General features: G+C 34.6%; 2 long non-coding RNA genes across 3 annotated transcripts; both read right to left on the bottom strand.

Moving 5' to 3' along the window:
* Positions 1–24,685: 24,685 nt before the first annotated feature.
* Positions 24,686–37,436, bottom strand: LOC147652541 (uncharacterized). 2 transcript variants are annotated; one of them, XR_015288013.1, is made up of 3 exons: positions 37,225–37,436; positions 26,708–26,789; positions 24,686–26,025 (listed from the first exon to the last, which is right to left on the bottom strand). It is a non-coding gene; the product is annotated as an uncharacterized LOC147652541 (long non-coding RNA). The 2 variants fall into 2 exon arrangements; XR_015288014.1 differs by having other exon boundaries at positions 36,874–37,232.
* Positions 37,437–56,372: 18,936 nt separating this feature from the next.
* Positions 56,373–63,769, bottom strand: LOC147652540 (uncharacterized). The gene is made up of 2 exons (XR_015288012.1): positions 63,588–63,769; positions 56,373–62,426 (listed from the first exon to the last, which is right to left on the bottom strand). It is a non-coding gene; the product is annotated as an uncharacterized LOC147652540 (long non-coding RNA).
* Positions 63,770–72,089: the final 8,320 nt, after the last annotated feature.

Here is a 72,089-nt window from a genome sequence, read left to right as displayed (position 1 = left end):
ACCCAGAAGAAGAAATTTTATTATCTTTATCTGATTATTTGTACAAAACACATTTTGTACAGGAACTGAAATTACCCAATGCTATCAAAATTATTTTGTGAGAAATATACGAATGCCAGTTGCTGAATTCTTGTAGAAAAGAATTTCATACCTTATGATTAAATGCTGCGAACTTTTCCTTGCTTCATAGTTATTAAAAAAATATGCCTATTATTCTTACTATTGGTTTACTTACATTTATACAAAATTTCTTTCTTAGCTCAGAAAACACAATTTCACAGAAATTAAAGACGGCACACACACCTACAAACTGGATGCTAACCCCAGATGCCATATTTACAAAGGTAGGTGTCCCTGAGATTTCTCAGTGTTACCAATCATAAAAATTCTGTTAGTACTTCAGTAGAACAAACACAACTATTTCAAAGCTAATCACACGTGAAAAAAAAAAGAAGCAGCATATTTTGATTTTGTTCATAGAGACATTTTTTGTTAATTTAAGTTTCAGTTCTGACTTCTTGAAGAATATTCAATTTCAATGGAAGTGCAACACCCTCAGATATGAGAAAAAGTCTTGACTTATCAAACCATGAAAATTTTAAAATTACACCCAGGACTCAAATGGGCTGTAGACAGCAGAACATAAGTATTATGTTAATAACACTAGAACTTAATCTGGCTACTACCTTAAAAGACAACAAAAAAAATATTTCTATAAATATGTTAGCAACCAAAAGAGGCCTAAGGAGACTCTGCATCCTTTATTGGAAGGGGCAGGCAGGAAATAGTGACAAAGAATGGGAAAAAGGATGAGATACTTAATGCCTTCTTTTCCAACCCCTCAGTTCATTTCCTTCTGCAAAATGTTTTCTATTGCTCTGTCTTTTAGAGTAAGTCTAGCTTTTGGTTTGAGACAGGAAAATTTGAGGAAAATTTGGAGGTGGGGGAGGACGGACATGCCTGGGATATATCAGGTGGTATTAAGAGCTAACTTAGAATCATAGAATGGTTTGGGTTGGAAGGGAACTTAAAGATCATCCAGTTCCAACCCCACCCTGCCGTGGGCAGAGACACCTTCCTCTAGGGCAGGTTGCTCAAAGCCTTGGACACTGGCCTTCTGCACCCCCAAGGAGGGAGCACCACCAGCTTCTCTGGGCCACCTGTGCCAGTGTCTCACCACCCTCATAGCAAAAAAATTCTTCCTAATATCTAATAGAAACCTACTTTCAGTTTAAAGCCATTCCCTTTGCCCTATCACTTCATGTAAAAAGTCCCTCTCCAGATTCCTTTTAGGCCCCTTTAGATTCTGGAAAACTGCTCTAAGGTCTGATGGAGCCTTCTCTTTCCCAGGTTGAACCACCCTGACTCTCTCAACCTGTCTGTATAGGAGCTATGCTCCAGCTCTTGGATCACACTTGTCACCATCCCCTGGACTCTCTCTAGCAGGTCCATGTTTTTCTGAAGTTGGGGGCCTCAGAGGTGCACACAGAACTCCAGGTGAGGTCTCAAGAGCAGAGCTGAGCAGTACAGTCACCTTCCTCGACCTGCTGCTGACACTTGTTTTGATGCAGCCCAGGATGTGGTTGGTTCTTTGGGCTGCAAGCAGACATTTCCAGATCATGTTGAGCTCAGAAACAAACATCCACCAGTCCTTCTCCACAGGGTTGGTCTCAATCCACTTAAAGTGGTTCTATTCCATTTTTTTAAAAAAAACAACTGTGATAACCTTTCCACATTACACATTTTCTTCCAAGAAGGAAGTCACAATATCAGTTTCTTGGCAAATTCACAGCTGAGCTCTTGCTTACCTAAAGATGTGAATTAGTTTTTACTTTTCAAAAGATACAGTTACTAATTTGCAGGTTTAAAACAGAATATCAATAAACCATCTAAGGGTAGTTGAAGGCCAGGGCAGTCAGCCTCCACAAAACAAAGTATGAAGTAATTCTTAGATTAACATGGAAATAGTTTATTCTTTGTCTAAACCATAATTATGTTGACAACATTGCACACTTGGAAGATGCAGCAAAATGTATCAGCAAACAGATGTCATCAGAAAGGGCACTTCAACGCACTCTATAATTATGTCTTTGGACAAACCATGCTTCTCTCAAAAGCCTACCTTATTTATCTCAGAGCTCGTGCTAATGGGTACCTAATGTTACTGTAGATTTTCTACTTGACATTATCATGAGAAAAATACCTCTGGACAGGGGTACATCATGCTACATCTGTCCTTTCATCTGTGATGTTTTTCAGGACTTCTGACTAAGGTAGGGTGACTGAAGCGCGGCTCCAAAGACCTAGAGAAGAACTGCCACAGTCTTTATACCCCACTGCCCGGATCTTGGGAACATGGGATAAACCACAAAGAACAAATTAAAAAGTTTACTTAAGTGATAATAATAATAATTAAAAATAAATAAAATAGGTCTTGAAACTGCTACCTTGTCATATGTCTATATTAGGGAACAAATAAATCCAGGACTGGTGGATGCACAATGCTCAGATCATCTGTAACTTGAGGGTGCTTGGAAGGCAGCACACCTCAACAAGGTGAAAAGTCATGGTATTGAGACAGAATCTTTACAATTCATGAGGAAAGGCCACTAAAAGATGCTAGCAAATGCAACCCAGGGTTGAAGAAAACATTTCCATCAGTAACACAGTCTTAAAGCACAAGACCCTGATTGTCTTCCTCGATATTTGCAAATTATGACTAAAATTTTCTGCAACATAATAGATTAAGACCTATCTTTCCCAGCCAAATCTGCTCCAGACCAATTAAAGGCTATCCCAAGTTATTCTTGCTTCTTGCATCATCTCATGAAATGTTTTGTTTCATAGGAATTTCAGCCTTTAATTGCATTCTCCTTGGGTTCATGAACAATGTCTCTTGGAGCTTTTACCAAGGTTCAAATGGCAGGATTTCATACACTGCATGCTCCCCAAAGGAACATACCTTCTCCAAAGATGCATTGTATTACTGGCTTTTTTGTGGCATCATGAGTTAATTGACTCCAATTAAAAAATAAATTTTAGTCTGTGGTGACTATAGACAATTTCTAAGGAACCTGGAAACCATCCCTGCAATGGTTTTAATTCTAACCACGTTTCAAATGGCTTCTGATGCCATAAAGAATCTGTAGAGTCAGTGCAAGCAACTACAGAAAGCTGAGATCAGCACAGCATATCAGGGGTGTAAGAAACTCTCAATTTTTTTAACTCTCAATTATTTTTTTTTCCCTGCATATATTTTCCTAAATGCCTTATGAGACCACACCTTAGAAATGGTCTGAAATGACACAGTGATTGCTATCCCCCAACAAGATAACACATGATGTATTTACTCAATATTGCAGGTAATTTTATTTATTTTTTTTTAATTTAGTTGTAGAAAACAAATGTGTTTATTATAAATCAAATGGGGATTTTGTCAAGGCGCTCTCACAGAGTTTAAGGCAAATAATTTTAGTTACAAACAATTTGATGAATATATTACAACTACAACATTTAAATACAGTGTGGCTTTTCTTTTTAACTGTATCACTGAGAATAAAGAGAGGATTCCCATTTTCATATGAAAGTGGTTTAACCTTACACCCTTTGTCCACTGAGATTTCTATGGCAGACAGGAGGACTGCTAAATTGAAGTAATTTTGTGAGTCACTTCACAGTTGAATAGCTAAAGTACAAATAAGTATAAAGGTGCTAAACAATTAATTTTCTGTTATGAGATACAAGACAGTTTAGTGGTGTTACAGGATACTCAGTCACTCTGAAGAAAGGAAAACTACATAAGCTATATTTATAAAATGACATATCTACTGGACTAAAATTAATTTAATACTACCCAGCTTCATAAAATATAGCCAGGTTATTTCCAAAGACTGGAATAAGTGCTAAGAAAGAATTTTATTTGGTTGTATTTTAACAATATTGCCACAAAACATGGATTATTCATAAATAAAAAAAGCAGTTTCATAGAAATGCACAAGATATGCATAAGCAAAAATTACTCTTAGGTTTTGAAAGTCTCCATTATGCTCATCATGAGAATAAATTTTCAAAAGTGAAGTTAGGCATAATATTTTCTCTCAGTTTATTGCATAGTCTAACTGGAGGGTGTTTTGAACACCATCATTTCCTCTCAATAAATGTACTTGCATTAAATTTTCAGAAAATGAATGCATTTTTTTTTTTTTTTTTAGTTTTTAGCTGTACCCTTCCCATTTCCTTTAATCGTATTAGAAATTCATATTAAAAAGGTTGCATCTTATCTGAACTAACTATTTTCCTGCTAATGATTATTTGAACAGTTATTTGAATTGTTTTTCAGTGACTTGTGGAAATTGTTTTAGATTACTGAAATACTATAAGGAAACTAAGAAAATATTGCATTTTAACAACAAATAGTAAACAAACAATTTATTTTGTAGTACTAAAACCAGGCTCTTGCAAATATCATGTACGAAGAATAACTATTGTGGAGAACATTGGTATAATCCTATAGTCACATGATATAATGTAAACATTTTCTTAAGAGACAAATAACTTACACATATGTCCAAACACATTTTCAGCTCATGAAGTGAAATCCCTTATCCATGGATCTGGTAATGGATCATTTTGCCCATATCAAGGGCTGATAAGCTGTGCAGTACTTTTTCTTCCTATGAATAATTCACCAAGGTACATCTTTTCACATCCGTTTACAAGATACTTCTACCTACATATTTCATCTCTGCATGGTTCTTCCTACCTTTGTGTCATAATATTCTTCTGGTTATTCTCCATGGTTCAGCCCTGCTGACTTCTTTTGGCATCCTAAGATTTTTTTTTTTTTAGTCCCCATCTATTCCATAGCTAATCATCTTTAAGTGACCTAGCTTTTGAGAAAGTTCTCCTTCTTTGCCAGTCCCTGCCTGGAAACTACAGGCAATTCTCAGTCCCCCTGACATTGTTCCAGCAGCTGCCTTCCCAGATTCTGATCTATCTGAATAATTCTTATAACTCAAAAATTTTTCAACCCTTTTGTTGGAGTGGAGTATTTCAGTATGGTTCTCCTGAAGCTTTAGTGGTTCTATGCCCAGCTTTTTGAAGACCATTCAAAAATGCAATCACAGAATCACGATATCATGGAATATTCTGAGTTGCAATCCAGGGTATAAACCTCCTATGATGCTCTTATCTCTGATTAAAACCTGGTTTTTGATTGAATCTGAACAACTGTACTGAAATACAAATAACAGAAAGAAAACTGTCTTTGAAATGTGAAATCTGTTGTTAATCCAAGATAAACATGCAGTTAGCAATGTGGTAACAAAATGTTAAGAGGTATATTTGTCCTGTGTATGAATAAAAGACCACTACACTAGAGAAGAAGGTATATCCACACCTGTAGCAGTATAAAAAAAAATAAAATATATGAAGTTTCACTTTTTTATGAAGAATTCCAGATTTGAAGAGTTTCAGATAAAATATAGGCTTGTAAATACACATTCTACGTTTCTATAAAGGGTCTGTGGTGCACATACAAAAATGAGAGCTCTGAATGATGATTTTAGTGCCCAGACTCATTCAAGTTGAGGTCATAATTACATTTAGCAAGTGTCTCACTCTAGAGATTTAAATTGTCAGCAAGTATCAGTATAAGTACACAACTGAAATTTGGTGCCATGGTGATGGTATTCATAGCCTTCTGATGAAGTTTCCTCCTCTAATGTGATCTTTGTAATTCTTCCTTTTGAACTTTGGCATTTTCCCCTTTGTATCCAATCACAACACATTTGCATATGGCCTAATCTGCATTGATGAGCTAATAAGTGTCTTATGTTCTTGTAAGAACTTTGCAAAAAGTAGTCTTTGTGCAAGGAAAGAACACATGAAGAATGTCTCTGACAAACACAGGGAGCCAAATGCAATCAAACCCAAGACTTGATTATAAAGATTAAGTACCACCTCTTCATCACTTTATCACAGATTTCTTTTAATTTAGCCTGTTGTTAGGACTAGAAAGGATCAGACTTGTAGAATCACTGTCTCCATTTCTCCTTCATGTGACAGAAAGATCTTAGCTTATGGTCACAAAGAGCCACACAGTAAGCCATTCAAGCTCATAAATTCTTCTAAATGTTATGTATTAGCTTCTTTTTTATACTTCTCTTCTGCAAATTTATAGCTTCAAGTAATGAAAAAGATCTGTAATTTGTTATAATTTCAGTTCTTGTATTTAATTGATATTCCCAAACCATAATAACATATGACTGATGCATGGGAATGAGGCACCACAATAGCAGGTTTTCTTCTGGAAACACTCATTGCCAGCAAATATCAATGTCTTGCTAACTACAGGAATAATGTAAATAGAGCCTGCCTGGCACAACTGTTATGTATAAAATTAGCATAGTTTAAAATTCACATACAAATACAGAAGCAGACTTCTTTGTATTTATTCTGCTGTTCTTCTGGAGGGAGCATGTTTCCCTCAAACCTGAGCAACAATTAACAGCTGATGGCCTGGCCACATTTTACTCATCTTTCTGCTTTACAAACAGCTGTTGGGTGTGCAAAAGAAATCAGAACCTTCAACACTTAAGACCAACAGGAGCATATGCAAGTCTCTCTGCTGTCAGTCATAACTGCAGTTTTAGTAGATAAAATTTTCCAATGGAAAAATTTAAAAGATGAGGAAGAACACATGCAAAATCTGTCATCTACAAAAGGGGTATATGCAAATCCCCTTTCTCTGAAAATGTGAAAAAAGCAGAAGATATAAGTTACAGTTTTTCTAGCTAATAGATGGAGTGAATAGCCTAGCTGTTTACAAAGAAATGTTGAAACACCAGGAAACCCGACAAGCAATGTCCTCTCAGTTTTTTCTTACTCATTACTGGATGTCCTCAGTGCTGTAGAATTTACAGAGAAGGACTGTTCTTCACAGAAAAACACTTTTCAAATTCTGTGTTCAGAAAATGGTCTGCCAAACTTTTTTTCCATTAGGAAAGGCTCTTGTTTTTCTTTGTTTTCGATATGGGTTTACATTACAGCCCACAGATCTCTTAGAATCTCTGCAAAGTACAATCAGCATCTGCTATAAGAAACTAGTGATTGCAAGAAATCTTTCTGATGTGATGGCTACAAGAGATCTGACGATACTGGTTCCCAGCTAGGGGTCTGAGAAGGGAATGGAAAGAAACACTTTCTCCATGCTTAGTTACTATCTGTACAGTACCCAGGAATTTCAGTTCTCACTGAATGAATGAATCCTTAGATATTGGAAGCACACACTATTAGTTTAAAAGAAAATATTTGATTGAATCATGGACATAGATGACTGTTATCCCCAAAAACAGTGGATTTATTTTCAGAGAATTTCCCACTTACTGAGGCATGATCAAATCTCAAGAAAACATAGTAGAAGGCACATGAAATTTAGAACTAATACTCTTTGTCAGATAAAATTTCTTTACAGACTAGTCTCCTGTTCTGGAACCTTATACTAATGAAGGTAAAATGGCTGAATAAATGAAACCAGAACCCAAAACATATGTCATATCATATTTACTAGGGTGTACTCTTCCATTAATCCCTGATTAGAAATTCCTTGACTAAGATTGCATCCACATATTTCTGCTTTGTACTGATCAATATTTGTGTCTTTTAAAGCCTTGCCTAAGCCTTCCTTGCACCTGTTTGCACTCTGGCCTACAAAGAGCCCACAGCAAGGAGTTTCTAAGGCAAAAACAAAGAAAAGCACTGATTTTTTTTTCTTTTTTTTTCTATTTAACCATATGGCAATTACTGAATAACTTCCATTTCTTACAGTATAAAAATAAAGCCTGGTTTTACCTTCATCATATATTTCACTCTAAGGATTGCTATCATATCTCCCCTATTTTATATCTTTCTTGGAAGAGGAAAAGTAATCTGCTTTCCTTTCCTCCCTTCCATTCTTTCTTATGTTTCTTAGTTCTGCTGTCCCTTCCTAGGAAAATACCCAGGATTTTATTTTATAGGTGTTCATGTGCTAGGGGGAATCTTGTCAAGCTGTTCTAGGAAATTTCAATAATTTCAAATCTTCAGTGTCCACTTTTAAGCAGGGCAAAAAAAATCTCCATTATTTTTCTGTTACCATTCTCTTTACATTCTTCGTTTGTTTGTTTTAGTTTGTTTTGGTTTTTTGGTTTGGTTTTTGTTTGGTTTTGTTTGTTTTTTTCAGTACAAAGGTCTTCATAAAGGCCAGATGTCTTCAAAATTGCAACCAGAAATGCATTGATTCTGAAAGTGCCTAGTATATTATTTTCATGCTGAATCTGAGAAAATTCCAAGTTTCCCTCTAAAAAATTAATAGAATTTCAAGCTGTTTGTGCTCATGATGGAGTAAACTATTAGGGACATACTTTATAAAATATTCTAAAAAGTGGTGTTTTCAATCCATGACAAACCTAGTTAGATTTCATTCACTTGGCATACTTATTTTTTTTAAAATTACTTATGAAAACAAAATAATTCTATTTTGAAACTCATTTTTCTTAGATTAACAGCAAAATATTGCTCTCTCAAATTAAAAGAACACATAATATGTTAAATTTAATATTTCTTTTTACTTAATCTGACAGAATAATAATATTATTATTTGTTGTTGTTCCTATAAGAACAGAGGAGGTTTACAGGATGGCTTTCTGGGTGGCAGACTGGTTATAATTCATTTTAACATGGAGCTTGTATAGATTTTTCAAGAAATGAGTTAATGGTGTGGAAGTGCACTGAACATACAAGGTAGACAGGGCAGATAATAAATCACTAAGCTTATCTTTAAAAATTAGTTATGTTGCCTCAGATACCATTGTAAATATGGTTTCCTATTCTTCCAGGCAGTTTGTAATTTATCAGTATGGAATAGTTTATGTGCTACTCAAATAGCAACAGGGAGACAAGAAAATGATGCCATTCTATTTTTTACATATATAGGACTATGGAAATATGTAAAATAGCACATGATTTTATTGGTATTATTGATTCGTTTTTATTGTAGCATTGCAAAGCACAAGAGATGTAAAATAGCTACATCCCTATCACCAGGAGCTCATCACTAAGTACACAGCTCTATCTCATATTTCTTTATATATTTTCTTATATTTCTTTTCCTCAGCTAAGTCAAACCACTCCATAAACCATGTTGTAACAGATTATTATTTCATACCCAGAAGGAGTTTCCATGCCTTTTCATGATACAAAATCATAAACCATGGGAATAGAGATGCAATTCTCCAAGCAGTTTGACCATGACATTTCCTTCTTTGTTTACTTGCAGGTTCAATGTTTATTCCTCTGCAGAACTAGTCAACCTTTGTACACTCAAAAAAATGTAATAAAAAATCAAGTTTAAGTTCCCATACAGGATTTTATCTTCTTCTGGGGCTTTTATAAGGAATGAAATGCAAAAGCAGCCTTAAAAACTAAGCTGGTTTCATACAGACTACAACAGGCAATGTGCATGAAAGTACAGCTAGATATGTACAGACTCAACTAGAAGAATCAATTTCTAGTTTCCTTGTGAATCATTCCCAGTATGCTTTATAACAGACTGCTTTTTATCAGAATTGTTTTTATGTTTTATTTTGTTGGGTTTTCAAGGACTAGCTTATTGTCTTCTCTATCTTGTCCCAGTCCCCAAATTGTGTTGACACAAATCTCCAAAAGGAGAACTGTCCCAAATTAACTTTTATAGAGATAATCTGGATTGTCCTGAAATAGTCATCACTCCTCAAGGATGGATTGCACAGTCTACATGAAATCTTCCTACTCCCTACAAATATATGTGGGAACCTCAATATCAGTTGGAACCTAAATTCCCTGTAAATCCATTTCCTCAGATGGACTGGGCAGACAAGCTGCCATTCTTTGTTACAATAAGAGGGAGATTCTTAAATATGAGGACTTGTGCCTGAAAGAGAGCTCATCACTCATTGAAAGTCTGCTTTGATTGAAACTGTCACCTGCTATAAAATCACCTGAAATAGGGGATTTTCAGGTCTTGCTTTGTCTTTAATATTGGTGATATTCCTCTACAAGATACCCTACAAATACTTTGCTAGTATTTGTAGGACATCTTGTCATCATCAGTGACAGCTCTTTTTACAACTTAATGACTACTTTTAAAAGTGAAAGCAAGGATTCTTTGGAGGGAAAAGTATTGTCTTTTCCAGCTTGTGAATAAAGCACCAGGAGATATCAATCAGTCAGTCCCCAGACGAAGAATATTGTGCCTCCCTAAAGTGAAAAATTTACTTTTGGGAACATTAACAAATTTTACCATAAATTTGCACAGTACTTTAGCAGTGAAAAGTTAAGTATGAAAACTAAAATGGCAGAGGCTCCTCTGCAATTTCACTTCAAATAGAAAGCATCAGCATTTGAAATTAATATAAAAAAAGGCAGTCCCTGGATGTACTCTGTTTCTATTCACTGTGACACTGGAGGAATTAGAGTAAAAATTGAGATTGAGAGAAATCTGGTAGAGTTAGAACCTTTTAATACATGACTTTATCAACAGCTTTATTCTAACCCAAGTTATGATTATTAGTTTCATTCACCAACACAAGAAAACAGCTTTTCTACCAAGCAGTTTTTCTGCAGACATATTTGCACTTGCATTTACAGTTTACATTCATTTTTTACATATATGTACAACATATAAAGTGGTTTTTCAAACACTAAACTCTTCTGAGTTTAGTGTTCAACACTTTTGTTCTGACAAAACAAAGCCCTGTATTCAGCTCTTACTCATTTACTTTGCTAGACAGCTACAATATATAGATTGGAATTTTTTTCCCTGTTACCTCTGATGAGTCCACATGCCCCCATATATCCCAAGTCATATGTTCTCCCCTGCACTCCAGAAGGGGCAGAATCAAAAATTTCACAGAAGAACTAGAGGAACTAACTTTGAAAAAACCCAATTAATTTAAAATTAAATAATAAAATAAAAATTAATAAGAATGGGGGCTTTTTTCCTACAGTAAACTGTGAATCTTTTATATGTATACTTGCATGATCACCACACAAAAACCTACAGATGAACTTCTGTTCCCATTTTATAGCTTACTCTTCCCATTCTTCAAAATTCCAGCACTCATCCTAACTTTCCCACGGCTCACAGCACGTCTCACAGAACTTCTGCTGTGATTTTTCAAACCACCACCCCAGGCTCAGAGAAGTGCAAAATAAATGTGTGTTGGAAGCATATGTTTATTCTTATATGGCCGTTAATTATAATTCATTTTTCATAATCAGAAATGCTTACTGTTTATTTTTATATATTTTTAAAAGGTCCATTTTATTTGCTCCAAGTGAAAAGTCACAGCTGCTGTTATCATCTCTGATTACTTTATTATGTTACATTAATAAAATTAAATTGCTCGAGGAATTTTTTTTGCGTAAATCCTTTTTAATGAAATAATTACACGGGTCAAAATAATTACCTAAATAATTGGTTGGATAACGGCAGATTTTAATTGGATTTCAAATTTTGAAGTAAGATCTCTGAATGCTTAATTTTTTTTGTAAGTGTATTTGTATTTCACCATGAAGTGAATTTATTATAGCAAAATAAATTAACTGGGATTATTTATTTATTTATTTATTTTAAGAATGTGTATGCTTGGCTTGGAAGTGAATAAAAATTGTTTTTATTTCTTTATTTATATTTTTTTATTTATACTTTATAAAAGTATCACTGTCTGATACTTTTGGAAGTTTTTTTTGGGGAATAAAAAGACTCTGAAGGTCTGATTCATTCTTACAGATTTTAAACTTTGTCCTATCACAGCTGCCTGTTGTGGTCAGTGCAAGCACTGGATAATTCTTCAGCACATAAATTCTGGGGCTGGGGGTCTCTCAGTTCTACATTGCTACCAACTACATTGTTCTACTTTAAAATCACTGGTTTTAAAAGTAAAGAGCAAAGTGTTGGTAGCTATTATATAAATTAATATATTGTCTGCTGCGGTTTATATTGAAAATAAACCAACAATTGGTTAGTTTGAAACTTAGGAGGAACACATATACAACCAGTAATATGCTGTCTCCAGAGTCAAAATATCCAGATCTTGGATTTCTGAAAAATATATTAATATAAAAAACTTGAGAAGCAAATAAACAATATGGATGGAACAGTGTCTAAATCAGTAATGAAAAATGTTTAGGGGCAAGAATAACGTTCAACTAAAATAAAATAAAAATTTAAGATTGTTTAAATTATTTTATCCTTTATTTTACTGTGTCTTTCATTAAGCTATTTCATTAACTCATGTATATCCATAAACTCAAAAAATTCATCATAAACAATTATGAAATCTAATAATTACAATGTGTTCTCAGTTATCTTTCCTTCTTCCCCTCCATATCTGTTTTCTCTTTTCATGAAGCTTTAAACTGCATGATCTTTCTTCCTGTATAATTTTCTAATTAAAGACCAGTAGAGAGCAGAGTAAATAATTCAGCTGCCTTATTTTTAGAGAATTATGATGGAAACTTGTACTTTAGTTAGTGATGTGGCCTCTGCAGATAAAGACACAAATCAATTTCTAAGGCTGTCAACACTTTTCTTGAGTGTTAAATTCATTTTTAGAGTACTGTTAAATTATTAAATACTCATTTAAAAAGTAAATTTGCTTCCTGTGTTTTAGATAATGATTGTAACTGTCTATTTCACAGAGACTAGTGTGAATAAATGTGACTATAAACAATTGATAGGAAGTGAAGCTCCTGGAGAGACCTTTATTTTTCATGACTAATCAAGCAGTTTATCTACTACTATGATTTGCAGTGTGAGGACACAGTGTCAGCACCAATGTCAAATTATAAACCAAATTTTGTGACTGTTGCTTCTTCTTTCATCTCAGAGAGAATAATTGTTCAGCTTGGGAGAGAACAAAAGGGACAATGAAGGGCTGGGGCTTTAAAACAAGTGTAGTTTGTAGGTGTGGAAGGCATGATAACACGCCAGAGCTAGAACTCACCTGCTCAGAGGAGGTTCTGGCTCTCTTCAAGCCTGGCATTCAGCAAAAACTATTGGAAACCAGTTTGAAACATGTCTAAGACAGAAGAGAGCTAGATAAAGCCCTCCAGAGATTCCAGTGACTTGCAGGTATCCTTGCCCTGCTGAAGATCTGGCAGCTGAGTGTGTCGAGCTGGGAGAGTGTGGCTGGTGCTCCTGAGAAGGCAGCTCTGCAGGAGCTCTGCCAGCTCACACCTTCCCTCCCCTCACATCCTCAGCCTGCCCTTGCCCTGAGATGGATCTCGCTGGAACAGACCCTGACACAGATCTGCAGCCAAGTGGTTATTATGTAAAGAAGACAGAGAAAAATGTTTTGTCAGACAAAATTTTATTTTTTTTCTGAAAAAGAGGCACAGATTTTCAAAAAGGTATTACAGAAAAGCAAGTAAGCGAATAGTGTATGCACTTAATCAAAGCCTAGGAATAGTTCAGAGCAGCAATTTAGGCACAGAACTCATAATCCTGAGCCACAAAGCAGCACAGCTATCTGTCTTCCTTCAGTGTCTCTCTTTTCTTGAGCTCACTCTAGCCTTAATTAATGATCAACATGGAATGAGGTAAATGATTATGTGGATCTTCTGGTAAAGGAAAAAGAAGATAGAATACTTGTAGGTTTTCCTAAAATCTCTGCATAAGGTAAAGGAAAAAAAAAAAACAACTGGAATATCCAAGGATTTCCTCCCAAAAAAAAAACAACCAAGCAAACAAAACCAAATGGAAATAAAACAAACCTCAAAAAAAGTTCTTCCTTATATCAAGTCTAAGTCCACAAAGTCCACACTACTTCTGTTTATTCTAAATTAATTTCAATTAATTTAAGATATCTGTCAGAGTTGTTGCAGCTGTCTTAGAAAGAAGAAAACTTACAGTTTGGAACACAAGCGGGCATGACACTGAAAATTACTGAAAACAAATGTTATTAACTTTTCTGTAGAAAGAAACAGACAAACCTTACAGAATATTTATCAGGAAAAAAAACAACAGCAGGATTTAAAAATAAGTCCCAAAAAACAGCATGATCTCTCTCAGCAGTCTTCTAAGGCTATGCTTTTTCAGTTCCTTAAGATTTTATGCTTTTTGATATAGGTGTTTATTTATTCCTTTGGAATCTTCACTCAGCCCAACTCTAGTTTAAAAATGCAGTTTGAACAACTTTGGTATTTATTTCTTACTCTCGTAGATACAAATAGGAAAATTTTTAACTGTCATTTTTCCATTGTTACATAAATGTTAATATATTATTGAAAACAGAGTTGTGAAATTCAAACAAGCTTCCATCAGTATTTAGAACCTAGAAAGCTTCTTCCTTTTCTATTCCTGACTCTATTATGGCACATATCTATAAGAATACAGAGACTCAAGACTTCCTTAAAATTGAATCTTAAAATTCAGTATATTGAAATGTCATTTTATCAAATATTTGATTGGAGAAAAAGTTTTCTCTACAGCAATGAAACCTCACTACTGATTGCTGACCTTTCTATATGTCTATTCAATGTGAAGTAATTAATATCACAGCCACATTTAGGGATTCTATTTTCACAGTTAAATTCATTAATATTTTTTGCCACTGGCTGTTCTAGTATTGACTAAACCTGATAAGCTAACCTAACCTGATAAGCTTTTTTACTGCATATTTTACTTCCCCTCATTGACTTTAGATGATAGAAAATTTCCCAGAAAGGGCAGAGGAAGCAAATAACTTCTGAAAATACTGGATGCAGATGCTGCTTACACAGAGTTTGCTTATGAGGAAGTCCATAGAGAGTGTGCTTAGGGAATGAGGTATAAACATAATAAAGAATTTAAAATAAATAATAATGAGCTCTAATTATGTTATTAAGATGTAGAAGTGACAGAGTATGACATAGATTTGCTGAGATAATTTGCTGAAAGCAATAGAGAGAAGACCCAGAAAACAGCTTGCTCTTAAAAACTTGAATAATTGAACAGTTTCACAGCCGTAACGAAAGTGATTTATAAAGGTCCTAAGCTATTGTTATATAACAACTGAGAAGGTTAAAATCAAGTAGCATGATTCATGTAATTGCTAATATTACAGCTGAGCAATTTAAGAACACGTGAGAGAGAAAGGAAAAATAACCATACATTATGCATTGTTCTCCTCCTCGTACACATACACATTTCCTTTGCCTCAGCTCCTACACAGCTCCTATTTCTAAAAACCATATATGGAGAGCTTACAGTTATTCATAAAATGATCATTTTGTGATTCACTTAACCATTCAATATCTTGGCCACGCTGTGGCCATGATGGGTAATTTTAATGACAGATGGGTTAGGGATTTTGCACTGAACCAGGTTTCACCCGTGCAAAGGTCAGTTCCTTGAGGCAGCAGTGCAGGGACATTAATCATTCTTCATCCTGAATAGTGGCCTTATTCTCATACAACAGCCTGCAGTCCTGCAGACTCTAGAACTTAAAGGCTGGCAGAAAGTCAAAAGACAGAATTCAGCTGCTTTAATCCCAGTGCTTCATGTATTAATACATTTTCCAGAAGGCAGCAAGATGAAAAACAAAGGGAAAAAGTCTGCACAATAAGGTTTCTTATCACCAAAATCAAACTGAGAGGAACATGCCAGCTTTTCTCTATGAAAGGGAAAAATTAGAGCCATACAAATTCCTAATTAAAGAAAAAGTGTTGCTATTGTCATGAGGATATGATTCACAAGAGGAGAGATCTGCAAAAAGCAGTAAATTTTTATTAATTTTGTCTCTGATTATTTTTCCCCAAATTCTCTTCTTCATAGTAGAATACTCTGCATTCCTTTCCTAAGCTTTTCTCAGGATCATTTACATGCAATTTTCAAATGAAGTCTGACATATGTGAATAATCAGAAAGATAAAGTGCCTCTGTCAGAGGAAGGTGCATATCTTTTGCTATGCCAAAAAGTGCATGATCACTGAAATAATGGGAAGTAGCAAAAACAGGTTTTGCACTCTCTTAAATGCAGTAATTACAATCAATAACCAGAGTCTGCTCAAAGGGAATATAGAAGAAAAATTTCCTTTTCCACTCCTTACAATTTCTGTAGCATTATAATGTACATCTTCAGCTTCCTTTCCATAGAGGAACTTTTTACTGTGATCAAAAGCCTGGATGATCATCAACAATTTTCTCCTACTGGAAAATCCAGGAGAGGGTTTTAACTGGTAACTAGTGCAGAAAGAACCTCTAATATGTACTTACAGGTTCTATTTCTCCCCAGGCCCAAATTCCCAAATTCCCTGGAAGGGTTTTACAGCACTAGAATGTCCCCTTCTTTGTAACTAGTCTTTATAAATGTTATTAAAAATAATAAGTAGCTCTTATCTATGAAAATTATTAATTAGCAGTGAACTAATTTAATTTTAAATTATAGGGCCAAGATTCTTTCCTTTGGCATAGAGAAAAATGTAGAAATGTTGTTGCCTGTGACAAAGTCATTGCAAATGTTTGTTAAGGATCCTCATGAAAAAATAATTGGTAAGAGCACCAACAAAATCAAACTTATATGATTAAAACACTCATTGGAAACCTCAAACATAACCAATATTAAATTATAAAGCATGATTCACATTGCTCACTTCAGCTTGTTTTCCTCCCACGTGAATAAAAAACTTATAAATTACCTTTTCGACTGAATAGAATATTCGACTTGAAAAACCAACTATTGGTGAAAGGCAATATTGTGTAGTGGTCACAAAAGCTGACTTTGTTCAGAATTGGGTAAAACATGTAAAAATGACCTATGAATAATAGCATGGGCCAGATTGTCTTTAGACATATAGAAATATGAACAAAGTCTATGAGCTGAGCAATGGTGCTCATTCAAAATGGATAACACTTGACATACAGTGTTATCACATACACATGTGAAAATGAGCTGGTAATTTAAAAAAGGAAATTTTCCCTCACTGTATGGATCTAGCCTGGCCATCTATTGCTTGTGATAGCTGTGCTATCCTGCTGATGGTGTGTGCTTGTAACATCGACACAAGAAGGCAGATAGAGCAGCTGTACAAGAATGACAAGCCAAATTCCACTGATGCTGAGAAAGAGGAGAGTTGAACAGAAAGCACATTTATTCAGTGTGAGCATCTTATCAGTGCATATTACAGTCATTACCCTTCCTAGTTTACGTCTGAAACCTAATGAATATTTTAGGCAGTATACACAATTTTATATTGCAGAATACTAGCTCTGTAGAAGGATTATTTGCAAACTCCTCTAGGGATATCCAGTAAATATTCCTTGAGTCTTCAGACATTTTTATTGAGCATTCAAAATCTATTGAGTAAAGATCATTAAATTCTATTAATCTTTATAATTTGTGATATTATTGCTCATTTATTTGTCTTTTGAGATAAATTACCTGAAACAAAAGGGTAGTGAATAACTAATTTTTTAAACAGAATTTTTCTATCTTGCTTTTACAGCTATCATGTCATTTTTATTTAGACTGAAATTTGAAAACTTCTGCTTTTCTCTATGAATAGTTTCACCTGTGCTTCAAAATTCTATTTTTATGGTGAATACAGTGCTTCAAAATGCTTTAAAGCCAAGAGTTTACACTAATTCAGATTCTGGACCATGCCATTGGTAATTTGGTCCAGAACAAAAACTGTACAAAAAGATTATGGTACTCTATATCTAGGCTCCAAATCTCTTTTCACTTCTCTAGCTCTTTTTTTTTTCCCTAAATATTTTTATTTTAACATGTTAAATATTAATGAGCAAACAAAATTTCAGGATTTCAGTAACATTTTGTTTTATGTGGAGTTCTTGCTTGGGATGCACATTTGAATAATTAATAACTCCAGAAGGAGAGGCAAAACCAGTGATTTTAATGTGTCTAAACAGAAACCACTAATGTCTGAGTTAAACAAGGAAAAGAAATATTAGTACCCACACACCTAATAAAGAGATTACTGATGGCCAAAAGACAGTCAAAGGTAATTACATGTAACTAACTTTCCCACTGTTACTTCATTCAGCTCATAGAAACAGCTTCATACAAAATTGTTAATTGTTGTGTACAATAGAAGACAAAATAATGAAGACTTTTCAACATATTACAAGAAAAGCAAAATATCTAAATGTACCCAATCGCTTGTCTGCAGATTTATTCTTTGATTGTGTTTTACTCAAAGCAGGAATACTGTGTCTCAGATTTCCCTGACCAAACCATTAGTCTGCAATATTTTCATTAATGGAAATTATAGCTATGCTTCATCCAAGTTCATTGCAATATTATCCATATGACTTAAGTACTTGTATTGCCCAGGGATGTACTATAATGTAAAATGGATAACAATAAAAGCAAAATTATATATAATTATCTCATTTGTCTTTTTATTTCCAAGAAGAATTAACTAAACTAGATAAAACCTCTTGAACCCTAAACCCACGTGAAACGGGTTGGAAGTCATCAACATAACAAGAGAAAACTCCTGGCATGAGGAAGGCTCTAGGAAACAGAAACACTGGAAACAAAATTAGTCTTTCCTTTTGTTAAATTTCCTGTCACAGCTAAGAGTCATTTAAAATACATAAATAAGAGGTCTGTTACAGCTAATTATATGGTTACACATAAGCAGGAAAACAGGTAAGAAACTTCAGAAAAGTACCTTTGGAATAAAAGGACTCGTTATATTAGTTGAGGCTTTAATGGAGTAATAATAATTTACAGGAAATGAATCTTGAAAACGTTTACTACTCCAAATTGACTACTTCTGGAGAACTTTACTTTAAGATCCTATTACAGGTCAAGTTTCACAATGTATTAAAAAAGAAAAAAAAAGAGCTTGTTTCCTTAGAATTGGTCTAATCTTGAAAAGTTTAATAGTAATTATTTTTACTTATTCTGCTACTCTTGATTATTTCTCATCCTATGAAACAAACTATCTATTTTTCAATCTTGCCAGATAATTTCTTGCCAGTAATTTTCACTGTAGACTGCTTGCAGAAAATATTCAGCAATCACATTTTGAAAATTATTTTGTTTCAGTTGAAGTAACAGATAATAGTTCCACAGTACAGAGTTCTTTTCATACTATGACTGCAATAACACAATGCAAATTTCATCTGTGAAAATTACTATAAGAATTTGAAGCTAGTATTTTGTGAACGGTGTTATCAAGTTAACATATACATTATAATTTCAATTTTTTCCCCATTGATAAAATAAAATAGTGAGATAGATGAACTTCAAAAGATATATTTTAACCATCAGAATAAGCACTTTATTAGATTACTCCCTGTAAATATATAAAGAATTATGTGGTGCTCCACACTGGTAGCTGAACTGTAACTAAAGAATGCAAGCTGGGAAATTTGGAAAAAAATATTTAAAACAGTATTTTGTGCAACTTACTGTATATAAATAAAGAAAACTCGACAAAATCTCAAGCATATTAGGCCAAGTGGAATTCTCTTTGTATCTAAACACAAATGTTAATTTTAAAATCTTTTATCTATATTATTAACATCAACAGTAAACCACAAGTAATTTCAATGTTCTGCAAGCATGAATCCTTTTTTCATAATTCTTAAGTTATTGGGTCCAATGTTACCATTTTCACTGCAGCTGAGAACAGAGCTAAATCCAGGTGCTATTAAGATAATGAAGAACGATTTTTCAATAGCCTGGAGAAATATAACTGATAGATGAACTGTAGATTAATCACTTAATATGTTACCCAAGATATTCAAACTTTTACTGATATTTGAGAAGAAATGCCAAAAGAGAAACATCAACAAATAATAATAAATCCAAAGGAAACTCCTTATAGTATTTAAACATTTGCTTTTTACTTTGGAGAGTCTTTGAACAGAAGACAAAGACATAGAAGTATGTTATGTTTAAATTTAAAATGAAATGGAAAGATGCATGATACTGATGCAGTCACAGAAAACAGAGATATGAAAAATGGCTCTCCAGCTTTAAATTCCATGACTCACAATACTCTACTTGCACTAAGTTTTACTTGTTCTTTGTTGAGGTGTGACAAGTGAGCAAAAAGGAGAGACATTCAAACAAAATTAAGCTACAGTTCTTTGAAATAGCACAATTTTTTTGCCCTAGGTCTGGACAACCAGCCAAGCTGGGAAGGACAAGAAACCTGTGTCAAAATAAGGAGTGGGTGGAATGTCTGGGAGGATCCACTGTACAAACTGGCACTCGTTTCTCCTCCTCCTCCTCCCTGAGTCCAAAGGTGCTGCTAGCTCATCAAACCCTGCCTTGCCCTTAGTCATCCAGCAGAACTTCCAGTCCCTGGCATCCCTGTGATAAATGGGAAGCAGGTGGTGTCTCGAGGATGGCTATTAATCTCTTCACAAGATGAAAGTAAATGCAGGAGCTGAGCAATGCGTTGTAATTACTGATTCATGTGCACACCCTTCCAGAGGATAAAAGAAGTATCATCTCTCCCTACTTTGATGACAGATTAGTTTGAATTGATACAATATCACTCAGAAATTAATAAACCTGTTGTAGAAAAGTTTAATCAAACTTGCTTGTTCAAACTTACTTGTTTAGAAACACTTGAAAATATGAATCCAACTACTTTATGCTAGTCTTTACTTGTAGATTGATAGACTGGACAGTAAAACACCGGTTTGGAAATCCTGTCTGTAATAACCCTAGTGTAATTTATCTATTTATTTATTTATGGTCTTTTTTTTCTTCTTGATTTTCATTTCAGGAAGTTATAACATTCCAAAGACAATAAGAACCACTGTAAGCTGCCTATGCCTATGTTACAGTTTTGTACTTTTAAGCATATGTTAAAAACATTATAATAAAAATTGTAACATCCTACCTGTAGTTGCCACAGCTCACCATTTATGGATGCTGGAAGAATTAGAGGAATAATGAGATTCAGTGATCTACAAGCTAACATTAAAAAAAAAAAGAAAAAATTAGTTTTTCCTAACTGCATAAATTTATAGACGATTTTCTAGCACATACAAAATAGTCCAATCTCTTTCTAAGATGTTCAAATGGACCCAAAGAAGACAGATTGACAAATCAAATCAGGGAAGAGATATCTCATGGAAGGTTTTGCCACTTTCATGACTTTTTGTTTGTCACGATGGGTATAATCTCAAATATAAACTTCCAAATTTGGAAGAAAATAAAAACATCAACAGCTGCAATCACTTTTAACAACTAGATAATAAGCCAGTGATTCAAGCTCTAGGAAGTTTAACTTCAGCTTCCTGTATCTCATATAAGAAAACTGGAGTGAAAAATCATTCAACTGGAGGATGTTATAGTAGCACAAATGAAGTTATGGTGGTGTCCAAGGTCTAGGTAGTCCCCTGTTTGCAGTGATCACTTTTTCCTCAGCTCTACCCATGACATCTAAGCAGAAGGGAGGAATGGGGTAGCTATTTAAGTTCAGTTGCTCTGGCATAGCAAAAACGGTTTCAGGTTCCAAATAAGGTAGGAATGCTCAGTTTTAAAATCCATATAGATACTGAAATGAAAGGTTTTGTTCCTATATTCCTAGTGAAATAAGAAGCAACAGGTTACCTTAGTAGCTAGGATTTAGAGTAGAGGAATACTTTGACAAAGGTGTTTTTCACAGCTTATCTACCCTTTTCTGCAAGTTATAAAGGGCTTAGTGAACAAACTGGTTCCAGACTTAGTACCTGGTGTGTCTCATATGCAGACAGTGCTGCAGAGCTGACCTGTATATCTGTCTGGCAGATGCTTCATGGGAAACAATCTTTATCCTTACTATCTAAATATAGACGAGCAGTAGTAATATTATCAATAAGGGAAGCCTATCACTATGTTCTTTAAAAACTGATTTAATGAAAGCACAACTACTACAAGACCCTTTAACATATTTTATATTTTATATCTCTTGTCCATTGTATATTGGAAGAGATTTTCTACGTTCTTAACATACCCTTCCTTCATTCTATGCTCCTAAATTTATCTCCCCAAGAAATCTTTCTAAAAGCTTGCTCAGTGAGCATTATGTGGGACTCTATTACATGCTATGAGCTAAGTTATTTTTTCTTTAGAAACATGTTAATTTCCTCTTTACTCTTTTGTGATGCTTTCTTTCATTTTGTTATACTCAAAGCAAACTACAGACATTAAATATTTTAAGCATTCCTAAAAATCAAGGCAAGCACCCACATTCAAGACCAATAATGTTGCAAGGTGACAGTAAATGTAAAACACTCAAAGCCTTGTAAATATTTTAAATCTGTTTCTGCAGATTTGCAAACGTTTGATGCGAATTCTGGAAGTAGTGAAAGGCCATCAGAAAGAGAACTGGGGCTGTCGTAATTAAGTAACAAGACTGTTTGCAGACTTTGTGAAAGTGCTGAAATAGTTCTGAGTGTCTCAGATACGAATTTCTTTGTGTTCTCCTTCCTTTGGAATTTCAGGCTCTTGATAAAGCAAAAGGAACCGAACATCTTGTGCTTAGAGAAAACAAAGGAATGAGGAAAGCAGTGATAGCACTGAAGGAAATATTGGAAGATTGCAATATAGAATGAAGAGTTCTGTTCTTATGAAAGGCTGACTAAAGATGTCTTACAATGGATGAAATGACCCCTATGCTAAAGGAAAACATGCTGAGATTAGATAAGAGAAGGGAAAGAACCTTTTCTAAGCAGGAGAAATTCAGCAAGGATATTTCCAGGAGGAGACATCAGTACTGGGTATGCTTAAAAAGATAAAATGTTGAAGGGAAAAACAGAGAAAACTGTGAAATCCTAGTGTTCACAGAGACTAAAGCAATTGCAAAGAAATCTTCAAGAAGTAGGGCAAGACAAGTTCTTTCCCAGGGATCAGCATGAAAGAGCAGACCAGACCACTACCAGCTGTGTCAAAACGGAGAGGCATTCCTGGTTGACCCATACCATCTTAGATCCAGTATCCTTCATTGCTTTCATAACACTCTGCATTCTGGTAGAATGACAAGAGTGAAGCAGCAGGTATAAAGTCATTGATTTTATTCCCCCTTTATTTCTTCTCCCCCTTTATATTTTATTCCCTTTTGCCTTTATTTGCTTTGCTTATTGTACCTACAGGTTTCAAGTTAATTTTTTCAACCTGGAGAAATTATTCTCCTAAAATTGTAGCTCTAGATATGCCCCAAGACATGTTTTTGTGCTATTTCTTTTCAGTCAAGTACTTTATTTTTGAGACTTTCACAGTTGATATTGGTTTGGTACAGTAGGTACTGAAGAATTTTGTAACCATAGGAACTGAGCTAAAGACAAAACATCTGTCTTGACAAAAAAACATGGAGCTTTTTCATTCTGGAAATAAAGAAATAAAAATTTTCATGTCTACTCATCTCTGATTTTTATTTTTTTTAATACTGAACTGAAAGCAGGGGGAGGGGAGGGCAGAAGCATGGAGAAAAATACAAATACTCTTTAAGTTAATTTCCACATATTTCCAAAAAAAAAAAGTACCAGAATGTCACTAAAGGACAAGGAATGATTCAAACAAACATGTCTCAATGGTATGACAGGAAAAGAAGTAACTTTATTTTCTGACTCCAGTATTTATAGATTATCAACAATGACCAGGGGTTGGATAATTATGTTACCACCTTCCCAAGAACACTGTTCATGCAAAACATCCATCAAAAGACATTTCTTAGAAGGAAAGAAACGTTGTGAACATAAGTTGTGTACTTGTGTTCACAGTTACTTTCCTGGGAAAGTAACTAAAGCTATGAAAACAAGATCAGGAGGATTAGTTTTCAGGGCGACATCAGAAGTCAATCATGGTTTATCATGATTCATAAATTCAGTATTGAAAGACACACTTAGGACTTATTTATGATCTGATTCTTTATTGTTTTTTTTTCATTTTTGCAAATTCGTCCTCCCAAAATTGATTTTAAATTATTTTTTTCTCAAGATTATATGAAAAAGATTTCCTTTGGATTACTTTGATTTTTTTTTTTTTATTTTTTTTTTTTGCTTTAATTCATATGTGAAGAAATGGTAATGGTAAGATTTCTCTCAATACTCAATACTCTACTGTCTGTGTGCAGGCACAGCAAAGGCAAAGGAACATCTTTCTCTCGAAATCCTATTTTCATTACTAAGCTGACCTTTAAATGTACCATTTTGTTAAGCAAATATCCTTATAAAAAATTAGCCACTGCTTTCTTGTTCTGTGCAAGCAAATCCTGATTATTTGCCTCTCCATAAAGCCGAGATTCAGTTTAATAATTGATGTTTCTCTGCTTATCAGCTTTAGAAACCAAAACGTTGTGTTCTGCTATAAATCATTCTCACTGCTGCATTTCATTTTATTGCGTGGCAGTAGAACACCAACATAATTGCTGCAATCTGTTATTTGCAGATACGTTGCAAGACACAGGTGGCAACTACTTTTTGTGTTGTAAGAGAAAAAGACCTCCCTCACGCCCTAACACACCTTAAGTAATGTTCTAGAAATGCTGGTGTTGATGCTGGGATAGAATTAATTTATTCTTACTTCCAGTAACCTTTGATTCTGTTATAGTAACTTATATAGCTTTTTTCTTATAAAGTCTCAGATGGGACCTTGCTCAACATATTTCAGTGCTAGAATGAAGGAACAATACAACAAACCCGTAGGAGAAATTACTTTGTAAAAAGTACAAAATTCTGTATTTTTCTCATTTGCTGGCATTCTACATAGCCAGTTTTTTCTGCTTAGAAAATAAATGATAAGGAGTATTATTTTTATTTACAGTAATAGTGTTGTAGAATAATACATGCCCATGCAGGAAATCAATGGAAGACTTTTATTTCTAGTTTTATAAATAGTGAAACCCAATACAAATAATTAATTTCTACTATGCCACTCAACTCTATCTGTCTGAATTGCATGGTGACCAGAAACATCTGCCATAGATCTGAGATTAATTATAGGTAGGAGTTATTTCAGACTGAAATGGGAGACAATATACTGAAGGCTGTTCAACTATTTCTCACTTGGGTTCAAACTGCTTAACTCATATGAAAGTGTACTTATTGTACAAAAGTAGAAATGTTGGAAATTGTTTTGAAGAATACTGAAGGTAAAAATATCTAGGTCTGGTAAAAGACCAAAGACATCACTGTATGAGTAATTCACAACAAAACTATAATATGTGGTACTTTAATTGATTTTTTTTTTAATTATGGCTGTTTTATACAAATTGATGGAATGCAGTCATCAGCAGTCTTCATTATTTTTCTGACTCATATGAATTTATTACAGTAGGAATTTGATTCAACCTAGTACTCCATCAAAATTTTCCTGTAATTTAATAATTTTTCTAAAAAAAATGAGGCAAAGGCTTTGAATTTTTAAATAGTTCACTCCACAAAGGAACATTAGTAGCTGGTAAAAGCTGCTTATGTTAAAATTGAGGTGAAAATATAAAATGAATATCAAAACCACATTTTCTGAGCTCTATTAAATAACAGAACAATCTCACTAGGGAAGTGCAATGACTTGCTTCACTTGGCAAATTTTAAGTGGCTCGGAAAAACCACTGTAATATTTTCTTTCATTAAAAGAAAGCACTAAGTATTTTACACTGTTATTTTCATCTCCAGTTTCTGTTTTTGTACCGTTCTACTTTATTAATTTCATTTACTGCGGTTGATCTATTTAAAGAAGTGTGTGGGTTCCATTTGCAAAGTACTTCTGCAACAGAAACCTGCATAGCAGGACTCAAATACATTTTAAAAAAGACATAAAAAATAGCTTTCATCCTCTTTCCCTTCTTTAAATAAGAATTTCCATGGAGTGAAATTGAAACAGAATTAATCAAACCAGAAGAACCTCCTTCGCACACAAAAGCTGAGAGCTTGTTGGCTTTGTGACACAGCGAGAACACAAGAAGTGTTCTCTGCTCCTGCTGAGGCTCCTGATGCTGCCTCTTCTGATGCCAAAGCGGCTGCTGTCACCTCGGCTCTCGCTGCTGCTCCACGCTCCTGTGGGGAGGGCCAAGGGTACACATTGTCCTGTGCCAGGAGAGGAACAAAGCAGTTTGGGGAAGCAAACCCTGTAACTACCAGTGTAGAAGACCAATAAACCCTGCCAATTACTCATTGGCACAAAGGGCTGAGAAGAGGAATAATGACAAAAAAAACCCCAAAAAAAACCAACAACAACAACAAACAAATAAGGGCATAAGTTTGGAACAAGTTTCAAACTTGATGAGAGCCATGGGAAAATGTCAAATGTATCACACCAGAGATTTTGAGCAGGATTACAGATAGAACTTTGATATCAAGAGCAAATAAGTATTTAATTGCTATTGCCATTTAAATGACTTATAAAGGTTAAAGGGAAAAAAGATTATGAAGCCAAGTCCATTCAGTAGAGAAATTTTTTAAATCCTCTATACATTTAGAGACAATGCAAGGTCTGCTGTTTTGCTCAAGCATTCAATAGTTCATTCACTAGCTCAACACTTGTTAAAGGACATTACTGAAATTTGCAGTTTCAAACAAAACTTTCTTGGTTCTGGAGGAATTTACTGTAGATGTCCAGAAAATGGGCCAGATATTTACATGCAAAGCCAAGTTATCATCTGGGCCAGAAAAAAGTAGGGTTCAATTAGTTCAGCTAGCTGGTAATAAAGCAGCTATATAATGGAGTTAAACTTATTACCTTCTTATGTAGTATTTGTTATATTTCACTGTTTAATCTCCGAAGTGTCTTGTTCCTTATGCTTCTTTTCATTGGCACTTCACTGCAAATAAGTAGAATGCATTTTTAATATTTATTAATATTTATATGAAATTGAATCATAACCAGATATATTTGCCCAAAACACTTTGTGTGAAGATCTATATTATATATATATCATATATATATATAATATCCAATATAAATAAATAAATATATTAGATATATATACTAGATACAACTCTAACCATTAGTGTAAAACAACCATTTCAAGTTGATATGCAGCTTTTATTACAGGAGAAAGTCAGGAATTAGTCAAGAGTTTGGAATCACAAACAACATAAGACCTTTACTATACTACTAATTACTGACAATTCTAGTAGAAATTCTAAAAAAAAAAGTTAGTCAGCAATTAGCCAGAGGAATAGGTTTTAAATGTCTACACTGTAAAGAAGAGCAGAGTGAAATTTTCTAAAAAATCCTTTATGTCTCATCCAAAAATCTGTAATTTGGGGTATATTTTGGCCTTTAGCCAAACATTCACAGACAAACCAAAGAAAAGAATGTTGTTTTCTCAGTCAGTGGTATTCAGGTGCTGTAACAGGAAGGTGGCAGCTCGAGGTCTCCTACCCAGGTACAGACATGGCTCCATCTCTTTCAGTCTATAGGATGTGGCAGGTTTTCAACTGATTGTGGTCAGTGGTAGTGATGGTAAAAGTTGCACCTTCTGTAGCAAATACTTTTTGGAGTATTTGTATTTGTTAGTATTTGCAGAAAATACTTAAGCTTTGACCAAAGCTTGTTTACAGAAATTCACCCTGATAACTGTAACCCTGTGGGAAATGTGCTGACTTGTGACAGAGGAAACAAAGACATCACTTTTGCAAGTTTCATGGAGACAATATGTTTATTATTTCCCCGGGTTTACAGAAGCAATACAGTCTGTTTTACAGAAGACAATATCTCCCCTATAGCAAATTGATGTTCCAGTAATACAAATACCAGACTTGTTCAGGTACTGAAATTAATTTGACACTACAATTTCTAGAGGATTTCCTAAGTGTGTTGTCAGAAACTGTTGTTGGCATTTCATGTTTACTTTTGTTTACAATTTGCTTTAGATTTTTGATCCCTTTAGGAATCTGCCAGATGTATATTCTGTCATGGAAACACTTAATGATGGTGAAAACTGCTGTCTTGTCTTAGTTCAGATAATTCTGAATATGCTCTGACATCATTGGAAAAGGTTTAAGCTGGCAAAGAAGAAGCAGAGAATAAAATACAGTAATAGTTGCAAATTTTTATGAAAAACCCCCTATCTCTATAATGTGCTTTCATGTCAATATCAGCTAATAAAATTTTATTGATTAAAATCTATTCATAAATAACATTACTAGCAAATTCAGATAGCAATATATATTATTCAAAATAAATGACAGCTCTGCTCTACATTAACCTTACCAAAAACGAAAGTCCTTAGTTAGATTCAGGTCAGTCAGGTTCTTCTCTTTACTGCCACCAAAGTAATTGAAAATAAAGATTAGCCAATTTAACTAACACAGTGGTGAAAAAATTATGGAAGTTAATGATTCAGTGCTAACTGTCTTAAAAAATGCTACCACTTGGTGAAGTATTTTAATCAGGAATTTTCTTCTTAAATTTTCCCTGCACAAGGCAATCTTCTTATATTAATTGAAAAAAAAAGTAGAGAATAAGGTAAGGAAGGTGTACTGTGTTGCTTACAAGTCACTTGTTTTTCTGAAGCTTCATATGAATGTGTAAAATAGCAATCTGTGATCTTGTAAAATCTGTTTTCTCAATAGAACTGTGTTCTGTTTTGTGAAGTGAGAAGAAATCATTTTTACAGAGAGCAGCAAAACTATTTGTGCCAGTAACTTCCAAGAAGTGTGGAAAATACCCCAAGCCAAAAAACAGAGCAAAGAACACTTCCCAAAAATCAATTATCTTTTCACAATTTAATCACTTCATGAAGGAAAAAAAAATCAAAGAAAGTACAGGAATATTTTTCAAATTAAGATTTGACTCATTATTTTTAACATTATTGAATATTTATTCAAGTAGGAATTTTGCATGAGTAACTTGTCAAATTTCTCCTTCATGCTAATATTAAACAGTCCCAGAGACACAATTTCATGTGTAGCTTAAAGTCTCAACAGTTCTTTGAGATTTAAAATTTTGAAATAATATTTTAAATCAGTTTAAAATTTGTTTTTGTCCAATGAGAAAAAAATTAAGAATTTTTCAAAATAAAATATTAATTCATTGAAATATAACCAGATTTTGAAAATAATTGTGATTCATGTCCATGAAAGAACTCTAAGGTTTTTATGTCTATATTTGTAGTCCATAGTAGTACCAACCAAAACCTAAGTGAAAGTCATCTTCCTTAGAGCATTTACTACAGTCAAAAAATATTGCTGCAAAGCCAGAGTAAAGGATGAAAGTGGTCTTAGTGCTAAACTTGCAAGGAAAACTTATTTTTAGAGGGGTATATCAAAAGTGTACCAAACTTCACCTCTCATTTACAATTTTATCCTAATGAAATTTGTCACACCTTTTGAGCATCTGAATAACAGAAGCTCTGCCTTTCTGATCCAGCACCACTGCTATTGTATATTCATAATTTAAATATTTTTTACGTGCTCAGTGTGTATTTTTCTTTTCTTTGTGCTTTTGGCAAGTTTACTGAAGAGAATGAGTGGAGCCCTGTCAATGTCACTAACCTATTAAAAATCCAGAATATTTTTCTTTGTTTGATGTTGATGATGACGATTATGACGCCAGACTCAGAGAAATATAATATCCTGTGTTTTTATCTCCTTCTTTGGTCTTTCACAAAATCAGGTGGAAGCTATCATATTTCTTTAACTCATCACAAAATATAACACTAAGCAAGACCAGGGGCTTTAAAGACCCAGTTCAAGACAGCAAACAGGTTACTTTGTGAAGCACCAGCTGCTGAGCTGGACATAACCTAGACAAATCAGATATTAGGTGCTTCCCTCTTGTGCATAAATGCAGTGAATAAGCAGTATGGTCTTGGCACCTCAGAATGTTGCTTGAACACAAGACCAATGTTGGTGTAATTGCAGGATGGATTTCAAACTCAAACAAATAATGTCTATGAATGTCAAATTACAGTCTCCATCCACTGCAACCTTTTTCTCTCCTCTTTGGCATTTTCTTTTTCCTGATTACTTGTCATGCTGTAAATTGAGTCAATTAATTGCTTTGGTTTGTTTTTCACAGAAATTTATATATAGATCTGCAATTTTGTTTGAATTCCAATACAAATAAAATCCTTTAGATGAAGCAAACACTGATAGTCTTCAAAAATCTTAAAAAAATTTAAAGCTATTTTATAGGTAAAGCAAATATAATTGATTTTAATGTCTGAATCTTAATTCAGAGTTCTCTTTTGTCTTCATTGTTAAGGATGTTTATTTTTAATGTAACAAAAATGTTAAAAACATACAGTAACATATAACTTAACATATATTGGGTGAAACTGTGGACAGTGCTAGAAACCTATGAATTCCTTGAAAAGTGTCTTTGATTTATTCATAACCTTCATTATCTCCAGCCTAAAATCACACTGGCTGGCATCTATTTAAACCCAAGTGTCTCATTTTGTTTTCTGTAATCCACCAAATCATTATATAATCAGCAACATGAACAGTTCCCACCAACTTCTTGAAGAGCAGATTCAGGTTCTCTTTCATATTTCAAATTCTTATGTACATTTTAATATTTTAACACTAGGTTTGCTGGTTACTCTAGATATGAAAAGGGAATATCTGCACAGAGCATTAGTAGTTGCTTTAGCTGTGATGTCATTTTTCTCATAAAAGCATGATTGTAATCTCTTTACTCAGGCAGAGTATCTTTCTCCACAGAATATCAGTCAGGAACTGAAATAATGTTGCTCAAATTCAGTATGATAGTTCTTGTAATAGAATTGTACAGACAAATTAGTTTTGCAAATATAATTTCCTGCAAGTGTGCATATATTGTGTATGTCTGTCTACACCCAATTGTGCTTCCATGCTGAGCTTATGGATTGTTTGTCAGAATCCACTAAAATGCATTTAACCTCCAGCTGCACCTGTTCTAACCTGCTCTTGTATCACTCCTGTTTTCTCACTACTAACAAAACAACTGGAAACACCTACTCCCTCATACAGTAGAAAAGTAGAAAGCTTCATCATCAGAAGCTTTGGTTCTGAATAGTTGAGCAAAAGATCTATTTAGAATCAGATTAATATATTTTTATTCATCACAGACCAAGTTTTTGCTTCCTCTGCTCTTGTGACTCCATCATTTCTAATATTTCATTCTATGTGATGAGTTGGAGACAATAAGATGGGCACCAGTGTTGTGACCTACAATTTTCTATTGTGAATTTTCTGGAAAGTTTCTACTATTGGCATGGAGATCAACACTGGCATATTGATTAAAATCTTTTGTAAGGAGAATGATGAGTGTGTACACAGACTTGTATCTTATGTTCAGGATCATATATGTTCAATCTCTCCAGAGGGAACATTTATTTGATATCCAGTAGCTGGGATTATTTTATTTTTTATTTTTTCCCTAAGAACTGCAGGTATACCATTAGGAGAATATGAATATGGAGGGACTAAAGTTTAAAAGATTTGCTTTTGCAACTATATAGATTTAATAGATGATTTTAGTAAAAATCTGTTATCAGGAGCTATCAGATACAAAACTTTTCCATGAACCTTCTATACCCATTTTTCTTAACCCCATAATAGGTGATAATACTTGAACATAGTAATATTGGTTCACAAACTATATAGCAAGTTGTTGTCTTGCTGTTATGGGTGCTCCATACTGACTGCCTGATGGCTATTGAATTTGATTTAAAGATGTTAATTTTGACTTTGGCATGAGAACACACTTAAAATGAGCACAATAGTACACAACCATACTCACATTAGTAAGACCATATGCTCACTAATGAAAAGCACTCTTGTTTAAATGGGAAAACTATAGGAAAGCTGTTTTTCATGAGACAAGGTGTCAAGATTTTTCCCTTTACCTACAGCTGACAGTTTCAATCTCTAGCTTTTTCCCAGACCTAAGAACCAGGAAGAGTATATAGAGGCCCAAAATATATTCAACTCCAAGGAGAGTTCACAGCTACAGTAGTGTAAGAATTTATTCCTTATTTTCTAAATTATTCTTGTTTTATTTCTGTGGTAAATTCTACATTTAAAATACATGTATTTGCTCTGGATACATTATTCTAACCTTGCTTGTGTAGTTTAAAAACATCATTTACTCAAGAAAAGCTTTTTATTTTCCAAATAGAAGCTGAGACCATTGATTGTGATTCCTGTCTAAGGAAGATAGTCCTTCTGAAAAAATTAATATAGGCTGAAAAATTGTTCTCCAGTCAGTCTTGATTTTTTTTTTTTTTTCCAATTTCAACACAAGCTTTCCCAGAGTCAGAAAAAAAATTTGAGTCACTATAATCTCTAATAAACACAAAGACATGCACACTCACATTAAAAAAAATTAATTTCAGCCTTCACGTTCTAATACTTTCTGAAATTCAATTGCTGTTTATTCAGTTCAGGTACCTCAAACTCAAATCCTCAGGTACTCATTGAAGAGGTGCCACTAAGGGTCATTTGCAAATTGCAAGAAAACACAAAGTGTGCTGTCTGAAAATCTGAGAATCCCGTTCATACCTTTTCAGAGAGTCTGTTTAAAATTATTTTGTCTTTCAAAAGCAAAATATCTTTTTCCCCTGGTTTCTAGGCTTTTATGAATTGTAGATTTCACAGAGAAAAGCTTTGGTTAATTACAATGGAATTACTTTTGAAGTACTTCTAAATGGTAAATGGTTTCCATTCAAAAATCAGCTTTTGATGTGTTATTTAGATACATATTATCTATGCTATAGATATAGCAGCAGTTATAGAGTGGATGATAATATCATCACTATTATTGCACTTTTCCCTACAACACTCCTGTTTTGGCTTCTAGAACATATATTTTCTCTCTCCTGTGCAGATAAAGAAGGGAGGGATGGCGTGGTTTAGTGGGCACCTGACATCCAGCCAACATCAAACCGCCAGAAGACCACACTTTAAATATCTAAAATTCCTATTCCAATACTGCACAGGAAACATAGGGGTGTTTTGACTACAGCCTGGAAGCTTGAACTATGCTGGACACAGTCAGAAATGTCACAGTCACAGTCAGAAACGTTGCTGCATCTTTAAGCCCTTCAGGGAGGCACTGAGCTGGCTTGAGCACTTTTACATCTGACTAAAGAGATATCTTCTTTCTAAAGAGTGCATAACTCTTAATTTAATGTACTCTATGTCCAAAATACCCAACACAACTAATTTTTTGTTTAAAGCAAGAACCTGTATTATAGCTAAGAGCTTAGTTAACAGTCATGACTTACCCATGATTAGTTAGCAGAGAAGACATTAAAATCCAGCAGATTAATGCAAAATAATGTCCATTATGTTTTGCTTGCAACAAAGTCACCATGCTATTTTGGACCTAAAGAACCAACTATGAAGAAACACAATGACAAAAGTTTGCTCTCACTCAGGTCCCAAATTATTTTGATTTTCTTCGTTTGAATGTCAGACCTTATTCTAAGCCATATTGCACTTTGTCTGTCAACCAAGGCCTACTGAAATGGGTAAAGATTGAATGTCTAAATCCAAATGCCTAAGAAAGATGAAGGGAAAGAGTTGAAAGATAAAAGGAAAAATTCAAAAGATCTTTGTCTATTCAAACTAGCATTATGCTACATAAAATATAATTAAAACACACCAAAATGAAATGGGTAATCAATGAACTTTGAACTGATAGTTAAATCCAGTAAGAAATTACTTATTCCATGTTCTGAAACATCTGACTCATAAAAAGACCTTTTTCTTAAAGGTCCTACTCCTAAGTCATATATATATGTCTTTCTTCTCAGAAGGATAACATGATCTTTCTGTACAGTAATTTTGAGAATTTTTTCTGTGTAGTGATTTAGAGGTTAATTCTGAGAAAGACATTTGTGTTCTTGGACTTTATAAGCTGCAACCAAAATTGCAAATATCATGCATTTTAGAATAAGCAAGAGACAGAGTTGAAGTTTGTGTGGGGGAAAATCCATACTGAGACAAACAAGAGCCATGAGATAATTGGAGTTCTGTGACCCAATTGTCCCAGTTTAAAGTCTTTGCTGAAGCCATCATGGGGCTGAGAAGGAGGCATGCATTCTGAGGTGTCCATCACCAATAACCTTATCCAGTATTGCTAAATTACCCTGTGTAGCCAATGCATTCCTCCTTTGTCTCACATCAGTACCAGCACAGAGATGACTCTAACGCTCAAATTCACCCCCTTCATTGGACTGACCTAGATTTCATTGCACCCTGAACCCTCCCATTTTAGGTGACATTCCTTTTCCATGAAGTAAAATTGCTTATCCATAACCATGGAACAGGCATTAACCTTTTTGGCAGATTAAGGCCAACAAAGAGCAAGATGTATTGATAACATTTTGAGCTGAATTATGTGTATGTAGCATACTGCAATCACTAACTGTGATTTGCCAGATGTTTGAAAATGTTATGGCCCACACAACAAATATTGCAGTTAGAAAGTGAAGCAGTGAAAAGAATTGCATTTTTGCCTACCCAAGCTAACAGAATTATCTCTCATTTGAGGTTTTCAAAATGTTTTATATGTATTTATTAGATAACTAATTGCACACCTTCCCTCTGTGCAAGTATCTGAGATTCAGCAGCTTGGGGCATGATCCCCAAATCCTAAGCTAGGAGCTTACTTCCTCTGGAACCCTCTGCCACACACAAAAATTAACAATAATTTTCAAAACATAACTAATTTCAGTGATTTGGCTGTTAGAAGTAGTAGATCTATCTCTTCTCATTCTTCTTACATATTTAACCCCTTGGGGCAAATAAGATACAGAAGCCATACAATCTTATCTATGACACAAAGATCTAATTAGTTTAACTCATGCAATGGATCCTTTTTGTTTCCCAAATGCACTTGGGCATTTGCACATTGCATTTAATTGCAATCCAGTTCATAAAACAGATAATCAGCAAATTTTGAGTAAAAAATACTCAGGTGATGAAAGGTTTCCTGGAACACACTACAAATGCCACTCAAGATCAGTCAGAAAGTTGATGATGTCAAATCTAACAGACCTGCGCAGCATTTCGTCTTTCTCAGTTATAAATGAAATAATTTAAATGTTTCATGCTGCTCAAAATGTTATCACCTGAAAAAAATGTAGTCACATCCTTATTCAAAGAAATTAATAGTCATGTGCCAATCTATTTTAATCAACAAGAAAAGCTCCTTGAATATTATTGGTTGATAATTCACTATGTAAGCAAGCAGAAAAGAAACACATACTGACACTAAGGAAAAATCCCAGTCTTGTAAAGAGGTTAGAGCTGTAAGAATTCATTAACTTAAAAAAATCACCAAGATTCCAGAATGAAAACTATCTGCACTTTTTATAGTTTTAAGGCTTCATAAAATACAAATTATATTAAACAAAATGAAAAGGTGCTTTAAAAATTTTGTCAGGATGATTGACTTTTATGAGAGTGTAGTTTGGCTAGTGAAATTATTTGAGTGACATGAAGATTTTACTTCTCTTTTCATACAAATTGAATAAAAATTGATTGCTCCTAATAAAAAGACACAGCTGGTTTCTCTCAAAACCTCTTTTTCAGGTATACAAAGAATATGGAAAAAGAATGCAGGAGAGGGAAGTCAAAAATTCAAGTTAATATTTACTATTCAGTCTACATGTACTATACTGTTCAGTCTGTAACACACTGATTTGAAATCTCTGAGAAGTAATATATGTAGTTTTTATTTGGTTTATTTTTATTCTTATTGGTTCTTTTTTAAATTCCATGATGGTAGAGATGTATAGAGAGGTAAAGAAAAAGGGTGTCTTTGTTTCTCCCTGAAAATGAGAAAGCTGAATGAAAAAATATATCCTTTTTTTTGGGGGGGGTGGTTTTGAGGTTCTGGATTTTTTTTTAATAAAATAGAAAATTAGAGCTGGACTTGTCATTTGTATGTTTAAGTAATCTGTTGTATAATTTGAGTCTTTAGTGATGGTGTACTACTGACTTACTTTAACCTCACTGGAATTAAGGCCATACCAATTCATTTTCTTTATTGACATCTGACATGCTAAAATGATATTTCAGAAAAGTTTTCCATAGTTTAAATTTATTATTTATTGTGAGAAAATCTAAATTTGAATTAATGAAACCAGGGAAAAAACACACAGATTGACTTCTAATTTACAAAATAGCATCAAAAATATTGCTACCTGAATGAAATTTTTTGCACAGCTCCCCAGGCATATTCAACATGAACTGTAATATTCTAGAGCACCCAAAAGGCCTTGAAATCTTATATTTAAACATAACTGGAGAAAATCTTTACAAAATATACTTTAGTGGGAACATCAAAACAGCACATATCTATTTCCACAATATGTGAATGGCTAAGTTTTATACATTGTTTGGACAATGCAATAAGAAACGTGCTTATACTCAGTCTTTGGTCAGTGTCCCAGCTACTTGGCACTGTTTAAAGATAAAAGAAACATATCTGCCCTGAGAGGATATCTGAACGATTTCATTTCAGTAGACTCTAGGGGTGAGAACAAGCTTACATAATTACTTCCAACATATGCTATTTGGTGTTTATCAATGGAAAATCTGAGTTAGAACTGTAAGGAGTCTTAAACAGCAAAACTACAGGGTAACATTTACTAGAGGAAATAGATTTTAACAGAGGAACTTTTTCTCTCTGTATCAAAATGTTCCAGGAAGTGAAACATTACTTTTTAATACACAAACACTTGAATTCCAACATTTTCTTATACAAAGCATGTCAAATATGTGAAGAGAATAAGATGTCACAAAAGGTTACAGTCTCTGTCCCCCTCCAGACCCCCAGTACCATAGAAAATACTCTCAATTACAGTATTGACCCAAACCAAGAGGCATCTCCTTAGTGTACAGCACAGCAGCACAGAAAGGCTCCTTTGTGCTCTTCTTACCTTGAAATAAGCTACTTACCAGGATTTTATTTTTTCTGTGCCAATAGCTGTGCTGCTATGACTACGGTGCTTTTGATGTGATACCTGGTTTCTTTGAAGCTAAATTGGCACTCCAGGCACAGTGCTGCAATTTGCAGTATTGGGGGACCAATAAAGTGGCTTAAAAGTAAGCCACTTTTCCTCTTCAGGTCTTCCAAGTGAAACTTGTCTCAGCTAATAACTGAGTCTGCTGTTGGTTAAAGTAAGCTCTGAGTAGATGTAGTATTTATTTTCTTTCTTTTTTTTTTTTTTTTTTCCTTCCAAGGCTTTATCTTCTGAAATGTGCCTTGTGTTTCCTTCAGACAGAGGAAAGTACCATATTGCTACCTACCTTCATTTGTGTTTGTTGTTATGGTGACTGTGATACAGGCATAATACACTCAAGGCTGCTAGAAGTTCTGCAAAAGACAACTAGGGCTCTTCTCCCTGTGTCTGTAAGATGGCCAGTATTATCATTCCTCTAGTTTGGTAAACTGTGACACAAACAGAAGGATTGTTAGTTGGTGGTGATGATGAGAGGCCTGTCCCATTTCTGTTGAAATCATAGGGATAACACCTCCAGCTGGTGTAAGTTAGTGCAATTCCTTTGCAATCAATGCAACTGATAGATAATTTCCAAGGATTTGGTTCCCACCTGAAAATTTTTACTTTAACAAGGGCGAATACAATAAGAATATTTTTTCTCTTATATCAATGTTCCAATCTTGTAAAGACATCAAACTAATACGTAATTTTCTTCATTTTGCCCTGAATCTGGGTTTTTTTCTTTGTTTGCGTAGAATTTCTTCCATCACTGCTGCATTTTCAAGCAAAGGCATGCAGTTTTGTGGTACAGAAGACACGTTCAGTAAAACAGACAAGATGCTTAAAAGTAAACAGAGATCTTATAAAAACTGAAATGTATTTTTGAAGAAGGTAGTTAGGTTAAAGTCCAATTCTTGCAAACAGCAACCTGATAAATTGGCTGCAATTCCCTTTGAGGCACTGCTGAGGAAATAGAGATTCATCTCATAATAATAACATCCATCTCATCTCCTGTACACCAATATCTTAGGGGTGTCCTCTGTTAAGGAACAGTATGATAAACTCTCTCTTAGGAAAAACTAAAAAGGAATCAAACAGCCTAAAAAGATCAGAAGAGATGGGAAGTATGGGAATAACTTTTGTGGATTTTTGTTGGTTTTCTTAATACTCTGCCCTACATTATTGTGTTTGCAGGTCTAGCGAATGATAATGAGGTAACTCAAGGGAAAAAAAAAGATGTAATACTTCTATTTTGCAGTATAGAAAAAAATCTGGTTTGGAATTGCAATATCATACCTACTGTGACAGGACATAATCGCCATGTTCTGGAAGATTCAATCCAAGCTAAAGGATGGTACAAATACCAAATCTTAACTGAAAAATTAATTATTTTCTGAAAAATGCCAGCTTTCCTAAAAAAATATATTGATTTACTCTGCAGTGTTTCCAGCAGGGAGAAGGAGAAAACATAATTTGCTTCTAGTATGTGAAATAATGAATCAATTACATATCATGAATTCTATAAAAATGGAGGAAAATGCATCAAATATTTCCAATTCCTTTTCTTTTGGCATGCTCAGAGAATCAATAAATAGGATACAGAGATGATAAATTATTTAAACTAGAGTAAAGGAAGCAATAAGAACTGCTTTTATCCACCTGTGATTTTGATATGATGATTTTAATTTCTGACTAAGCTGCACTTTTACTCCTATTAAATTATTCTTCTTCCTCTTTTATTGCTGTCATTTTTTAATATAGTTATGTGTTTTAAAAATGAAAACAAATTAATAGAAAATATGTTCTATTAACAGAACTATTGCTGTATAGTATTGCTCCCAGATGCACAAAGGGCATCTAGTCATGTCTTTTATAGCCTTCTTCAGGCTGAAATGGTAACAAACTGACAGCACACAGACAGGGGAGATGAGCTTCCACATTGGGGAACATGTGCTGCTAGAATAGATGCCAAGTCATGGACATCAGTGAGTCACAATTTCCCTGTGTAATGACAGCAGTGTCACCACAGAATTCAGTTATTAATGCACTACAACTTTCTAATTGCAAAGCTGTGGGTTGAGGACCTTCTAATATTTGTCATACTTCAGAAGGAAAATTCTGCAGAAATAGTGATATAAATGGACAGATTTACAATAGTGTGATTAGGATCACGGTGTGGGTTGGAAGAGGCCTGTAAGACCTAGTTCTGACCCTCCTGAGCCCCCCAGGGCAGGGACCCCACCCTCTGTGTGCACTGCTGTAGAGGCACTTCAGCTGGGTACCGACCTCTTCACCTCATGGGAGGAGCCTTCCCTTAACGCCTTTGGGACAATTTACAGGTTGATTCCCTGTTGATTCCTGGCTCCTCTCTGACACTCAGAAAAACATCCTCTTCCCTCACCAAATCTAGTTTAAAGTCCTGTTAATAAACCCAGCCAGGCTGCTACCTAGAACCACCTTATCCTGCTTGGTCAGGCGCGGCCCATCCAATGTCAACGTGTCTGGTAAATCTCAGGCGTGTCCCAGGTGGCAGATCCCAAAGCCCTGAGTGTGGCACCATGCACACAGCCAGAATGTGGTTTGCTTTCATTTTTTTTTTCTTCTACTTTTACTTACTCCTTCTGTTCATCTCCTTCTTCCTGGCTCTCCGGTTCAAGCTGGGAGGATGCAAGAGAACACTGCCCGTGCCCCTGACAGAAGAGAACTCTAACTGTGACTACACAGGTTTCTGTGTAGCAAAGCTCCAGAGCTAATCATAAATGCCACCTTTAATCTCACTGAAGGCATATTTGCCCTAGATTTTATGCTGCTGCAAGTTACACTATTGCTCTGCTGTTATCTGAGTATTTTCTGAAATTTTGCAAAATTGGACTGTCTGAAGCAGAAGTGGTTCTGTGTAAGTCTTGTTCTCATAATGGCAGGGGATTTCAGCTCATTCTTGTAAAAATGCCATGTACTACATAGATTTATTTCCCTTTGAGAAATCCTATTTTCACATGAGACAAGAACTCAATTTAGCACACCTTTTTCTAGGTGTACTCTATAAAAAAACTGTCTTAAAGGTCCACAAGGGGTTTCTTTAACAATGTTATCATGACAGGGAATAAATATTTTTTTCCATAAAATATTTAATAAAACCTAATTTTGCTCTATCAAGCTTTCATTTTAAGAGTTTTAAAATTCTAATAAGAATAACATTAAACTCTTACTGAGAAAAATCTCCTTGAGTATAGTATGTTTTCTTCTCAGAATCAATTCTTTCAAGTTTTCACTTAAAAACGACTTTTGTTTCTAAATTAAATCTTACCAGAATATGACTCTAAAGTTATACATATAAACTCTCTCCTATAAAGTTATATATATAAACTCTAGACACATCAAATCAGTTCATAAAAGAAATAATGAAAGAAATTTTTAAAATTACTTTACCAGGAAATATTGATCCTATGAATCTGTGGTTTTCCCATTCAAGTCCATAGAAATTTTGAATTACAGTTGTGTCCTTCAGTTTTGATTTTAATAATGTCTTACATATGCAAATATTCATACAGGGAATATTTTATTCTTTTGTTCATACATCTTATGTAAGGTATTCTGATTTCTTCTTCCTTCTGCAAGGCTACTGGCAAAATGTGTATGGAAACATAAGAAAAGGAATTTCTAAAGTTTCCTCTTATTAAAAATTTGCAGCATAACACTGATTCTGGGATATCAGAGAACAAGTGGTTGTTTATGACTATGACATGGTGTCTAAGGTAACTATAATCCATAACTTAGTTTTTTTCTAAATTGTATAGATACGAATATTCAAAGAATAATACAGGTATTAACCACGCCAATTGAAGGTTAGGCTTCTAAACGTTTTAGAGGCTTTTTAATACTTTGTAACAGAATTAAAAATATGAGTTGGTTTTTTTCACTTCCAGTCAGAAACACATAATTGGACTCAGCGCATTTAAAATAGTTGTTCACTAATTACCCAGGTATCACCAGCATGACAGTCCCTCTGCACAGCCTGCAATTTGCATTAATTTCAAAAGCACTCAGGATGTTTTCCTACTGTTGCAACACAAGGAACAGTAAAGAGGGATGCCATTTGAAAAAATGGAATTCAGAAAAGTTGAAGAAATTTGTTTCAGCTGCTACTATACCATTTTAAAGACTGATGATTCCTTGGTCTGGAAAGAATCCCACCACCTGTAGCTGTAAATGAAAAGAATGTGAATTTGTCTGTTGAATTCTCTTGCAGCTTTGCACAGAATTTTCTGCATAATTTTGCAAGGCAAACCTACTTGACAATATTTACATCATTAAACAAAGACCAGCAGAGTAGATTCAGAATGAAAGACAGAAGCTAAGTTTTTCTTGCTTCTGGTGGAATTTTCTGTACAAAATCTCTGTTTATATTTTCCCATATTTTCTTTATATTCACTCTCTCTCTGACCTAAATTGCTTTCATTCTGCTGCTTTTCCTCTACAGTGTGTTTCTGATTGTATATGAGAAAGAAACATTGTTTTTTTTCATCTCAGGTTCTCTCGCTAATATAATGCACTGTGGGTGGCAGTGTTCCTTTTCAAACAGCAGAATTATTATTTAGATTTTAAAGACAAATTCCATAATTGTTGCTTTATTGTAGTGGAGTCCTATTGTACTGGCTGCTCTTATTGATAGAAATTATTGTTTGCAACACTACTATAATGAATTTAAGAAAAGGGTCTATTTCAGAGCATAAAAGCATTCTGTTTTAAAATGATTTTAAGTTGGAAAAAGCACATCTGCTTCAGATATACTCATAATCAGAAAAAAGGGACTGGCCAATGAGTTGTTTATCAAGAAAGATAGAAGATTTTTTACCTTCCTTAGTAAAGTGGAGTAACCTGTGGTATCCTGGGAAAATGTAGAAAAGAAAATGTACTCCTCTCCCCTTAAAAGTGTTGACACTTGAAGACATTGTAGGTTATTTTTCAGGTTCATTAGGGAAGATTCAGGTCTGTAATTTTCTTTGGAAATTCTACAGTGAGTTGCTTACCCTTGAATTTCGGAATATAGATGAAGTTTCTAAATATTTTATTCAAAAAAAGTGAGTGCAAACCAGGAAGCAAATCTGAAGAAAAACAAAAATAGACACAAGACACCAAACTCCCCGGCTTAAGATTAAAAATCAAAATAATGTTTCACTGAAATGGATGTTGACATTTAGATAAAGACATTTATAAATATGCTGTTAGAAGTGTGTTAAGCCTGCACAGATCAGAATACTCTAAGGTTCAGATGTTATGAAAACAATGGGCAGAGCTGAGCAGGTTTGAATATTCCCCATTTTATTTCATTTTTTTTAATATATTCATGTCCAACTACTTTAGGAGAAGCAGAGAGAAACCCACCCACCCCCAATATTACAGCTGTTTTATTCATTATTACTTGATTTAAAATATGTGCAGTGAGTTGAAATGTAACCCTGCACAGATGGTGGTCGAGCCCACAGTACACAAATGCTGAAGGGCAAGCTCTGTCTTTAATTAAATTTGCCTAACATTAGCTGTATAGTTTTCAGTTCCCAAACATTAATTGTTAAGTCTGAAATTTTCTCCTGACACTTTCCATTTTGGAAATTCTCCTTCAGGCTATTGGGATTTTGTTTTCGTAGAAAGAGAAGGCGGAGAAAGGAAATGAGGGATATCCACATGATGACACAATTCTGTGCATCGAATAAAGGAGACACGTCATGAACCATTAGGGAGATACAGACACAGAGCAGGTTATGGGTATGAAAGATGTAATAACAGCAGAATGTTATTAATACAGTTATTAATACAAACACCTGCTAGTAAAATTACACAGAGAACTAGAAACCTCTTTAATCAGCATTTAGTTCTTGGTCTTTTATTATTGATAGGTCTCCATCTTGGGAAGGGCATTAGTTCAAGGCTTTACATATAATACAGATCAATGGATTAGCCCTTCAGGAGAGGGACTAATTATTTTAATTAGAATATTCTAATTAAGAAGGTTTGGGCTGATGACTAAAGCATCTTTCATGCCTGGAATTTTAACTCTGTTATTGTTGGAGAAACATGATAATATATGTAGAATGTATGGTATCTTGGTTAAAGAGCTAAGATTTTATTTTTTGCAATACCTGAAAAATTCACAGGAAACACTTTGGAAAAGATGGTCTGAATTCTGCATGCCAGGTGTTGAAATTATCCACTTCCACACAGAATATCCAGGAATTGTTTCCACTATTCTGTGTGCTACCATTTATTAATAATACAATTTTAATAGAAAACAAGTTATTCTATATTAAAAGTAACAATCTAAAATCAAATTATCTCAATCAAATACTCAGTGAAGCATGTGGGTGATCTAATTTCACTCTGTATTGAGAGAAATTATATTTGCAGAGTACTCTCAGAAGTGAGATGCCAATAAACTTTACTTTATCTACTCTTAGAGACAAGATTAAATTGGAAGAGGCAGAAGTGAAGATGTAATATAATTGAAAATTTATCATTAAACATCTAAATTAATCTGATAATGACATAATAGTGCTCTGGTTTCTCATTTTACTCATTGACACCAGCAATCTAAACTAAATAATTGGAAAAGAGATTGTGTGAAAATTTAAGTAAATAAAGCACCACTTCTTGACACCAGGGTAAACATTGATAAATTCACTTATGTTCTTTTCCCCTCCAAGTGCTATGCATTTTTTTGGTTAGAGACACTAAAAAGAGGCTGTCGATTCAGTAAATATCCTGAACTTTATAATCTGAATATTTGGCCTCTTCATTGCTTCCTCTGCTCCCCACACTGCAGTCTGGCATTTTGCCCATCTGTGCCAGTACCTCGGCAATCACAAAGCCATGCTAAGTGTGCACAGAGAATTTGAATTGCATGTTCTAAAGAAACATCCTTTTAAGGCATCTCTTAGGGCAATAAAGAGAAGAATGATAAGAAAACATGTAGAAAATAGTTTTCTGAATGCTAAGTATTTTTAGGATTTCAAGGATTGCTTTATTTTCCTTGCATCACTGCATCACTGTATTTTATATGCTGAATAGAATGTTTGATAGGATATACTTAAACAAATATCTGATAGTGGTGAAGCTACTTGCCTAAAATATAAGAAACCATGGTTCAAATATATGGGATTTGCAGATCTCCTTATTCCTGTAGTGGATATTTTAAGCCCTGAGCACCTCTCTTCACATACTGCCATGTTTTGAAATAAAGCATGCAAATTTCTTATTGTATAACATCTGTTAATATATATGGCATATTTTATTTGTCAGTATTTGCAACACTGAGATTTTCAAACCACAAAAACTGGATTCACCATCCCCTTGGCACCTGACTTTGAGATATTTATATGCATCAATTAGATCCCCTCTCAGTCTTCTCTGGACTAAACAGGCACAGCTCCTGCAGTCTCTCCTCATAAGAAAGATACTTTAGTCTCTTACCTCTGTGGCCCTCCACTGGATTTTGGTTTTATTTAGCTAAAGCAAAGTAGAAAATTGCTGGCAGAATCAGGGCCTTCACTCTGTAAATCTGCCAAAATGCCTGTGCACCCCAGAGGGTATTTTTAGATATATAGATTTGTGTCAATATAGACCAGAAGATTTCAGTCAGCAGAAGAAATAGGTTTGATTTCTACAATATAATTTAGGGTGAGATTAAGGGCATTCTATTAGAAACAAAAAGAAAATAGTATATTATTTTACACAACAGCAACCAAAAAAGCCCACAAATGAGCAGGGGGAAAAACATCCATAGAAGGTCCCTAAACAAAACCAGAATTATCATCACAGGCATCCGGTCATTCCTAAATTGGCATTTGGTGTCACAAGGAGAATTTATCTAGAGACAGAAGAATTCTATAGGCATAAAAATACTGGAAAATGAAGTCCCATAGGAGACACAGTATCTCATCAGAAAACAAGAAGAATACACACAAAATTTTGCATGTCATTATCCTGTACCACTGAGGACAGCTACCAATTTAACAAGACAATACTAATATAACTACAGCACAAATGTGCATCTTATATGATGCTTTCAGAGCTCAAAACTGAAGAGAATTCTATACCTACATCTTAAGTGTACCTTAAAATATATTCCCATAAGAAAGGGAATTTATTTTCCATTTATCTCTGCAAACAGCTTATTCAAAGAATCTGTACCAGTTAAGACCACTGAAATTTCAAGTTTAATCACACATAAAGTATGCATCCAGATTTTTCTCTACTTTAGGGAGAAAACCCTATTCATGAACTGGAATCTGAAGTATTTATTTCACTTATTCTCAGCTTTCACCCAGCCAGTATATTAACTGCAGCTAAAGGATATGAAATCTTCCTAAATGTGTTCATGTATTGCAGGCAGAATTAGTGCACAGAATAGCAGAAAAAATTCAAAGTGATTGGGTCTGTTTCAGAGGGAGGACTGATTGAAAATGGAGAGGGACACGATGCTGAGAGGAAAAAAAGAACAAGCTCAAAATAAAATATATTTTATGTGGTTTTCACTGTGATAACAGTAATGTTATCTTGAATTTCTTTTCCCAGATATTTTAACTACTAGGTAATTACCTCAGAATTTCATGGGTTTTGATCTGTGATTTCTCCCATGCACTTAATAATTTTCATGGAATGGTAGGTTTTTATGTAAACTAGGGATCCATTGAGAATTGACCTAATAAGTAGATATTTTGACCTCCAATTTTTTATTTCTATCCAAATGACTGTGGCAAATAAAACCTAGATTCCATTAAAACAAAACCAAAACAAAACAAAAAGTAATTTGAGAAAGCAAAGTCATAAACTGGAAGAACTTGCATCATCTTCCTGTCCTTAAAGTATCAGTCTGTCAGCAAGTACCTAACAGAGAGTTATCTCAGAATTGTTTGCATTTTTAACAATAATGCAAACATCACTTTAAAAAAATTTATTTGCATAGCAAGCAGGAGGGGAATGAATCCAAGAATAGAACAAATTATAGCACTTTGTATTAATAGAGCAATTATTTATTGCTCATTAAAAAGCTATTAGTAAAATATTGTTATTTATGATAAACAATAAACAACATGCTGCTAAACAGTTGGCAATAGAAATTAGAAAGCAATACTATCTATTAATTGGAAAGTTAATTTATCTAAAAGTTGTTTTCTTCAAATGTTTAGCTGTGGTTTTGTTTGCTTTTAGAACAATGACAGTTAAATATTTTTATTAATCTGCTCTTTATGAAAATTACAGCATTTGCATGTACTCTGCCTCTGTTCATAACTCATGATTTAGCTCTCCTGTATCTGTCACTTTTATATGCATGTTGTTTTCAACTCCTAAACAAGCGAGCACTATTGACTATTATCCTACATCCATCTAATCTCAGATGTGGCCCTCCAGTTAGTAATGCTGCAGAAGTGTTTTCCCTATTGCCAAATTAATCTTAATAAGTGAACTGTGTTAATGAATCATTTGGACTAATGCACCCTTTGAGAAGGGCAAAAGTTTCCAAATTTTGATTTACATGTAAATGTTCAACATTGAGCTTTGCAGTATTTTCCATTGGGATGGAGGAGATGGCCTTTTGTTCCTTTTATTTTCTGTTTCTTTTTCCTTATATTTTTCTTTTTCCTTTTGTTTTTCTTCTTTCTTTTTTTTCTTTTTTTTTCTTTTTTTTCCTTATAGAATAAAAATTTCACAGCATAGTTTTCTCAGAACCTCCACATCCATATATGTTATAGTGTACAGGTTAAGAAACATTATGACAGAAATGCTTTCTGAATATTTAAATGTGTTAAAGTGCATTGATTTAAAATGAGTACACTGGATAAATTTTAACTCCATTGCATCATTTCTTTTTATTAACCATAGATTTAAACATACATATAAGCCAAGAATAGGACCTGAATGGAATTTTTAAAATAAAGTGAAAATGCTGAAATACCTTGTTAAAGTAAGTATTAAGATTTACCACCTAGAATTATGCTTCCATCTTGCTTCTAACTGCAGTATCTTTGACTTGGCTAATTATCTTGGTTCTAAACTCATATGTAATCATTAGCAAGATCATGAAGCCAGGCAATTTCTGCATAAGTTCTTTAAGGAAATTGTTAGTGATGGTTTCGACCTTTTTACAGCTGTTTGGTAGTTCAAGAGTGTGTAGGATGTAGCAGATTTTTAGGTTGTTTTCTTTCCTGCCCAGGAGAGTTGAACCTGCATCTCCTACCTCCCCTGAGAGGACTATTACAAACAACCTATATGCACCTCTCTTGTTGGAGTTGTTCACTTGCTAAAAAGGAAACCAGGATTAATTGGGCCCAGGGGAAGCACTAGAGTGTAGCTTGGTTTTTCATGGAGAGCTATAAAACTTAACTGTAAAATTCTCATTTGATCACCCTAAATTCCAGAGTCTCAATTATTTGTTTGCATTAAATTTGTTATTAGGTAAAACACATAAAACTGGGAAGAGGACAAGAACCCTCAAAGGAGAGTGCCAAACTGACTGTGAACCTCAGCTCCTGTGAGCACACTCTGGGTCCCAGGAAACCTCTAATCCTGACTGTCCAGCAGCACAGCTTAAAGAGCAAGGCTGGAAAACTGCCTCATCTCACATCACTTCATTCTCTGGAATGAAGACTTGTCTAAGCCATCTCAGGTAAAAAAAGGAAGACAAACCCATATTTTATACGTTCTGGGCAATTCTTAGGACAATTTGCTTTAAAATCAAAGGATTAGTCATTTTCTATTACTGCTTTATATTTTCTAAACGTTCCTTTAGAATTTAATGGATATTCTCTGAAAAAATATGAAAACATAACTGATTTAAGGGGCTTTGACCTAACCTACTTGGTATTTTCTTGAAAGTCAAAAAAATCCCACTTTCCAGAATAAAGAGAAAAATTATCAACTTTCTTGCCATCAGTATTAAATAACATATTTATTCTTCATCTTGTATTTAGGAGAGAGTTTTCCTAAGAGGCAATATGAATTTGACACAAAATGGTTTCTTGAGGACACCAGATACAGAACTCCTGATTCACAGACACCTGTGCAAAAGTTTCTGTGGATTTAGATATATCTTTTTTTATTCATTTTCAAACTGTTTCTATCAAATTCAGAACTTCATCTTATGTTATTACATTTAGGTAGGTAGGACATATCTCAATCTACTGTGTGATAATTAGATGAGAATATTTACTAACTTTGCAAAGCTGACCTTTCAGAGCTTTAAATCTAATATCAGTGGTTTACTGGGAGACAAAGAAAAACATATACTTCAGTACGTTCAAATTGTGATTTGTTTGCCACCATGTTAGTAACAATGACATTTTCCTTCTGCTTATACTTTTTCAAATAATCAGAAATAAAACTAAAATAATACAAGTCTCAGTGTCTTTTAAAAATGGAGATGCATTATCTGCCTCCCCTCCAGGTTCTAACTGTGCAACATGATATAATTTAAAAAGAAAGATCTGATCACTGACTCTTGGCTTCTGTTCTCGCTGTTGCTGGCTGCTGCAGAAAGGAGTGTTTTCAGCAGACAAAAATTGACAGAAATACATAAGCTCTGTTGGCAAGCAAGTTCACACTTGGCCTTTACCAGTTGGTGCATCAAGCTGATAGCTGGCCAAAAATACATTACAACAAAATAAAAACCTGCTGATCTTAAAGGGATGAAAAAAGTCCATCACACGTGCCCCCCGTCACACACACATATACACAAAGAGAAAGGGGTGCATACTCAGAACTGAAAGTCAGACAGAAGGGCAATAAAAGCAGTATGAAAACCAGTGAAATTCTTCCTCTCATATTTGCACTCTCCAGTGTTGCTTCTTCCACTCCAGTCAGAAGCAGCTTTCCTCAGTTATTATCAAGCTCACTGGATCCCCTCGAAGGACCTTGTTTTTGACACGACCTCAGGCATTAAGATTTTTTTCTCTTTTCCCTGGAATGTTATATGCAGCTACTGGGAGCTGCAGAAGATATATTAATCACAGCTGTTTCTTATAGCCTGTGGAATGAAAAACTTTGTTTGTTTATTTGTTTGTTTGAATCAAACCATTCATTCTGAAGCTTCAGGGAAAAAAAAAAGGAAGATTTGGCAGATCATGTTCAGCAGCAGCAGTATTATGACACAATTATTTCAGAAGTACTAATTATTTCATTATGTAGAAAAATGGTTTCTAGATTTTTATTCTTAGCTCTTATCAGATATGCCTAAAATCTGGAATTTAGCAAAAAAGCCTAATTCATTTCCCTTCATGATACTTAAAATTTTATTAAAATAATTTTATCTGCATTTTGAGTCTCTTTTAAAATTAGAATAATTTATGACTTTTGTTGAAAAAAATGTTTGAGGTACTTAGATATATTGTTTAAAACTTTAAACAAAATCAGTATATATTCAACAGGTGTGAAGACCAAGCTTCCGAAGTCATTCAAATGCTGATCTCAAGCCATTCTTAATGTGTTTCCACTCACCTATTTTATAATCATTTAATATAATGTTATGTATTATATATTAATGCACTGTTATACAGGTCTGCCAAGCAGTGCTAATGGATCCCAAAGTCAATTAGCAAGCAAAATAGGCAATAGCAAGTCCATAACAAGTGCACTGGTTATTCAGCACTTGGGTTAACTTAGTAGGATGAACTTTCATTTATTATCAAAACAGCACTCCCAAATGTTCTGAAATGTTCAAAGATCTCAAAGGCTATGCTCTTAGTATTTGGCTAGAAGAAGAGGATATTAAAGAACTGAAAAGGGTTCAAATCTAGTGAATCAGACTTTGCACAGATTAGGCTGCAATTCTAGAAAAGGTGAAGAGAATTAATCTGACTTTAGAAGTTTATACCTTGTCATATTCACTGCAAACATCTCACATAAAAAAGGACAAAGTTATACAAACATGGACTTCAATTATTGATAACTGATTCTGGGCATGTGTAATAATTGGATTTATTGAGCTTCACATCTTAAAAATATTGGATTTAACACCAAGAAAAATAGTAAAATGGTGATAAGAAACATTTTTAAGAAAGAGGAAATTACTTTTTTTCTCATTTCACATCAAATGTAAATGTGAAAAGATTCAGTAAAGATGTTGAAATTAAATGGTAAACAGCATCCAGTACGAAACAACATCCTGGTTTTATCAGAAACTGCAAAGTAAAAAGTTTTTATCTTTGTCTTTGGAGAGAAAATAGTCAATACTGAAATTAAACCTCAGGATTTAGCTGCTTTCAAAATAATTTTTAATCATTGTTCTGAAAACACAGCAGGACTAGTCATGATAAAGTAGTTAATTTGTATATGTGACGTCAAGTACTTGGCTAAGTCAATTATTTGTTGTCTCATACTATCTGAATGGCTTAAGAGGGAGTCACCAGCACTATTTCTGCACATTGTGCCTTTGTGAACTCTGCATTGTTAACAAGAGGTATTGAATACACTATGACTATTGGAGACAGACTCATTTAAATGACTAACCAGACCAGGAAAGGATAAGGTGTCTTCTAGAGAGCCACTAGAAAGATTAGAGGGGTTTCCAAAACATTGTTTTCTTCAGTTTAAAGCCAAAAAAAGATAATGATAATTAAGGAAATTAAAATCACTTATAAACTCAACAGGAATATCAGCATCTCTAATACTGACAAACTACAATCCTCTGACTTATCCACATGTACCCCCAAAACAGCTGATATAGGTCATGATATATTTAGCTTTCCAGGAAAAAAAAAAAAAAGCCCAAAACCTTTCACAGTAAAAAAAGGATGTTAGATATCTGAGGCTTAGTTGGATAAATGACAGCTGGTTGCTTTGGCTTGTTTTCTAATGGATGATGTGTACTGGGTACTTCCTGAGGATAGCTCATTCCAGGTGTTTAAGACCAGTAGAGATCTCTCCCCTGACCATGGAAGAGTTATAAAAATTTAGCTTATTTTTGAATCATACACTTTTAAACCTGCAAATATTCAAGAGATGAATTATGCTCTGTAGCACACGTGAACAGGAAAGGTGAATTCCTACCCTGACATTTTAAAATTGGCTAGCACAATTTATTTTACAGAAAGTAACAAAATACAATTATATTATTGAATGTTATTAATCTGCCCCAAAGCTTATGACAGTTCAGTATAATTAAAAATAGAAATGATAATCTGAAAAAGACAATCTCCAAACAGACACATAATAAAATGTTAATCTGATCTGTATAATTCAGTAAATAAGAACAATGCACTAGCAGGTTTTTGTGTCTTAGACTGGCACAATGCTGCCCTCTTCCTCTGTCCACTCACCCTGTTTCATGTTGTTATTGACTTTATGCCATTTACATCCCTTAAAAGTGCAAGAAATAGGAGAAATGAGGTATGAAACCACATCACCAAATGCCAGAGCTGTAAGATGATGTACCTCTGCCATATAGGGGTGCAGAAAGAGAAATATTTTGTTTTAGGTTATTAGTTATTACTGTGTCAGAAGAAGAATTTCCAACAATATGGTTTAGGGAAGAAATAGTCATAAACTATATAAGATTATAGAAAAGCACATGTAAGGTAATGTAGGTGTTGCTTTAAATACTTGAAAGGTAAGATAAAAGCACCTTGGATCTCTTGGAAAAAAATTCACCCTCAGAGAACATTAAAAAAACTGCAAATGAAACACTGCCTTGGGCACCATCATATTTAATTTTTATGAGGAATTAATGTATTCCCACATTCCTATTTTTAAGCCATGTTGTGATTTCCAGGCATTTCCAGTACATAGATGTTTGGAGAATGAGAGTGATAAACTGCTGTACATGCAAATACTGGTGTCTGTCAGATGCCCACGGTGCACCCACTCATAACAACAGCAAACCTGTGCTGACCTCTGGTGAGACCCAAACTCTCCTGCTTTAGTGCTGAAAGGTTGTTCCTAGCTCAAATACACACTCAGGATGGAAAGTTACCCCAAGTGTAGCTCTGCCAGTCAGTGGGCAGGAGAGTGGGAGCCGAGACTTTACCAGAGGGAGATGAATTTCGTAACACACAGATTGTTTGTAGCAATAACTCTGTTGATCAGTCCTTGAAACATCTGAGTAGCTTGAGGAACATTAGTACTTGTGATTCAAGGAAAAAATGAAAATACCCAAAAGGTCACATAGAAATGGAGATTGCCTGTCAGTCAGTAATTTCCAGCAGTATGAGAGACGTGAAGGTGACATTAGGATGGGGAGACTATAATGCTCAGAAGCTATCCAGCCATTGGCATCTTTCATTACAGAAAAATGTACATTTTTACCATTTCAGTTGTTCAAATGGAATAGACACCAGTGAAAATATTCACCTAGAAAATCAATTACCCAGTCCACAGCATATGAGAACCAAGCACATTAAGTAAACAGTTCCAAGTATTCCGACAAGATGTTTAAACTTAATTTAATGTACATTATGTAAGAACCAGATGAAAGAAATATGAAGAAAATGATTGTCCACTTATTCACCTAAAGATGATAGTAAAGCTTTGGAATGCCCTGTTTATAAAAATACATTCTAGTCTATATTATCGATAGTTCTTGGGCAGATTTGCATTATTATAATGTTAAATCTTTAACAGTTATGATTATCCACAGGTTACTGAAAAAATAGGAAAATGTAGAACTCTTTTTCTTCTTAAATATCATGTCTTTATCAGAGTTACATGGTACATCAAAAATGTTAGCTTTATTTATTGCAAATAATTAAAACAAACCTTAAATAGATTGCACCCAAGAATTTGCTGTGTGGATGCCAGGTTCTTATCACCACCCATTTTATTCTTACAAATCAATTCCTTATTGGCCATGCCACCTGCTGACGAGATCTTTAAATATATGGGGTTGGTTACTGCCAGAAACAGGTTAACAGATTCTCTGGCTTCTATCAATGTTGCACTGAAGCTCTAGGTATCAGGTTTGGCTGAAGTCAAAAGAGGTTGCTGGCAAGATGCTGAGAAATATGGGAGAAAACTTCTTCTTTATTGAGAGTATTAGCATTAGCATTACAGACATAGTATTAGTGTTGGTATTGGTATTGGTATTGGTATTGGTATTGGTATTGGTATTGGTATTAGTATTAGTATTAGATTAGAGGATCTTGGCTCTCAGGGCCTTTCTTCAGATTCTCTTGAAAAGCTAAACATAACAGACTAATAAATGAAAGTCACAACACATTCATATTAAAGGTCATGTAACAGAAATAAAAAAAAAAAAATAATAAAAAAAAAAAGAGTTCATATTCACCAAACCTACCCTGGTAAAATTTGCTATGAGAAACTATGATTCTTAAAAGGACTTGCAGATAATGATGAATAAACTCCTAGTGCTAGACTGTGCCAAAAATAAAAAATGGTATCCTTGAATAAGCAAAAAGGAGAACACTGAGTAAGATTCAGGGTAACATATAATCTCTTATTTGACATTTGTTGACTAGTGCTGTAACAATGTTGTTAATAAATCAGAGTGAATGTTGATAATGTGAAGAGAACCTTATAATAAAAGAAGCTCAAGGAGCTACTCTAGCATCCTAAAAAGAATATAAATTTGGAAATGAAATGTAAGAGAGAGCTTTATGATCTGGTATCCATCAACCAGGTTATCTTTGTTCTACAGTGGTTATCACTTAGTGTAGCTTGATTAATACAGACTAGATCAAAACAGCCCTTGTTTAAAGTGCAAATTATCTATTAGAAAAACTGGCTGTTGTTATGGTGAATTTCTTGTAATTGTGTTTTTTTATTCAATATTATTTTCAAAAGAACCTCTAGTTCAAACAGGAATGCATTCAGATTAATCAAAAGATTAATCAAAAGTAAACAAAAACATAAAGTGCATTACTTTGCATAGGGCACATCTCCATTGATTAAAGGATTTAAAAATGAAACAAGTTCTAAAGTAGTGCCTATCTTTATATACATCTCAGCAAAAACTCTATATAATTGCCCATTTTCCTGAGATGCCCATATTCCTGCTAGCAGTAAACAATGGTATCAAAGAATGATGGAGTTTTCTGTGTGGGAAGGGATCCACAAGGATCATTGAAGTCTAGCTGCTGGCCTTGCAGAGGACATCCCCAAGAACCACACCTTGTGCACATCCATCCATCAGTAATGGCTGCGAAGGAAGCAGTACAGTACTGTGCAAACAGAAGCAAGCTCTGTACCTCAGTCCTGCACCTGCTATATCTATCTCACAAAGCACCTTTTGGTTTACAGATTTTTATGATGAAGAACTTGCCAAAAAGCATGTTAGACAAATTAGGGAAAGATTTAATAGGAAAAGCTGTCAATGAAAGGTTGCAAAGTCCAGTGGCATAAATATAATATGAACTAAGTGGGTTTCTTTTCCACTACCCTTTACAGCTCCTTTTTTGAAAGCAGAAAACGTTGCTACCAAAAAAGTAAACTTTAATTTTATTCTTCTGTGCCTCCAGGCACTCTAGAACACATTCAGTTATCACAATTGTTCTCTAACCCTGTCTATCTATGTCTCTATGAGACTCTAGGCCTATTCAGAATGAGATCTGGTCCTATGAGCACTACAGATTTTCCCAGTGCACCTGCACTGCTTTAGAGTTACCCAAACCCCACATATTTTCACCGTTCTGTTTTTATAGTAGTGACAAAATTACTCCCTTAATAACAGATGCAGTATAGATCCTGACTGGAAGACTGTTGCAGGTTTAAGAGCTGGTGATTCACATAAAATCTAACCTGAGCAAGGGCAGGTCTGTGCTGGGCTGCACATGCAGGGTGGCTTTCAGGCCTGTGATGGGCACGAAAGTTTGACTGCAGAGTAACCTCAGGCAGCACATTGTAAGAGGAGCCTGCAGGCAGCTGCCATCTGGTACTAGCCATGGTCTTACCTCTAAAGGGCAACAAGAGGTTCTCATAAAAGGTTCTCATAAATTAGGAATAGACTTTTTGTAAAGTAATTGTATAATAGCTTACACAACCACAGGGGACAGCTTTTCTCCGTTGACAGCATCCACTTCGTGCAGCACACCAAGGGAAAATGCATCCAGGATTTTCACGATGCTGCACAAATAGGTGATACTTATCCTTTGGAGTAATCAGCATTTGCTCACTATCTTTATTACCCTTTTAATTATTTTTTATTAGAGAAGTGTTTTTACAAAGGCATTTGTTGCCAGGCTGCTCTTATTGAAATCTGGAGACTACCCTGTGCCTTCTCTCACTTCTCCTCATAGCACCTCCCCTTCCCTGCTACAGTACTGACAAGCACCAGTGAGATGGGAAGTGTGGCTTGTAGGCCTTCCTCAAGGCCTCATTAATCCCTCAAAATGAAAAATTACTGAAAATTACCAAAAAGCAATCTAATGAGTGAAAGAAATGAATGAAAAGAACTTTCGTGTTTCTCATTTATTTTTCACTTAAAGTTTTTGCTGTTGAACATGCACACAGTGCATATGGCACAGCTGATCCCGAGTTGGGTTAGGGAATTCTTTCATTTCACATTATTAAAATGTTTCATTGCTGTGTCCCACCCCCTGTACCCCTTCCCCCCTACAAAAAAAAAAAAAAAAAAAGGATATAAATAAATATATACTGCTAAGTTATTAAAGAAAGCCTCCCCTAAAACAGTGAGGCTAACTATACTCTAGAGGAGCTACAGGAACAGTAATGCTTTGAGACACCTCTGAGACATGGATCACCTTCATGCTTTTATGCTTCTTTCAGTAACATAATAATGTCATAACAGAAAGAAATTTCAGTGTCTTCTGTGCTTTCTCATATCCAGTGCTGGGTGTTTTGTGGGAGTAGTGTGAAGGGATTATTCACCTATTACAGCAAGGATACACCCAAGGACACTAATGAGCTCTACAGCCTTTCAGGTACTTGTTTTCCTGAATAATTTAGACTGCAGATTTAAAACATCAGGACCTAGAAGATGAAATCCTTAAAACTGCACATGTAAATATAAAATTCCTCCCACTGTAAAGCAATGCAATTGTTTAATGGAATACACATTACCTCTAACATGTTATTATTTTGTGCTTGAGTTAAAGCTGAAGAAAACAAATAATCCCTTTTCTTAAAATTTCCCAAATACAGCATCCTGTATTAGGAAACAAATGAACAAACAAACCCTCCCTGCCCTTCAACTTCACAGTTGTCTAGAGCACATTTCTACTTATTTCTCTGCCGTATGGCACTACTTCCTCAACTTCCTCACCTTCAAAACACATTTAATTATAGAAATGGTAAACCAAAATATATGTCATGCTCTTCCTGATGTCCAACAGAATCAATTTCATTGTGATTATTAGAGTTCATCTACTTCGTGAGCAGAATTATTTTAGTTTTTTTTTTTTTCTGAATTATTCTTTTCTTCATGAATAAGGTTTGCTTGTTTCTATGTCAAATTATCCTAAGATTTTTTTAAAAAGAACAGGGAGAAAAATATTTTTTTCTTCAGATCTCTTTATTTTAGCAAAATCACACCTTCTAATTTCTATTAGAAATATATTAATGGATGTAAGTCCTTAATATTTGTATGATCCCCAAAAAAAGGAAAAAAAAATAGTTGTTTCTAGGTATTATTATAATTGAAAAACTACCCTACTCTTTTCTCCACCAAGTGGAACTTTGGAGAAATAATTAAACTTTTGACACCATATAAAATAGTACCTTAGGGTTTCAACCCTGTACAGTTGTATTTATATCTAACATTTTCTCTATCTAGTTACCCTATTGAGAGGGTTTGATAACTTCAAAGAGGTTGAAGTATCTTTTAAAGTCCAATGGTGAGCAATTTGAACAAAGGAGTTCTTGGTTTGCATGTACCTTTTTCCTTTTTTTTTTAATATGTGACCCTTGGAAAAGACACTTAAAGCATGTAAGTTAAGCCCATCACTTTTGAGCAGTCAGGAATAAGAATATATTGATACACAAGATTCCAAAACAAAGGAGCAGAAACACATCTGGTATTCACTAAGCCTGTTGGCATGTGCCAATGAATTTGCAATCAGGCATGGAAACAGACAAGCTCATGAAGCCTACGTTTATTAGTACTATAGCAGTTGTCCTATAAATTATTCTGCATCTAGGTCTACATAAATAGCAAAGACAGATGCACAACGCTAGTGCCAGTTCTACAAACCATTATTCCAGTTTGCAAGATGTTGCAATAAATAGGTTAATGATTTTTAATGTCTTTGATATTCATGATTTTCAACATTAACCAAGATGAATTAATTTGGAGTTAATGTGACTTCAGCATGAATTGCCAATGGTGTTTACTTGTAAATTCAGTTTTTGAGAACATATACAATCTCTTTCACTCTCAAAACCAACTTTGGTTTCTACTCTATTCTACATGAACCATGGACTTCAATGTTAGTGTTGATACTGATGAGGTTTTCCCCCCTTTATAAATTTACATTTTTACTGGTACCTACCAAAATAACGGTCCATCCACTCCTTCTCCTTTGAGATTTTTTCCAACTAACAACTCAGGTAAAATTTTTTTGACTCAATTGGCTAGTCCACTGCTGAAATGTCACATGATTAATGTTGCCTGGAGAAAAATACTACTTTTTTTAATTGTCTAAATACTCACTATCAGATAAATAAACCTACTTGTACATAATTTGGAAGTAATTAGAACTCTTTCATTTGAACAGACAGTTGTCTATAAATATGAAATACACATTCCTGAGTTTCATTAGTCATATTTGTAATGAAATTAAATCACTAGGGTGTGGGGATTAGACACTTCAAAAATGTAAGTTCTTCCAGAGCTAGAAAATAAAGTAGAAAATGTCTCAATGCCTTCTTAAGTACTGTCTATACTGACAAATGCAACTACTGGTTCTAACACAGAACAAAAGAAAGAACACAGAAGAAAGAACAAAAATTTCATTAGGAAACCAAAGGTCAACTAAACTCTTAAATTAAACTAAACTAAAACTTAAACATTCAATACCCCCATAAATTAAACATTCTTTGTGGCTCTGGATCAATGTTCACTCTATTTCTTTAACAAAACACTAGATTTAAGAAAAACTTCCAAATGTTATTTTAAAAGTAATTTATAGTTGGAACATTTCAGAATCCTGACAGAGGTACAGAGGTGCAGAGGTTTCCAAATTTCACTCACAACGATCTAGTTTTAGCAGCAGACATCAGATGTTACTGTGTACATATATATATATGTATATATATGCATACACATATGTGCATGTTTATATTGTTTTCTTAGCACATTTACTAGTTCATAAGTATGAGGAACAGTACTGTTCTCTAATTGTGATATGGCAACATGTGGAAATACCTAAAAAGAAGGCCTCAGGTTTTGTCCCAGGTTTTGCAATTTGGTTCACTGAAGCCAAAAAATCTATTTGGAACTGCCCTAAAGAAGAAAAATTAATTGTGGCAAAATATTAAATACATTTTATCTAATAAAAATCTTCAAAAATAAGCTAAAGGACTGCTCACAGACTCTGTATGCTGTATACATGTAGAACAAATATTGATTTCTCGTGTTCTCATTGCCTTCCTCTAAAACCAGTTACAACTTAAGTAATTAAAATAAAAATTCGTATTAAATTCTAAATGAATAAACATGGAATTAAAGAAAAAGTTGTTCTAATAAATTGTCTATCTAGAAGTAATTAAAATTCTTTTGATTTATGTCAAGTTGCTGCCTAGAGGGAATCTCAAACCTCATTAATGGTAGAATTGAAAATAAAGAACAAAAAAGATACAATAACATTTTGTAGAATTCACAGTATTTTCTTGCCTCCTGAATAAATTATTCACTTTCTTCATTTATTTTCATTAACTCGCAAATACCGTAGAAGCAATAACTGAAATGGAAGCAGGGTAGAGACATTTTAGGAGGTACATCAAATCTGGAAATGCAAATGTCATCACCTTTGGGCTGTAGCATTTTTTTCAGTTCCACAATCACAGCTCTGCAGTTCTGACCAAAGACAGAGGCCAAGGCTGCAGTCACCAGGAAGCAAGAATATATTGGAGAGGCCCAGTGAGATTAGAAGAGTGGGAAGCAAAAAGCAGAGGAGAATGCATTTTCCAAGAGTTATCTGAAATTGCATGCAGAACATATCAGCATGAATACTTTATAGGAACAACTGGAAAACTTTCACTGAGTTCACAGGGATCTGTGTTTAGTGTCCAAGCATTTTCTAATTCACAGATAGGTCTAACCAGAGATATCCCATTTGGCACAGCCCAGCCAGGTGATCTATCAAACAGCACATTCCAATGATGCACCAAAGTTCTGCACATCTGTGAAGGTGCTGCTGAAAACAGAACAATGTTAAATATCCCAAGGAATACTAACTGACACTTTTCTAGGAATTTTAATATGCTATGAAATTAATTCATAAGCTAAAGGGAACCCTGCTATCATCGTTTTTTCTTTTAAAAGTCTAAATGGAGATGAAATAAACTGAACAAAAAAAACCCCCAAATTACCATCACATTTCCAGTAATCAAACAGTATTTTTTTTTCTATTTCTACAATAAATGCAAGAACCATTGATTACTTATCAAAAGAACAGGCTAATTTGTTGAGGACTGTGAAAAAAATCATTACAAAGCTTGAAGCATTAGGAGAATCCCCTTGAAAAACACAGTTTAAAAACAAAGCAATTCAACTGAGGTTTTATAGATTTTCAGTGTATCTGGCACTTTGAGCAATTGACTTTGAAAAGTCACTTCTATCATATGGAATATGATTTAATTTTATAAAACTATAACTAATATGTGCTGCTTATTGCATGTTGCCCTTACATCTGCCTTCTAGATTTTTAACTGCTCTTTGTTATTTCTTCAACTCTGGCTTATGATGCCATATAAAGCCTTCATTATTAATCCACAGGGAATTATAGGACATACCTACTGTTAAGAAATCTCTAGAGAACAAACACTTCAAAATTTAATGGTGAAAAATAGGAATGGAATTACTGCGCATTACACAGGTCAAAAACTGAGAAGAAATTTTGTAATCTTCTCATTTAACTTCTACTCAAACCGCTCTCAGCAAAGCTTTACCATACACATCTATACTCTGTATATAAGTACAACCATATAATTTTATTAAGTTCAAATTTGATTTCTCATCCAAGCTTTAAGATTGTCATTTAAAAGAACCCCAAACAAACAAAAGAACAACAACAAAAATCCCCAAAATCACCAACACCCTCTCCACTAAAAAAAGAAACCAAAGAAAAACTAAAACTAACATTCTAACATGAACAAAAAACCCCCATTACGAATGTTTTTCAATTGACATGTATGTATTTACATATCTCTTTCTTAAAAAAGAAATACATAGCTCTGTCTTAGCAGAAGAACATGTGGTAAATAATTAGAAATTAATTTACAGTGTGAAATGAGCAAAAAAGATTGGTGTTGGCAAATATTTAAAGTGGAGGCTGAATTCTGATCCCTTTGACAGTCAAGGCTCACTGTGTCCTTTGCTTAATAGCAATATCCCAATTTCACTTTCTTCCTGCCTCAAGAGAGAGAGAAAATAAATAAAAGGGTGGGGGAAGAAGAAATAAGGAAAATATATACATTTTTACTTGTTTAATTTATATTCTGCTCCGGTTATTGGCACAGCTACTTTCTGCTTCAGAATCTTGTTAACAAGGGGGAGCTTTTCCAAATAGAGGGCCGCAGTTAGAAAACAACAGCTCTATCCATTGATATATTTGAGTGAGTGGCCTGGGTTATGGTGCTGTGTGAGCTAAAGCATACTTCAGTAATAATGCATGACAACCTGCCTGTTTCACAAACCTGTCATAGAACACAAATATTTTCCTTCTCAGAACCCAGGCTTCCTAAATCTCAGACCTCTGCTGTGATAAATGAACACGTACTATATCTGAGACACAGATTTGCTCTTAAACCAGAAAAACAAAACAAAACAAAATACAAAAACACTAACAGTTTTAGGTCCCCCAGCTTGGGAATTTCTCACAGTGGGCTTCTGTTCCTCATATATCAATAAACTAGCAGAACAATCTCAAACTATCAACATCTAAGTCTCTCAAAAATACCTAAGGCTGGAGCAGGTGTTTTGTAACCATGACTGTGCACCTTGCTGCTAGACATCTCCACAGTGAATTGGCTTAGACTGTGTAAGCTGGAGTAAATCATAGAACAGTTTTGATTTACAACAGGGAGACAACCACATAAAGGCACATTTGTTTCTTTTCCTGACTTAATCTGAACTTCTTGGCTGCTCAAAGGCACAGTCTGAAGAACTGACCTCAGTTTTCATCAAGAAAATTAATAAAAAAGTAAATAAATTATAAACCCCTTAGAAAAACGATGAAACAAAAAATTCACCAGTCATGAACAAGAAACCCACCAAACTATGCAAAATGTTTTAAGCAGAAAGCTGTTCGTATTAAAGGTGTCCAATTTTCATGCTGTGATTTTTGAGGACAGCATGAGCTTGAAAGAGAAGACAATGTTCTTTCTTTATTTGAGATTTGTGATGCAAAGTAATAAAACCCCATAGATCTAAACATGATGTTCCTTTAGATAGACTGTCATTGCTAAATTCTTTCTTGCTAAAGATCATTAGAGAATTGTAAGCCCATAGAGAAAGTAAGATTTCCTAACTGAAATAATTAAGTCTGATGTAACCATTGTTTTGGTCTGCTAGTTTGTAGAATATATTTCTGTACCTCAAAGTAAATAGCAGGTACAATTGGTTTTCAGTGGAATAAGAAAGGCCATCCCCTCAGGTACTGCATTTCTGATGATCCATGAAAAAGGTTTGTAACGAGCTGGCAATTGACATTGATTATCATTTAAAGGCAATGAAAACATACAAAGTGCGCTGAAAAGTTTTCACTGTTAAGTGACACTCACAAGAGTGAGGAGCAGAATTTATGCTTCCCCGAAGAGAGGTATGAATTTCAGACACCACAGTCCCTATTACTTTCTGTCCAGAGGCAGTGGCGCTATGTAAAATTTTGGGAAAAGCTTTTTCTTCCTTCTTGTTTCAGCAATGCGGTGAAATCACCACCTTGTATTCAGCGGCTGAGATGTCAGCTTACAAATTCCCCGGTAGACAGCAGGTTTTTTGTGTTACATGTTGGCAGGATGCTGACAGCTGAGTGCATTCCTCATTCTCTCATTCAGTCGTGTCTCTGTTACAGTAGCCCACACCTCAGTGTCACAGCTTTCACTGACCCTGGAGATCACTGGCATTCTAAATACAGACTGGTACCTGTTGTTTTCTGGATACTTGATGGTAAAAAATGATGAAAAGTAGTTTTGGGGAGATTAGATGTAGTTTTTGTAATTTGAAGTTGAGCAGTTTCATCAGCTTGCCATTACAGAATGTGCCATCTCTTCCACCACCCCATCAGCTGCTCTGCAGTTCCTTGTGTCACTAATACACACGAGAGCTGTGATCGCTTCTCCATCATCCAGCTTTTACTCAGTACCAACTTCCAGCCCTGGAATGATGAGCTAAAGAAAAGAGCAGTTCAGCTGTAGGAGTTAGCATTTTCAAAAGTGGATGACTTAAAAGCCATAAAATTTTCCATGCTCTGCATTTGAGATTCAGAACAAGAATTACAAATAGTAGGCAATATGGTGGGGTACCACATCTGAATCTCATGAGGTAGGAAAGTACAGTTAGATCCTAATAAGTGATAAAACTAGCTCATTTTGGAAAACAACACTCCTTCTGCAAGCTGTTACTATATTAAAATTGCATGCTAAATCACAGAATCTAACTATGTTTTTCTAGCTGGTTGAGTATTCTTCTTCTTCTGTCACCCAAAAAAGGTTGCCCTGGAAGCACCTCTATGGAAGGCAACTTCACTGATAGGGGAAGTTATTTTGCATACACAATAGTGTATCACAATTATGTCTAATGAATTACTGTCTCTCACTTGAAGGGCAGACAGGGTGAGGGGTAACAAGTTTGAGAAGAGGAAACAATAACTTTAAATGCAGTACATTTTAAATAAACTAGGATACCATGGAGAAGCTGTGCCTTCTATCTAGAGAAGCATAAATAGGCCAAAATGTTAACAAGGTATACCAAGCAGGACCAGAAAAATGTTGCATTTTTAAATCTTCCATTTTTCCCCTGTGCAGATCTTTTTCAGTCTTGCACTGAATCATGAAGGGAACTATAAAACATGCAGGAGAAGAGTTCCTATTCATTGACCCCTGAAGTATTTTGTTTGACATTGTTCTTCTCTTTGTATTTTTTGGTTTTACAAGTGTAAAAGATGTTTGAGCTCAGTCACCAATGACCTCTTTACAAAGGGTTACAAAAATAACAATACAGTAAACTGTATTAGTGCTTCAATACCTACTGCTGTTTGTTGTCAAGTTTGTGCTTCAGAAATGGAACATTAATGATGTTGCTTACAATTAGGATGTCAGGGCAAAACATTGATGAACACAGAGCAAAAATTGTGTATGAAATAGCCTAATGTTTTCTTTATTTTTAATCAGCGAAACATCAGAGCTTCTATGCAGTATCCACGGTATGTCTGAGTGTAGAGAGAGAAGTCCTGCATTTTAATGGTTTAAGCTCTTAACTATGTGTATAAGGCACTTAACAAAATCAAGGAGGTTTCATTAAGAAATTATTTCTAGAAAGAAAAATCATACCTGATACTATTATTTCATTATTAATAGAAGTTATAACAATCTCAGTTTTTACACATTTCAGTGGGGCTTTTCAGCTATGAGATCAATTCCAGGCCTTTTGCTGTTTACTCCAGCTGCCAGCACAGTACAATCCCCAGGATCAGCTCCTCTGACTGCAGCACAGGTCAGCACACGCATCGATTACAGGGCAAGCTTTGTGCTCAGCTGAATCCCACAGGGGTATAATCAGCGGTGCTCAAACCACCTTTACATGGCATTGAGAGCTCTCTCAGGTTAATAAAGCAGAAGAATGGACAGTTTCTGACTCCAACAGGCTAAAATTTCAGGCATCTGCACAGGCTGTGGGATTATGACAATTTTAGGTATTCGTGTAAGTGGATTTGTAGGTGCCTCAAGGAGCTTTTCTAGCATCTATGGACACAGAGGTTTGTGGTGCACCATTCTAGTGTGTTGCATTTATGTATTTTTTTAGTTATAAAATGAATGAAAGAAAAAATTGATTTTAGCTTCCCAAAGGAAGATAATTCAGAATTAGTAATCTCAAATATTTGTCATGAAATACAATAAAGTACTGTTACTGAGTGAACATCCAACAATTTCAAAATGTAGAAGTAAATCTAAACCAATTTAAATTCTGTCTCTACAATGATTAGGTTTGAATTTAACTTCTAAAATAAAAGTAACTATACAATATCCTCTATTAGCAGACACTTTTCAATTAGAAAATTTTCTTCCACAAGGCCTTTATTATGAATTTTTTTAATCAAAACTCCCTTCAAGATGTATTACTAATTGTTTGGCTGTGGTGGCTTCTCAGTCCTCCTGTGTTTGCAATAATCAAGAGAAATGTAATAATAGTAAAAACAACTCCAGACTATAAGTTCAAGCTAATGGAAAGTTTTTCTTTTTTGGTTTTGATGATGTGACAATATGAATAAAATCTAAATGTGACTGAACCCCCTAAAGCAGTTTTCTTGGATATATGCAAATATCTGAGCCCTTCATGATACTCAAGACTATTGATTCTTTTCTCATATCATCTAAAATAGGGCACAGAATTAATAAATTTCTAGAATCTCATTATTTTAAACTACACTCACTAACATTAGGTTAAACTCTACAGATACATTTTTTAATTGCCAGATTATTCCATTCTTTTCTCAATTAAAATTTGATATCAAATTCTTTACATCTATCGCAGCTTTTCCATTAAAAAAAACCTGAACTTATATTTTTAATGATAGATTAATGACATAGGACATTACATGAATAAATATGTGGAAGTCCTGCGATTTGTGGAGATGTGGAATATTTCCTTAGTTCATAGAAAAACTCTGGAGTAGATGGAAAATAATTTCACAGGTACCTAGTGTTCAAAGGAGATGATCTTACACTGCAAGAGTGAGTTTATGCTGTAATAAAATCTCTATCACACATATGGAAGAGTTCCATATATTACCTTGCCAGGAGTTGCATTCTGTTGAGAAAATTAGGAAAACGGTAAATAGAGGTCAAAACCACTTAAACTTGCACACAGCTATTGGCAGATGGAACACTAGGACTGGTTATTTCAAACTTTTTTAACTTTCCCCAGTGTCAAAAAAACCCCAAAAAGCCTACTATTTTTAATGATACGCTGTTTGAATATACACATGAGAATTTGTGGAGACTTTATGTAAAACACATCAGTGTGGCTATATACAAGTTCATGCAACTCTTCTACTTGGTGTGTCCAAGCATCTACAACATCTCAACACCCCATCCACACAAGGTTTTTATTTTCTATCTGGGAATATCTATTTTTTTTTTTTTAAATCACATTTTCATTAATAGTATTTGCATAAAGGCCAGGAGTACTAATGAAATATTTTAGGATTAAAAACAGGAGCAGCACCGTTACTGAAAAACAAAACAAACCTAGCAAAAAAACCAAACAAAAAACCCCAAAATTAGTTAACTTTGAGGCGATTTGATACTACAGGGACAAAAGTTAAAAATATAATAATAGTGCATTCAGAATTCAGCATTTGAATACATTAAGGCTAAAGTATTTTTCTGAGATGATGAATTGGATGTGAAAGAGCCAGAAAAAACCTGAAGACACCAGTTAATCAGTGGCTGAATGTCAAGCTTTGTGGAGAAGGTAAATGTAGTCCTAGGACATACTGTACATTTTCTAGTAAGATATTTTCTCCAAAGGAAGTAAGTTGATATTACATTGCACAGAGAATTCATAGAAGTTTTAATGTAATACTGTATTCAATATATATATATATATATATTCAGTTATACAAATGTATAATATATGCATATATTTGAGAAAATGGATTTAATCAAAAGAATGCTAAGGAAAGACTCCTAAATATGATCCTTGGAGTGTTGCTCATTTAAAGCATCACTCTTTATTTTAAATTTCCAAAATAAGGACAGAGGAGATTTTCTGTATAAATGTCCAAGGGGAAAAAACCTTTCCTAATTCAATAACAAATGTACAAGACATTTACTTTTACTATAAACCCTTAAAATTCCTTAGTCATTGGAGTCAGAAAATAGTGTCATGATGGCATTTTCTAAGCAGGTCTGTAAGCCTGATACTCTCCTTACACTAGAAAAGACATACCCTCTCTTTACATCAGACAAAACCTTTTTAAATAAAATATTTAAGTGTTTTGCAGAAATTAAATTCAAGATCATTTCTTCTACAGACAAGAAATTCTACTACAGCTATTTTCATATATGCAAACATTAATTTTTTCTTTTTTCCCCCTATTTTCAGATACAATAAAAAGAAATAGTAAAGCATATGTGGAAGAATATGGGATAATGGTGTAGTAGCTACATCATTTTTCAAATACTCTCTCCTCCATACTGCTCTCTGTCCATTTAGGAAGATTAGCAGGTAAAAGAAAGCCTTGGATCACTCTTTCTGAATGCTTAGGTGCTGCTTTGCTAATGAAGGATGAATCTCAAATGTAAAAATAAAGCCTAAAAGCTTTTCTCTTAGCACTTCTTTCCATTTTGTGATTTCACTATGAACATTTTATACCTCAGAATTTGTCAGACATCTGTGGTAAAAGTGCTACAATGATGTAAGTGTTTAATTAGCACAGATGTATTATTTAAGATGACAAAATCTGTATTATTACAGAGGACAAAAATAATATTCTGTTATCAGTCACAGATAGCTCCCTAAGTTCTTCTAGCACACTTTAATTTAGAATACTAGAGTCTTGAAAGCATGAGTCAGCCTCTGGTAGTTATATTAAAAGCTGTTAGCCATCACTATCTGTTTCTAGGAAAAAAGTAAACAAATCCAAAGCAGACAAGAAAAATGCTCAAGCTCTTCCAGGCACATGTAGGAATGTGGCCACGAATGAATCCATCCATGTCTAGCTTTGATAAGCTAATTCACCTGTCCAAAAATAGCCAATGAGAACTCAGAACAGACAATATACAGAGCCTGTCCTCATTCTACAGTGTCACTTATTGGAACCACAGTTACTTTAGGACATTCTCATGTGCTGCAGTGTTATTTTACTACACATATTCCAACCTTTCCAACTCAGGTTTGTCTTCACACATTGTAAGAAATATAATATTTGATCTTGTTTAGTTGAGCCAGAACAAGCAAAAATCAAGTTTCTTTCTATACGGACACAAGATGCTTAGATATGTTCATATTTAAACATGTACTGCCACCTGTGGTCCAGGCAAGAGTTTTGAACTTACTGTGCATTTGAAGATGCAGTAACGTTCCTGCATTCCAGGGAATTAAAAAAAAAAAAAAAAAAAAAGGATTAGAAATGGAGTATTACACTAAATGCATTTTGCATTTTATTTGATACTGCAAATGTTTTCTTTAGAAAGTAGTTCTTTGATTCTTATCAACAAAAAGCAAACAATCTCCAAATCCACTGAACTTGGGTCTTTTGAAGTTTGACTTTACATGTTAGCAAGCAAGGACTAGGTATTGCACGCAGATCCTTGTCAGAATAACATCTTCATGAAGAATTGTTTTTTTTGGTAATACTTCCTTCATGAATTCTTCATGTGTTTACAACTGAAAGTAATCTTTGACTAGAAATGCCTTTGCTAAATGATGCAGTATAACCAGGTGCTGCTCATTTTCAATGCACAAAATCTTCAATTGTTCACAGTTGCGTATTTAAATCCAGGCTGAAAGCAAATAGCCCACACCAAGCAAAGCAGTAGAAGAGCTGAAGAGAGTGCAAGAAATAAAGAGCATCTTACTGCTACCTCCTGTGAGCTACATTGCCTTACCTCAAACTTTCACTCATCCATCTTCTGCCACCCAAACCTAGTCTAACTCTGTAGCAAGCCTGAAATTGCCTAAACAGATGAAATTGCTTAAACGGATGAAACTGCCTGAACAGATGAGAAGCCTTCACCACTTCCACACTGTCTAAATAAGGCTCACTGTAGCTCATGGCTGTAAGGGTTCTACTTGCACCAGCAGAGCCTGCAATCTCTTCTCCCTCTGGGCCTTAGCCTGACGTGGTGCAGCTGTGAGACCTTGGAAGATGCTTCCACCAAAAGACCTATTAGAAGCCTTGTCCATGTTCTCACATACTGTCCTGTCTGGGAGCTGGAGAAACCCATCCCTTTGCCCTTGACCCTTATGAAGGCTCATCTTTATCTGGGGCAGCTGCTCCTGTGCTCAGCTTTGAGCCTGATCTCAGATTTGCTCCATCAGTGCAGATTTGTTCATTGAGCACTGAGGGGTTGGCTGATCTCCAGATCAGCCCTGCCCTTCATGTCAGGTACACTGGGGTTGTGCTCCTCACCTGCGAGGGCACTGGCCCTGTCTCTCCTGTCTCTCATCCTTGGCTCCCACCTTCATTTTCTGCTCAGAGCAGCCACGTTTGCTGCTCCCTGGCAAGTGCCCCTTGAGTCATAATTTTGAGAGACAAAAAGGAGACCTAAAGACAGATGTAAGGTAAAGCTATGAAAACAATAGCTGTTCTTGCTTGAGTTTTTGTGGTGTAATCATAAAATAGCAGTTTTGTATCTTAAAATCCAATGGACAGCTACATTTTTATGACTAAAAGCTAATAACTGACATTTCAAAAGTAAAATTGTCACAGTTATGAGTTCTGGGCCAAGGAAATTCTTATGTGCCCAACTGTTTTAGGAAAAGAATTAAAACCAATATCATTAGAACATAAAAATCTTAGAGCATAAAAACTAACATGCCTGAGGTAGACATCTGTCAAGACATTCAGGTGCATGGGTTTTTTATAGTCTTTTAGAAAATGAACAATGAAAAGGTGACTTGTTTAAAATCTCAAGCCAAGTTAGATGTCAGTAATCTAGAACACTAAACACCCCCAAGAATGGTTATTTAAATTTTATGATCTCTGTAAATATGTTCAGGCTTCTTGTGTCAAGTGGTTAAACTAACAAGGTGAAGTACTCCTAGATGGCAAAAGTTAAAATCTCTTTCAGCTACAATTTTCCCTGAACTTAAAAAGGTCCTGAAATATGGTATTTTGCATGACAGTAGCTAATAGAACAAAAAACTGACCCTTCCTGTACATTCTGAGTTACTGTGTTGCAAGGTATTCTCACGCATGTGTATGAAAACAAACTCCAAAAAGAAAAATTTTAACAATGAATAATAAACTCATTAGAACATTTTATTTCTTAGTGACAAACATTCAGTTCAAGGTCAGTTCACAGTGGATAAAATAAATATTATGAACAGCTGCTGACATTATCTGAATAGCTCAAACCTCATGATCTGTAAAACTGAATAAGAAATTTATAAGGTCAGATTTTATTTTATTAATGTAAGTCCTTTGGCGAAGGATTAGAGGGGCAGGAAAAGCTAATAAAACTAAAAAATATTAATCCCCCCCACAAAAAGCAAGGAAGGTGTCAGAGCTTGTTGGTAATAATCTCTATCTTCAGAGAAAAATACTGGCTAATCTTTCAAATGTAACTATTTAATTGAGGGTGGCTGGGCATGGACCTACTCATGGAAGGTGGTGAATGATGCCTGTGCATCACTTGAGTTTTGTTACTTTATTTATTAAAATATCTTCATCCTGAAGCACATTTTTTTGCTCAGATTTGCTCTTGCAGCTCTCTTCCCCATCCTGCTGGGGTGAAGCAGGGCAGAGGGGTGAGGAGGCAATGAGCAAGGGAATGTTTGATGCCGCAGTGCTGGCTGTGGTCAACCGGCAACCAAGGCAACGCCACACGTTATGCTCCTGATTCCTTTCCACTTCACCCCTGCTACAAGTGAAGTGAAATATCCTGAGGAGTCTGTACTGCATTTCTGGGATTCAAAGGAAAGTGTGTGTACTTTCTGCACAGATGAAAAAATCCTACTGCTCTTCTTTTCCATAATGTGAAGCCACACTAGCTGCCCCAAGCCTTAACAGGAGACTAAGGTTTTGCTTCCAGTAAATAAAATCCTTCTTGCATAGTATAAAATAAAACAAAGGTTATCCTTAAGGTTTAAATGTCAAAAGGAGACCTTGAGAGTACTGGTTGTACAACCCAGGTCTGGCACAAATTTTAGCTTACAGCATAAGGTGTCATTCTGAGCAAGGTTCCAACTAAAACTCTTTCCCTTGGTTCAACACGTGTAAGAAATGATAACACTTATTTTGCCTTTGCTTTCTCAAATAAATCTTTTTTAGAGTCTAAGCTTTCTTGCCTGTCTCATGTAATAATATTTTAGGCATACTATACTATACTGCCTATAGTATACTATGACACAATTAAGCTTCAAAAAGCTATTTCAGATGACTGCAGGTACCTTGTCTATATATTAAGAAGAAAATTTTGGTCATTAAAGCTCATTTTTAGTACTGAATTCAGCCAGAGCAACAAACTTTTATGGTGACAAAATTATGCAATGGTACAAAGAAGATTTTTCTGCTGATTGGGATTTCAATAATAGGTGGGAACTAGTTGATCCTGATTTCTGAATGCTGCAGGATCTGGAAGCCAGGAGTTATCTCAGTGTTATCTTACAAGAGTAACAGATTTAAAAACACAATAATTTTCTCAAAAAACATAAACCTGTATTGAAATTATTTCCACTGCAATGATTTCTTCTGCAATGTTTAGACCCAAAACAGAATTTGCAGTTGTGGTCTCTCCCTGACAATAGTGCCACAATATATTCATTTCAGAAACTGTGATAAAAAAGGGAGGAAAAGGAGGAAAAGCTCACCAGCACTATATTAAATGGCAGGAGTCTAATAAGAATGCCTGCATGGATAAATTGTGTCTAACACTGCATACAGAACCTGAAAGGTCTACTTGCCTGAATAAATTGTGGTAGCATAGTCCACAATTTTAAGACCAAGGTTAATACTGTTTAGTGAATGAATGATGAAGAAAAGACATATTTGAATAATAAACACCTTTTTCAGTAGAAACTGCAGCTTACTGTACTTTCATACATTCAAAATAATACTGCTTCAAACAAAGATGTAATGATCCATGAGAACATAAAAATAAAGTATTCCTTTATAACTCATTTGGGCATTCCTAGATAAAAACCTTTCCATGCTCTGTGGATAGTCTATAAGTTTAGGAGGCCTCTGTCAAATTGCATTGGCTTCTGTGCATTTCAAGGCAGCTCATTGCATTAGCAAAGGGAGCTTAGACCTTTTCTCTGACATACCATATAAAAATTATTTTCTTTCCTTTAAAATATTTGAATTTACAACAGAAAAACTGAAATTTAGAACTTTGTAAAACAGGCAGGAGAGAATAAATGAACACACTTTTGCCTTGATTAGTAACTTGAATCTGATTAGATGTGTTTTACTAAAAAACCTTCAAACCATCTCTTCTCTTAATGGTTTTATATGAGGTGTTTTGGCTACTCGGAGACATGATACACTGACAGAGTTCAGATAAAAGAAACTCAAAGGTAAAAACTTCTTCAAAGACTACAAAATTTTCTTGCCAAAGCAGCCTTCAGCTCCTGCCATAACAGAATGTGCAGAAAATGCGGGCAACATTGGTGGTTTGTGGTGGTTTTTGTTTGTATGAACCAGCAATTTGGAATTAAGAGTTAAATCATAACAAAACTATACTTCTATTTAAAGTTGCAACAATATTGATGTTCCCCATTCTTTTGGGTTTGCTATCTGTTATTTTTGGATTTTTTTTAAGAAAAAAAAGGAAAGAAGAGAAAGGAAAACAAAAAAAGACCTGTTTTGCTTTATTTTGTTTAGGTTTTTTTTCCCCTCTTCAAAATTCCTGCTATTACAGGTCAAATTTTTGAGAAATGTTGTTCAAATTCATTGTATGGTTACTATTGAGTGATATTTGTCTTAAAGTTTGCTTTTAACTCTCTCACAAACTTTACTGATTCAAAAGGAGCTAAGAGAGAGATTTTTTCAGTTTCAAATTATGTATAGCTATACAGGGTTGTGAAGTATTTCAACTGTTTTAGTTTGCTATTAAGAAGTATTTAAGCTGTTCTAGCTTGCCCAAAGTCTAAGCTCATGATTT

Source organism: Cyanistes caeruleus, chromosome 6, assembly GCF_971803275.1.
Source record: "Cyanistes caeruleus chromosome 6, bCyaCae1.hap1.1, whole genome shotgun sequence".
Lineage (NCBI taxonomy): Eukaryota > Metazoa > Chordata > Aves > Passeriformes > Paridae > Cyanistes > Cyanistes caeruleus.
The sequence above is the reverse complement of the archived record's forward strand: the minus strand, read 5'-3'. Positions and strand labels throughout refer to the sequence as shown.